At 34.7% G+C, this 62,299-nt stretch overlaps 6 protein-coding genes, 1 long non-coding RNA gene and 1 pseudogene across 8 annotated transcripts; 6 read left to right on the top strand and 2 right to left on the bottom strand.

Moving 5' to 3' along the window:
• The first annotated feature begins 8,470 nt into the window (after positions 1-8,470).
• Positions 8,471-11,992, top strand: LOC142527907 (phytochrome-interacting ankyrin-repeat protein 1-like). The gene is made up of 3 exons (XM_075632902.1): positions 8,471-9,414; positions 11,434-11,605; positions 11,711-11,992. Exons 1-3 carry the CDS (start codon positions 9,292-9,294, stop codon positions 11,923-11,925), a joined length of 510 nt encoding a protein of 169 aa, XP_075489017.1. The 5' UTR covers positions 8,471-9,291; the 3' UTR covers positions 11,926-11,992.
• Positions 11,993-14,541: 2,549 nt separating this feature from the next.
• On the top strand, positions 14,542-18,715 carry LOC142527906 (eukaryotic initiation factor 4A-3-like). The gene is made up of 8 exons (XM_075632901.1): positions 14,542-14,921; positions 15,393-15,633; positions 15,788-15,868; positions 16,223-16,330; positions 16,651-16,770; positions 17,240-17,407; positions 18,019-18,105; positions 18,403-18,715. The coding sequence occupies exons 1-8, from the start codon at positions 14,614-14,616 to the stop codon at positions 18,514-18,516; spliced, it is 1,227 nt and encodes a 408-aa protein (XP_075489016.1). The 5' UTR covers positions 14,542-14,613; the 3' UTR covers positions 18,517-18,715.
• Positions 17,824-18,111, bottom strand: LOC142527908 (uncharacterized). The gene is made up of 2 exons (XR_012815556.1): positions 17,973-18,111; positions 17,824-17,932 (listed from the first exon to the last, which is right to left on the bottom strand). It is a non-coding gene; the product is annotated as an uncharacterized LOC142527908 (long non-coding RNA).
• Positions 18,716-19,765: 1,050 nt separating the features above from the next.
• LOC142526756 (protein WHAT'S THIS FACTOR 9, mitochondrial-like) lies at positions 19,766-21,610 on the top strand (annotated as a pseudogene).
• A 586-nt stretch (positions 21,611-22,196) lies between these two features.
• LOC142527512 (uncharacterized) lies at positions 22,197-26,026 on the top strand. Its single transcript, XM_075632340.1, has 5 exons — positions 22,197-22,612; positions 23,610-23,861; positions 24,393-24,461; positions 25,139-25,331; positions 25,451-26,026. Exons 1-5 carry the CDS (start codon positions 22,247-22,249, stop codon positions 25,867-25,869), a joined length of 1,299 nt encoding a protein of 432 aa, XP_075488455.1. The 5' UTR covers positions 22,197-22,246; the 3' UTR covers positions 25,870-26,026.
• Positions 26,027-31,173: 5,147 nt separating this feature from the next.
• LOC142526572 (NAC domain-containing protein 92-like) lies at positions 31,174-33,824 on the top strand. 2 transcript variants are annotated; one of them, XM_075631049.1, is made up of 3 exons: positions 31,174-31,863; positions 32,263-32,534; positions 33,108-33,824. In XM_075631049.1, exons 1-3 carry the CDS (start codon positions 31,692-31,694, stop codon positions 33,612-33,614), a joined length of 951 nt encoding a protein of 316 aa, XP_075487164.1. In that variant the 5' UTR covers positions 31,174-31,691; the 3' UTR covers positions 33,615-33,824. The 2 variants fall into 2 exon arrangements, with proteins under 2 accessions (XP_075487164.1, XP_075487163.1); XM_075631048.1 differs by having other exon boundaries at positions 31,176-31,863; positions 33,105-33,824.
• Positions 33,825-35,251: 1,427 nt separating this feature from the next.
• LOC142526571 (aspartate--tRNA ligase 2, cytoplasmic-like) lies at positions 35,252-39,540 on the top strand. The gene is made up of 10 exons (XM_075631047.1): positions 35,252-35,774; positions 36,057-36,167; positions 36,274-36,387; positions 36,805-37,095; positions 37,182-37,292; positions 37,491-37,544; positions 38,130-38,209; positions 38,436-38,551; positions 38,914-39,028; positions 39,274-39,540. Exons 1-10 carry the CDS (start codon positions 35,280-35,282, stop codon positions 39,398-39,400), a joined length of 1,614 nt encoding a protein of 537 aa, XP_075487162.1. The 5' UTR covers positions 35,252-35,279; the 3' UTR covers positions 39,401-39,540.
• A 17,914-nt stretch (positions 39,541-57,454) lies between these two features.
• LOC142527122 (uncharacterized) lies at positions 57,455-57,997 on the bottom strand. Its single transcript, XM_075631839.1, has one exon. It carries the CDS (start codon positions 57,995-57,997, stop codon positions 57,455-57,457), a length of 543 nt encoding a protein of 180 aa, XP_075487954.1.
• Between the last annotated feature and the right edge of the window lie 4,302 nt (positions 57,998-62,299).

Raw genomic sequence — 62,299 nt, 5'->3', positions numbered from 1 at the left:
AAATATTCTAACAATCCTTCACATTAATGAAATTAATGCATGAATATACGTCATGTAGAAAGAGAGTACATGCCGGAAAATTATCGCATTAGGATAGATGATTTTTGGCTTTGAACCTGCTTTAGTAGAGTACGATGGGATTTACCTGGCCAAGAAATGAACTTGACATCTTGAACTTATTGGCGATTTGTGTAAAATTAGACAACAGTACATACACAATAACTTTTCTATCATTTCCATTTGGTTCTTTATATGTTGTGTCCGTTTGGCCACGAAACACTTCTTTGATCGCAAGTGTTTTGTTGAGACAGTCTGTCTTCACACTTACACATGTGGTCTCTTTTAAATATCCTACCATACTCCTTCTTTTACAAGTTAAAAACCCACTAAAACTCAAATACTTAACCTCACTACATTAGTAGACAACAACAATCATCGTCATAGGAATGAAAAAGAGACATTTCCGAGTGTTAGCTCAAATTTTCAAAGTTGTCTCATCGAACCGAGATCCTGAGATTTGCAATCAACAAGGTTGAGTTTCCACTATAGAACTTTATTTTATAGGTTTAAGCTCATTCCTCTAGAAAAATTGTACACTTGATTTCTATACAATTCTTTCGTAAGCAGATCCATAAAGTTATCATTTGATTTGACATAATCAATAAAGATATCCCTATTTTAGATCAATTTTAGCATTGTATTATGTTTTCGACAAATATGTCAAGATTTACCATTGTACATGCTGATTTTTGTCCTTAAGATTATCGACTGACTGCCGTAATGTATAATTATTGCAGGCACTGGACTTGTCCCTTAAGGAATATCCTATAAAATTTGTGAAGCCATTTTACTTTTTTGGTATCTTTATCTAGTGCTATAAATTCATATTCTATTGTGGATCTAGCGATGCAGGTTTGTTATGATGACCTCCAAGAGACTGTGTCACCATCAATGCTAAAAACATAGTCACTAGTGGATTTGGATTCTTTGGTGGTGATGCTAATTTGATTTGGAGTCTTTGGTGTCAGAAATCCAATTAGTATCACCACCAAAGAATCCAAATTTCGAGTCTTTGGTGTCAGAAATCCAATTAGTATCACTGTATCTTTCTAGCATCATAAGTTATATTTTATAATGCAGTTCATGCTTTAAGTTATGCCTTAAATATCTAAGCACATTTTTCAAAGCTTCTAATGAGCATCACTAGGATTGCTGCTGAATCAACTTAACTTATTTATCATACAAGTAGTGTCCGGTCGAGTACAACTAATGATGTTATAAGGCTTCCAATAATTCTGGAGTATTCTAATTGAGATACTGGCTCTCGATGATTTTTACCCAAATGGACGCTCATGTCCATAGACGTCTTTATAGGAGATGAGTAATAAAAATTAAACTTCCTCAAGACAGTCTCAACATAATGAGATTGGGGTATGACTATTTCTTATGAAGTTCTAGATATTTTAATCTCTAGTATAACTTCACTAATGCCCATACTTTTCATATCAAAATGTTTTGTCAATATTTTCTCTGCTATATGGTCTTATCTTGATTACTCCTCATTATAAGCTTGTCATCTACATATAGACATACTATTATATTAGATTTCGAGTGCCTTTAATGTAAACACGTTTGTCATATTCATTAATCTTAAAATCATTTGACAACATTACTTTGTCAAATTTTTTATGTCACTGCTTGGGTGCTTGTTCAAGTTTATATAAGGGATTAACTAGTCGACTTATTTTCCTTTCTTGATCCCGAACAATATAAGATTCGGGTTGTTCCATATATATCTCTTCCTCAAGTTCACCATTCAAGATTTTAGTTTTAACATTCATTTGGTGTATCTTAAGGTTTTGCAGTGCGACAATCGCAACGAGTACATGAATTGAAGTTATTCTTGAGACTGGTGAATATGCATCGAAAAAATCAAAAAATAGAGTTGAGGCAAGTGTATCTCAATGTATCTGCAACATTGAACTTCTCTGGGTTTTCTCCTTGAACGATTTGAACAATTGTTGTCATTGATGATGAAGCCATCTTTAATATTTCAAAATAGGTAAAAATTATTTTTAAGATTGTTTGGGTAGGTGGTACCTGAAATCTCAAAAATGGTAAATAAATCTGTGAAGTTGAGAGCTGAGGCAAGTGTTGAACTTTTTCTCCTTAAAAAGAATTTTTCTCCCTTGGAGCTTCTGTTTATGACAATTTTTCACCAATATACAACATCTCCTCATGCAAATACGACATAGTAATTTGCAAGAACAATGATCCAGAAAAAAGAGTGTACTCTCTTTGAAAAGAAAGAAGAAGAGAATGAGCAACATGAGTACAATAATATTCATAAAAATATGTTGCAAAAGTGTTTTTTTTTTTGTTTGTCTATGATCATGTGTTTAAGGATATTAATCAACATGAACATGTTGTTTCATCAAAAGGTGTCTCTTTATCAAAAAGTCATATGAAAACCATTAGGAGACACCATTTGGATTCAAAACATCATGAAAACTCGTAAATTTTTGTCAATCAGCGTCTCTAGGCGCGTATGCACACATTTTCCTTTTCCTCGTCTCTCGAAAAATTCCAGTTGAAATACCAGAGCACATAGGGAGGCACTTAGGCACCATTGGGAGGCGCCAAGGAGCCTCCACTCTCCAACAAGAGGCACTTAAGCGCTTTCCCTGTGGCCTGGATTGTGCCAGGCCACTCATGGGGTGCTAACACCATGGAGCACATTGAACAATATTTTAAGTCTGCATTCGTATTTTTTTGCTTAATTTCTATTCATTAAGCCTCAAAACATTTCAACAGTATTGGTATGTCGTGCAATCGAATATTTCTGGCTTGGTGTCGAATATTACATGGTTCTTGAAATTGCTGACAAGTTTGACATCACGTTAATATTGTGACAAAATAGGACTGGAAGTGAAAAATAGCTTATTAGATTAAGAACATATTATAATTTATCAAAGGAGTACAACATAAAATAGACTAACTTACAAAAAGTTTTTTTGTAAATTTTCCAAACAAAAAATCATATAAACTATAACATCAAATGAGAACTTGAAATATTATTTATTTATCTCCGTTCAAAAAAATGAAAGAACGAAATATTATTTATTTTGTTTTGTTTTGTTTTAATACAAAGCGAAGGGATCCGTTTCAAATGGAAGTCGAACTTATCATAGACAAGAGAATAATATTGTCAAATAAAGTCGATTTTGGGGTCGCAATAACATTTGGCGTTTTGCTTACTCTTTTCTTCCGAATGGATTGAGTATTTAATGTATGCATGTGTGTGCCAAAGCATTCTCAAGAAATTGTGCAAACAATGCGATAACAACGTTAACCAACTCCTTTTGATTTTCCCCCCCAAAAAACTGAGGTAAGAGAACTTGAAGATGATATTCAAATGGTCAGAGATCTTTGGAGAAGATGATCATGTACTTCTTGTTTCTTAGCTAACCTCTAAAAGATCCACTCCAAATTCAATGTATTCAATTATCATCGCATTATTTTTTCATCGAACAAAAATGCAACATCCATTATGTATTAATGAACATGACTTTCATTATTTCTCATGACTCGATAAGTTGGAACCAAGCACGTACTTGCGTTTGCACATATGATTTACATGAATTATTTCGAAATATAACATCATCGTGATATATGTTATATTTTAGCCAACAAGGTATGTCATAGAAACGGCGAGATTTTTTATTTGTACAAATACAAAAAATAATTTGTTAAAGCACAATATATCATCAATTGAAGGGTGCTAACCAACTATTTAGGTGCCATTTGAATGGTGGTTATTGGTGAGCTGAAATTGGATTGGCGAAAGAGTAGGTCTCTCGTGAGACCATATAACATATATATGATATAAGTTGATTCGGTATGAGAAGTGTTAATTTTGACATAAAAAATAATATGTTTTCATGATTTAAGTCGATCAAAGACTTGTCGCATGAAATTGACAGTGTGAAACGATCTCAGCGGATATTTTGTGTCGGTGAAATGTGTCCTGACATGACTTAATGACTCGACGAAGTTCACCAATTTTTTGTTTCAACAATATCTGGGTGGGGTCTGAATTTAATCGCAATATCTATACATCCGGCATTAGTAAAAGGACACGTATTAGGGTGACTTGGGAAAGTGACAACAGAATAATAAATAGTTTGCGCTATTTCTTTAATATAATAATTGCACAAATATGTATAAATATGGGAATTTTCGGGAATAAAATTATATTTCCGACCCAGAAAATCTGACAAAGAACCCAAAATTGACAGACAAGAAGAATCTGTGCTAATTTGGAAGAACTTCGACAAGGAATCTGAGGTGTCGCATTTACTTTCTGGATAAGAATGCCAACCATAAATTGTCGCAATAGAAATTAAAACAAAAAGGAAAATACTCTTTATTTATTTATTAAATTTTCTTTTTAAAAAAGATAATGAATGAATAAAATAAAATATAGTTGACAGGTTTAAGAAAATTTTTGAGCCCAAGTAGGGTTGCCACCAATTACACTTTTGATCAAATTTAAAATTGTTTCCAACATCGAAAACTTGGATCGACCCTTGCGGGCACTGCCAGCAGAAGGTAGGGTCGAGTAAACCCGAAAACTTATAGCTCAGCTAATATAAATATAATAATTTAATAAGAGACATTAACTAATTATAACAATATTTCATAATCATATATAGATATAAAAAATTTCTTATCAGTCTCAAATAAGAGTTAATTAATTAAATCTCTAGTATCATGAAGCAAGCTTCCCGAATCGATTTGGTAAATACAGATTGCTGTAACTTCGGGAAAATGGACGAAGCTGAGCATTTTCAATCATGGCGCACAATGAATGAATCGACATAGAAGGGGATGTAGCTTGGTGCAGATTGTGAGTCCCTTCTATAATAATGGAGCATATGATAAATTGATCATAGACGAATCATAACGTTTTTTTTTTTGTCTGATTGAATGTGTTAGTTTTTTGGCGCACGTGCCATGTTATTATTAGATATTTAATTAATATTTTAATATCTAATTTATGATTTAATAGATAATGCTTATTATTAAATGAATAAGAAGATATTCTAGGACCTTTCTTTCAACTCACTGGAAGTTGAATTGGTCAGAATGGTTTTATACTAATAACACAAGTTGATAAAACGTGTCATTTTATCCGATTTACGTGAAACTGTCATCCGTCTCTTTATAAGAGAGGAGCACATATATCATAACCTATCACTCAAGAGAAAGTTCTGTGACTCGAGAATTAGGAAAGAGTGGGAAATCGTTTTCTTCAATTGCGCAGCAGCGGAAGGAATCTACGGCAAACAAATGTTAGAAATTAATTATTTTTGTAACTAAAGGATTGAGATTATTATGAAGTTCTAAGATCTATATATATGTCAAATTATATGTGTTTGAATTATAATTTGTCACGAATCATGTTAGATTTTACACAATGTCCTATAATTAGAATCTGAGTCATCGAAATCGCTTGGGCATGGGGTCATGATCTAATATTCAAGTATTTGAACCACTTTGTGCATGATGGGACGCGAAGAAACACATTGGATGGCAATTGATAGTAGAGGCTCTCTGCTTGCACGTCTTCACAGTGTGGACCTGCTGTTTCTCGTTGTCTGTTCTTTGAAACAAAATAGTTTAGCTGCAAAAGAAAACACAGTACCCTGATTCAGTATGGTTGATGACGAAGTCATTGACTGATGTAATCTGACACCCAATCTTCTTGTGCGAAGGAATAAAGCATAGCGAGATTGGAAGTTCGATCAAATTTAAAACTATCATTATTAAGACATCTCAAATGGTTGATTTCACAAGGAATATTGTACATGTTCAATGAGCTATCTTTATGAGGTTATATGATCAAATCATTCATAAGATGATTTCATTACATCTCGTTCCACACGCATGCGAACAAAACTAAATATCTCCACTTTTTCTGTTAACAAAGATTTGGCGTAGAAGTAACTAAAAATTCTGACACACAGGAGGGAAAAAAGAAACGCATACCCATCCAACAATGTTGAGACCTTCTCAATGAAAGAAGCATCCGTTGGCCGCTGTCCACTCAAGATTTCGAGCACCAGAACTCCAAAACTGTAAACACCCGTCTTTTCGGCCACTCTGCATTACTCTGCCCAACAACATAGAATTTGGTATTAAGGATTTCAAGGAATTGAAAACCGAAAGAAGTATTCATGTAATTGTAAGCATGCAAAAAAAGACAAACTGGAGATATATATGACTTCTTGACCTTTCATATGTCACTAATTCCTATCGATTAATAGAGTAAGAAAAATCCATCATACGTGAGGTCAGAAACATTATATGACTTTCTAATGCCTTGTTTAGTCATCATATTTGCTTGTTGTAAGCAAAGAAGGATATATCGCCAGTGGCGAAGCCATGAATCTGTCGCTACCCGGATTAAAATTTTAAACTCTAACTTTCTTTAATATTTTAAATTGATTTACCCGGGCTAATATCAAATTTATCCAAAATTATACAAAAATGTACATATAAATTTTTTTTTTAAAAAAATGGACCACTCGGGCTAAAGCCCGGGTACAAGGGGTTGTAGCTCCGCCTCTGTACATCGCAACCATAACCGATCCTTCTTCATCTATTTGAGAGGATCACCCATAAAAGCAAAACAATTTAAACAGTAGTACCACTTCAACTTCAATGAATTGAAGCAACTGGATGAATTCTTAAGCCTAACAAAACTCACCAAGATATATTACTTCTACAAGAGGAAAAAGGCATCACACAAACCAATCTTAACACCAAATATTGAAGATGGTTCCCATATAATTGCCACATGTTTGCACCAAAAGATGGAAAAAGAGGAACAAAAAAATAGACACATAACTCATTGTCCCTACCAGAAGCCATATATCCAAATGTTCCAGAAACAATTGTTGTAATATGAATAGATCAGAACCAGATAAGTTTATTGTAAACTACAAATTGAATTGCATTTTTGTTGCAAAACATCAAAGAAATTTTGTTTACATCTCATAATAACCACAATACATGGACGTGAATCTCACAATAAAGTTATACACAGATGCATGGGCAAAACTGAAGCAGGGTCATTGCATAACATAACAGTAGATGCCAGCTGTTTTGAAAAAAATTACAAAACATCAGCACTTGTTGTAATATGAAAACTTTGTACATCCTTGAATGATAACGGTTTTTAGAAAACCGTTGTCGTTTGCTGCTAAAACCGTTGTTAAAAGGTAAAAGACAACGGTTTTTCAAGAAAACTGTTGTCTTTTGAGTGTGGTTGAATGCATATTTTGTTGTAGTGACTGGTGGAAGATTCCATTTAGTTTTTAAACACAAGCAAGACATGAGTCTTAAAGTAAATATATAGGTATAAGCACATATAATCTTGGCAATTCTATCAGATCAGCACCTCCACAGACATCAATGCCAAGACCTCTTCTATGATTTTTTTATAGTCTTTTATACATGCACGTGCCACCTATCTTGAATTAGTCTTCATTAAAATTATAAAAATAAAAAACTGAGATTGAAATGAAAACCATTTTTAAATAGTTTTTTTTTTTATGAGTGGTTCGTGGGCTGACTAACCTAACTCGCAACCCATCTTGGATTATGTTGGGTCGATGAATTCTCAACCCGCTATGGTGCGACCCAACCCATTTGAGAGTTGTATTTGTTTAATAGGGAATTTTTTTTAACTTATTGATTAATTGATTAAAAGAGATGCTTAGACCATATTTCGTGTACACAAAAACTCTTGTGAGACGGTCTCACGGATTAATTTCGTGAGTCGAATCTCTTATTTGGGTCATCCATGAAAAAATATTACTTTTTATGCTAAGAGTATTACTTTTAATTGTGAATATCGGTAGAGTTGACACATCTCATAGATAAAGATTCGTCACCATTACTTAGGGTTATGTTTGGTTTGTAATATGAAATATTATTTAATAATTCAATTAGAACAAATGTTTGGTTGTAAAATTATAAATCGATAATTTATACAATATCGATCAAACATTAATTATTTATTGAGTGGGTCTTATGTGAGACCGTCTCACGGATCTTAATATGTGAAACGGGTCAACGCTTCCCATATTCACAATAAAAAGTAATACTCTTAGCATAAAAAATAATACTTTTTAATGGATGACCCAAATAAGATATCTGTCTCACGAATATGACCCGTGAGACCGTCTCACACAAGTTTTTGCCTTATTTATTATATATCAATCAAGTAATTGAATACAATATTATCATTCATATATTTTATTTATATTTATTAATTATTAAAAAAGATAAATCTCCAATCTAATTTAATTAATAAAAAATATTATTTCATAATTAAATCGTGAACCGCCTCAAATTCGACGTAGGATGGATAAATCCGATGCCGTTTCCACATTTATCAAAAACTCTGTTTCTTCTGTATAAAATCTCTGTTTCTTCTGTATAAAATCTCCGTCGCCCAATTCGCCAAACGCCATCGCAAAGCTTCTTGTATCCTCTCTGGCTAGGGTTTTATCCGATTCACGGTACCGTCTAAAATGTTCGGATTTTCTTCAGGTTTCATCTGAATTATCCCGTGTTATTTTGTTTTGAGATCACGTCTGAAGATTAGGGCTCTCATTATGATTGTCTCTGTTGTATTTCGTTTCGCGTCGTTGTTCTACATGAAGCCTAGTGATAATCTTCGTGTTTTTGGTCCTGGATTGAATCCTTTCGCTCCTTATAACGTGGCCCAACACCTCTCTCGCTAAATTCGTGAAATCTCTCTTTCTATAGCTATTCCAAGGACCAAGATTTCAGTGATATATGAAAATTATCTGAAATTCCAGATAGTTGTGATCGTTTTGTTGTTTAGCTGGTACTTTCTGGCCTAGGTTTCTAGGAACTCGAAAAAAATACCAATTTTAGTGTCGAGAAGATATAAAATTTAGGTTTAGATTTTTTTGCTGTCTCGGGTTCTCTGTGTTTCTGACTGTTAGGGAATTTGAAAAGAGAAAACATCCGTGGTTGTCCAGGATTCATTTCTGGATTTCATTTTTGGGTTTATTATTTACATTTTATGCCTCTGAGGTTGTGAGTAAGATTTGGGGTGATTTAGTTTATCCTCTTGGATAAACTAATTGGAAAGAAGCCAAGCTTTTGGGGGTCAAAGATTCTGGGATTATAGGGTATTGCGAAAGTGCATGCTGTTGTCATAAAAAAGAATAAAAATAAATATATTTGATAATGTTGGAGTACCAGAATTCAAGTAGGAGGAGTAGGAAGCTGTTGAGTAGGGTGGATAGCGACGCAGATGATCGAGGTTGGACTCTGCTTCATGTCTTTGCCAAGAAAGGCGATCTTAAAGAGGTAAGGTTTTCAATTTCTGACCATTCTTTTGTTCGAGTTTTAGTTCACATGCGATATATGATGCAGTTTCAGAAAGGTAATTTCCATCTTTTTCGCTGTATGGAATCAGGGAATGGAAAAATAAATATCTTTACTTGTGTATGTAAATGAGAAGTAAATTCTATCGTGATGATGTGATCTTCTGAGTTTTTTTAGTTTAACTGTTAGCGGAATTGGTGCAGACCTCAAGAAGAAGGCATACTACCTGTTTTAATTATGATGCTACCCTAGTATCGTGATTCTTTTTTGTCGGCATTTAATCTTGATGTGGGTTTTTTCCGTGTTTAATCCTGTCAATGAGTTCTAATTTGCTGAAACATGTGTTTTTATTGTAATGCCGCATGTAGAGTTTGTTGCGAGATTCAATTAGTTCCTTTTGGTTGTTTTGTCCCTTTTTTTATGCTGCGTGAGAGAAAACTATGATTTTACTTTGTGGGTTAATTCTTAGAATGATTTAAGTATCGTGATAACTTTGCATTGGTTTTGGAAATGCATTTCAATTTCTTTTATTTAGAAATACTTTCAACTGTCCAAACAGTGGACTGTTCTGTCAAAAGTGGGGAGGCTGGTTACATGCGGTGATGGTGATGGTGATGGTAGAGGGTAGGTGTTGGAATTAACTTGACATTCTATGAGTCTTAACCATCGTTTTTTATAGTGTTTTCCTTGTTGAACATGTGAGTGGATATCAATAGTCCTATTTTATATCAAGGGTTCACGGTCCAGGAATTGTAGGTGTTGGGCTGAACGCCGAAGTTAATATCACATTTTTTTTTTGTGACCGAGACCACTTAAAAGCTACGCCTGGTAAAACGAATGGCTTGGAGGGGAATGGATTTGGGGGACTTAGTGAACAAGCATCACTAACTTCTAGTTCATTTGGTGAAAGCTCTAGATCGCGTGGGTATGGGTTTATAGAAGTTGAATAGTGTCAATGTAATTATCAAAGCCGCATGCTTGGCTGCCTAGGACTGGGCGCAGTCCTTGCAAAAGATGCTCTTACGTGCACGCCTTACGCACCATAATGTGTGCATGAAATCCAATTCAAAGACAATAGTCTAATGCTGCGAGCATTCGGTTTCATGTTAAAATTTAACCATGGGTCCAGCCCAACTAAATCCAACCCAATATCGTAATACCCACGTTCTTTAATTCATAACTTGTATGCGCAGTAACTCTTTCTTTTTATTTTTTCCCTACAATAATTCAGTTCTTGGCGTCATCAAGATCTTATGTTCCCAGTCTTTCTTTTTCTTTTTTATAGTTCAGCAAGATCCTCAATCCTAAATCCTAATTTTTTTGCTTAAGTCTCTGATGATTGAATTTGTTTAAAATTATACCACGTATTTTAACAATAAACAGTGGATTTTTAGTGGTGTTTAATTATTTGTACAATATATTTTTGTGGCTATGTAATATTTTTTGTGAAATTCACTTTATATCTGTACATTACAAAAACTCATGTTCGGTGCATCTTACTTCCTGCCCATCTTGCGCCTAAAGCTCCAGGATACCTATGTCTTGTACTTTAAATTAGTGTATAAGGTGAATTACATGAAGCAAGGCAAAGGCCAATAGCTGAGCAAAATGTCAAGATGAGGACTTGGAAACTCACCAATTCTCCTCTACTCAGTTGCACTGACTAAAAGATTGAAATGAGTAGGACAGATTCAGTTCGGTGACTCTTTGACAGGAATTACTCTTTGGCGAAAATGAGAAGTCAATGTGTGCTTTCATCTCAATTTCACAAGCCTGATAACTAGAATTACATTTTAGCAACTGTGAACTGAAAAAAACTTGTGTGAATGGCAATATCCACCCTGCTAATATTAGATATGTTTAATTTTCCAATGCCACAAGCCCCTCTGATATTGTTTATAAACATTCATGATGTCAATCCTTTGAATTGTTTGGATTGTACACAATTTTGTTTTTATTTTTTAATTCGAATATTTACAAGGATCTTTCTTTGTATTACAGGTTAAACGTCTTCTTAATGAAGGAATGGATGCAAATGTGGCTGCTTGGGGCCCGAAGTCACTTGGTGTAACCCCTCTCCATCTAGCTGCTAAAGGTGGCCATCTCAAAGTTATGGATAAATTGCTAGAGCGTGGTGCTGACATCGATGCACGGACCAAGGGTGCATGTGGATGTGAGTATTTTGTTAATATAGCTAGCTGTTATTCCTTCATAGAGACCATACAACATTAGGAACAGTTATTGGTGGGTGTTTGATCATAATTTTTATTGGATGCAGGGACCCCACTGCATCATGCGGCTAAAGAGAAAAGGATGAAAGCAATTAAGTTCCTTGTTGAAAATGGGGCATTTTTACCAGATGACATCAACGACCCCAGGTTCAATCCACCTCTCCATTATTGCCCTGGTCTTGAATGGGCTTATGAAGAAATGAGGCGTCTACAGGTGGGCAACTCTTCGTCTGGTGAGACATATTGCAGCTCAGAAAACTGAAGCACACTGTCACTTGCATTTTACCAATGCTGCTTTTGGAAATAAGCAGAAGAAGCTTCCTACGTCCGAGCCATATCGTTTGGTGGTGATATGGCTTTATCTATATAACATATGCTTGTGTTTTGTCTTTGTGGCATGTCTGTTTCTCTCAGTGTGGACATTTGCTATGGTGTGTTATTATGTAATTTGGTGACTTTTTGTTGCGACTTGTTGTCGGTAATTATGAGTTATGTTTTGTGGGATCAAGTTGAATGTTGTTCGGGACCATCTTTTTTCAACCTTGCACTTTGCGATGTAACTGACTTTTTTTTTTTTTAGATTTTTGCATTCACCTTCGTAACACTTGTCTCCCTTCTCATCATAACATGTAATGAAGGTTAGTGTCAAATTTTATTAAAATACAGGAGATGTGGATTCGAAAAAAACCCGACTTCTTGTTTTTTATATCCGTAGTTAAAATGAAATAAATGCGCACCTTACATCATCTCGAATCAGGATTCATTTTAGCGTCTAGATTTTGACCTGCAACCCGGTTACCGAGCAATGGGAGCTCCGAAAAAGTGTTGCGTAGGGATTTGAGGTGAATTAGAATTCTATGAATCTTGAATTGGGTGTTTCTGCTGTATAATTGTTGGTGTACGGTTGTAACATGTGTTTTTATCATTTTTAATGGATTACTTATTGGAAATTGGTGTTTAAAGAATCAAAATACGTTCTTTGTGGTGTCTATTTTTAGGGACAGAGCTAAGGTGGAAATATTTCTATTTTTGCTAAGGAAAGTGTAGGATGCCTCTGAGAAAACATATGTATTTTGGGTCAACTTTGTTTCTTTCCATGAAACTTGGAACTTGGAAGTACATCAGATAATCCAGATTATATCGTCGGGGTTTTTGCATTGATCTAATTATTTATAAAAATTTAAATAATTATTCAAATTAACTGAAATAAAAAAATTAATATGTAAATTTAAAATAGATTGAAAAAGGACATAATTTTTTTTTAAATAAGAAAGGAAATAAATTTTGAATTCATATAAATTTAAAATAACTGATAAATGCAGGGAGTTTGGTCAATAAATTTGAAATTTTTATTTTGAAGACTAAAAATCACATTCGGTTTTAAAGGTTAATGAAATATGATTAATAGTGTTTAAAGAAAAGTGTAATTTCATACTTCAGCATATTAACAATACTTAAATCAAACAAAAAAACAGATTTACTATACGAAAATATCAAAAGAATAGATAAAAAAATTTAGTTTATTTTAAAGGATTACATTAAATTCTTAAATGTAATTTGATCAAGAATGCGGTGATGCCATCACATGTATAGTGCTCACTTTTTACGAAAAAATGATGTTTACGTTGGAATTACATAAAAAATATTATATTTATTACTAATCTTAAAATTAAAATTTGTTTTATTTTTCTTTGTAGAAAATTCTTAAAATCCGCGACACTTGATAAAATACTAAGTAAATCGTAGCACCCAATATCAAATATAATTAACTTTAATATAAAATATTAGTTTATATATAATATAATAAATTTATAATATAATAATATTTTGTATGAAATATAAATAAATTAAGATAAATTTTTATTTTATAAAGTTAATATTTGAATTTTATTCATGTCTATATATATATATATATAAATAAGAGACTTGTTTTTAAATCCCCAATAACATAATTATATGTGTGTTCAGTCCTTGTCAGATCGAAACATAAACTTTTTCTGTAGTTTTTGATTCATAAAAGATATTTCTGCATTCCCTGAATCCACAGTTATTTTTTCTGATGAAATTCGGTACAAAATATTGAAAATTTGGAACAAATATATAATATTTTATAACAAATTATTTTAGATCGGATAAAAAAATAATTTCTGAGTACAAAATTGGAACAACTATATTAATATCGATACTTTATACATTTGTTTGTGCACTAAAATATTATATATTAATACTCCATCTGAACAATTTCAAACTGAAATATCATATATTACTATTATATTTTTAATATTTTGTATCGATTTTTATTCGGAAAAATATGGGTCATTAATATAAAATATTGTTATAAATGTTTGGATATAAAAAATATATATTTGTGGCATATCTGAAGCATTTATTCAAATATCAATATTTGATTTTCAATGTTTTGTGTCTATTTTTCATACCAAAAAAAAAAAAACGCAAAATTAATATCAAAATTTGTTATACATGTTTAGCTACTCATAAGTCATATATTAATGTTAGATTTGAAACGTTACTTACTCAAATCTCACATATTAATGGTAGTTTTTCAAGGTTTTTTTTTACTTAATCCGAAAAATACATGTCATTAATATCAAAATTTATTATATATGTTTGATACTCAAAAATCATATATTAGTGTCAAATTTAAAATATTTAGTTTTGAAATATCGTATATATTTTTTTAAATTTTTTATATTTTGTACTGAATTTTATATCGAAAAAAACACGTGAGCTTATGCAATACATAAATATTTATCATATTGGTCAAGTTTGTTACTCAAAGACACTAAACAGATATTTAATTATTATAGGACGAGGATTTATTGATCATGTGCTAAATATACATACATGTATACTTAGAAGTCCGCGAACCCTAATAAGAGTTCCCCCGTTAAAATTTCTCGATTGGACGCTGATTAATATTGTAAGAAGAATGGCGGCTCCGGCGGTACAGAGAGGCGGCGGCGGGCGGCGAGCTATGGGGGAGGAGGATGCGAATCTGGTTTTCGAAACTTCCAAGGGCGTGGAGCCAATTTTGAGCTTCGACGAGATGGGGATAAAAGATGATTTACTCAGAGGCATCTACAACTACGGATTCGAGAAGCCCTCAGCTATACAGCAGCGAGCCGTGCTTCCAATAATCACCGGCCGTGACGTCATAGCTCAGGCGCAGTCTGGCACGGGAAAGACTTCCATGATTGCGCTTGCTGTTTGCCAAATTGTCGATACCAAGTCCTCGGAGTATGGTTTCGGTCCTACTCTTTTGTTCCTTTCTTCTTTTGTATTGTGCGTTGTAGTTTGTGTTGTATTGTTGCATGGTTCTGATATTGCTTTTCTCTTGCTATGCCTGTACGTTTTTTTCTTCTTTTTAGTAGAGCTCAGTTTCCGGGTTTCTGTCATAATGTTTCCATAGTCTGCTTATAAATGTTTTTTCTCGCTACTTTGATTTATGTGGCTGATACACGTCGCACTCTTTTGAACCTTTGGTTAAAATTTACAACCTTTAAGCTCCCGATATTCTTTGACTTATATTATTCAGCTTTACTTGGGAAGTTCTTGAAAGTAATTATAATCTATAGTTGGGATTCAAAAGCATGAGTAAAGGCATATCTATTTCCATTGGTTCTATTGTAAAATTCAACTGACTAGCCAGCCTTTATGTTGAGCATCCTATTCATTGATTATTTCCTTTTAATTTATTCCTTATGGTAGGGTCCAGGCTTTGATATTGTCGCCTACAAGAGAGCTGGCAGCTCAGACCGAGAAAGTAATTTTGGCTATTGGAGATTATATAAATGTGCAAGCACATGCTTGTATTGGAGGTAAAAGTGTGGGCGAGGATATTATAAAATTAGAACATGGAGTTCAAGTGGTTTCAGGGACACCCGGAAGAGTGTGTGACATGATTAAGAGGAGAACTCTGCGAACCAGAGCTATAAAATTGTTGATTCTTGTGAGTTTCATTTTTTTTGGCTCGATTGCTGGTATATCATTTGCTTCTGCAGGAGCTTAATTTTATTAAATAACTCTCTATATTATGTTTCAATGATGGACTTAATTAGGCAATCCTGATTCCTTTTATTTTTTGGTTTTTGAAATTTTATCAGGATGAATCTGATGAAATGCTGAGTCGGGGGTTTAAGGATCAGATTTATGATGTTTACAGATATCTTCCTCCAGAACTTCAGGTGCTCTATTTCTTCCTCCACTCGACCCCAAACCAGTATGTCTACGCGAATACATGATTGATGTAGTGCATCTGCAAACATTTTTGAAACTATCACTAGATGAATAATTTGTGCAGTACATCCTGCAAAAAAAATCTTAAAGGCACACATCTCTTGCCTCACGAAACTGTTAAGGATTTTAGCCCACGGACACAGGGAATGCCGATATAACGATAGTGGAGGTTCTTGATTCTGATTTAGTCTTGTAGCACTATGTAACAAGCATATGAACAATGACTTTTTTATCATTTATCACAGAGCTTGTGTGTGCTGATTTCCAGCAGATTTTATGAATTTTACACGCTGCTTTTTCAGGTTGTGTTGATATCTGCAACCCTTCCAAATGAGATACTGGAGATTACAAGCAAATTCATGACTGATCCAGTTCGTATTCTTGTAAAGCGTGATGAATTGACTCTGGAGGTAGTCCCGCTTCCATGATTAATTTTCTTTTAAGGGGTAAAGGGTGTAAATGAAAGGGGTGGTAGGGGTAACAGAATTGCTAGATTTATGAGCATGCATTTTCATTCAAACTTGTCAACTTTTTGGTAAATAAAGAATGTACGAGAATTTTGGCTTTGTTAATCTCAAAATATTGATTAAACAAACTCTCTATTTTCCATGCCAAATCTTCAAGCAGCCCCACCTATCTTAACAGGGACCTTGTCTTTCCAGGTTCTCAAAATGTATCAGAAATTGTGTTTTGGTTCTTGTTTTATAATAGTCATTATATCTTTTGACAGGGCATCAAACAATTCTTTGTTGCGGTTGAGAGAGAGGAGTGGAAATTTGATACTCTCTGTGATTTGTATGATACCCTCACTATTACTCAGGCTGTTATCTTCTGTAACACGAAGAGGAAGGTAACCTTGAGATTATTTTTTTTTTGTTGATAATTTGCTATATGAGCTACTTCGGCGCCAAGGTTTTTCCTGATTAAGTTTGCTTGTATTTTTTATTTTTGAAAGCCTTTGTTATTTAAAAACATCCTAAATCCTGATAAAAAAATTGGCTGGCACATTTTGCATTTTATCATATTACTTTATGATCTGTCATTTTGTCAATATATTATTTAGAAAAATCATACTTGGTAGCTAATATTAATTGCGTGGATTCTAGGAAAGTGTCTCCATGGGTTATAGGAATTATGCATGGATTGAACCTACAGTACTTGTTAATATCTGCATTTTGCTGGAGGAAGGACTGGCATGTCTGATTACCAGTCTAAACCTTGTGGAATTTAATGGAAAACCCATGCGTTGGGGATTAATAGTTACTCGGCTGAGCATTTCATTCCACTGTTTTCATGCTGTTTCTCAATATGTTCGACAGGTGGATTGGCTGACAGCAAAAATGCGTGAGAATAATTTCACTGTCTCATCTATGCATGGAGACATGCCGCAAAAAGAACGTGATGCAATTATGGAGGAATTTCGCTCAGGTCAAACTCGGGTTCTGATCACAACAGATGTTTGGGCCCGGGGAATTGATGTTCAACAGGCAAACTCCTAGCTTCTTATATCCGTATTTTGATTTTTATTTGACTTCAGAAGAAACTTCATGCGCTGGGAGAAATTTTTTGTCGATTAACAGACCACAATTGAAAAAATTGACGTGGTTTGAATTCATTTTTATGATGAAAGATATGCAGACTTTTGAAAGTTTAAATATCATCAGAGCAATACATGTCTTCACGAGTTCTCACAGCGGCGAAGTTTTTGGGGAGATGGATCATCTATAAAAAAATTCCAGTCATAAAATTCACTCAAATATTCTTGATTAAGCAGGGAAATTCCATAAAAATCTTCTTTAGTTACCAAATTCAATACATATATATATTTTTTGAATTGATGTGTTTTTATATAAAAATCTTCTTTAGTTACCAAATCTTCTATTGGCATATATATATATGTATATATATATATATTCTATGGCCAACTATTTGTTATCTAACTAACCGCTTAGTTTTCTGAACATTTGTTAGTTTTGTTGGGAGAAAAATCTGTCCTCTTCATCTCTCTCTTACTTCTCACAAGTTTTATCTCATCTGTAGTTTATTATTGACGGGAAAAGTGTTACTGATTTCTTGTGGACATATTGAATTCTTGTAGGTTTCCCTGGTGATTAATTATGATCTTCCCAACAACCGAGAGCTTTACATTCATCGAATTGGTCGGTCTGGTCGTTTCGGAAGAAAGGTACTCTCAATTTGTCTCAATGTTGATCTCGACTAAAACCCCATGCAAAAATGTCAAGCTTGCAGAAATATGAGGCTGGAGAAGAGTTATGTTCCAAGCTGGCTTTAGCAGAACTTAATTCTTATATTCAATTCTGTTGACTGTGTTAGATACCCTAAACGTACCTTGATAATTCAAGCCAAATTTTTTATTTAAATCTATTTTTAAGTATTTTATTTCTTTTAGGCTGTTAGGATTAATAATCAAGATAGGACTTAAACTTCATTGGGTCTGGAATTTTTTATTTTGTATGTGCAGGGTGTGGCTATAAACTTTGTGAAAAGTGATGACATCAAAATCTTAAGAGACATAGAGCAATATTACAGCACACAGATCGATGAAATGCCAATGAACGTGGCTGATCTAATCTAACAATCTCCGAAACACTTCACCTTGAGTTGCCATTTTCATTATGAGCTGCCGAGGATGAAGAAATGGGACAGGTTTGTCGTTGCTGGTTGCCCTTTTGTAAAAACAAATGGATTGGCATGGTTTTTTTTGTTTGCAGCGCGTGGTTTTTGAGTACAAATGGATCATTCGGTGTTATATTTAAAAACTTTGTTACTCTTTAGTTCGTTGATTTAATTTTAGGATTTGATTATAATATTATTATATTAAATTTTTTTTAATCATAAACACGTTCATTGGCATTTCATCAATCTGCATGCGTACTGTAATATTGCTCTGTCTCTTAAGATTTTGATGTCCAAAGTTTATTTGCTGCACAAACAAAATAAAAAAATTCCAGACCCAATGAAGTTTAGTCTTATCTTGATTATTAATGCCAACAGCCTCAAATAAAGAAGATACATACTTCAAAAAATAGAATTTTCAAAAAAATTGTTTTGAATTCTGTAGGTATTTTTAGGGTATCTATCACAGTTGGAGCAGGAAAACTTAACAGGTTAGAATATAGGAATTGAGCTCTGCTAAAGGCATCTTGGAACATGCAACTCTTCACCAGCCCCATATTTCTGTAAGCTTAACATTTTTGCGTGAAATTTTAAACAAAAAGAGAGTACCTTTCTTCCAAAACGACCAATTCGATGAATGTAAAACGGGAAGGTCATAATTAATCACCAGAGAAACCTACAAGAATTCAGTATGTCCCCAAGACGGACAAATGTTCAGAAAACTAGGGATTAGTTTGAATACAAGTATTTCGCACGAAATCCTCTACTCCGCTTGTTCGAACAAAATATGGTACGGTTTAGAGCATCAAATAGAGCGTAAAGATTTCGTTCAAAAATAGTTGCCATAACATATTAAAAAAAACATTAATTGTTCATGTTTAATGTATTTATTATTAATGATTTTACTTTTCAAACGATAATAAATATAAATCTTAAAATATAAAAATATAGGGTGACGATTCTAGATATTCTAATCATACATTTGAGTGATTCAAAGATAAAACACATTTCAGTATTTAACATCGTACCTGGTTTATACAAACAATGAAATTATTCGGAAATCAAATTAGTTGTGGTACATACGTTTTCTATTTAAAAAATGGTTTGATTATTTATATACAACTAAAATATTATTATTTAATTATTTTTTTTAATTATAAAAGTTATTAATAATTCAATTGAATTTTATTACTCATTTACATTTTCCTGATTCCATACAGTTAAACAGCAGAAATTATCAGAACCCAAAGATACCAACCGCGGATTTAATTCTTATTATATATAAAAAAAATGAAGTAGAGTCCAACGTCGATCACCTGTATCGCTGATCGAATACACAAAGATTATCACGTACAACAACGATGTGAAACGAAATATAACATTCACTGACAGTCAGAACCACATAGAATCCGAGACAGCAACAAAAGAATTGATCTTGACATTTTAGGTGAAAACGTTTGAGTTGAATAATGGAATTTGGGTGAATGGATCGGCGCTACAGAATCATGGTCTTTCAGCATTTGCAGATGCGCGGTAGACTTGTTCGACAAAATGTCTCGTTGAAAAGTATTGCTTCTTTTTGTTGCTAGTTGAAGAAACATGTTCTTTGTGCGAAGATCTGTTTCTTGTTTTAGTTACTTTTACCTGTCAGTTAATTTTCGAATTCAGAAGCGATATCTTGTCAATGTGAAGCTCAAGTGGGTAAAAGACCGGTTTCTTGATAATGTAGTCTCTAGCAGTCTACATCTCAAAGCTACTTGTACCCTTGTTTCCATTCTAGGAACGCATTCTGATAGCTGTCTCCCGATTCACATCCTTGCCAAACATCGTGGCCAGCTTGGTCTGCCGTACGACCTTAAACTCGCCACTTTCATCCGACGCTATCCGAACATATTTCAAGAACTCTATGTCCCTGATTCCCGAGGTACCCTCTGTTCCCTGGTATAAGCTATCGCCCGAGGCTCTGAATGTTTACAACCAAGAAATGCATCTTATTTACGAGGAATGCTATGTAGATATTTTGCAAAGGCTGCAAAAGTTGCTTATGCTCACTAAAGAAAGATTACTTCCCTTGCAAACAATTGAACAGCTTGAGTTGGGATTTGGGTTTGCCTTATGATTATGAGAATACTTTGGTTGCAAAGAATCCAGAGTCATTTTCGTTCATCAAACTTCCCGATGAGCGTGTGGGATTGAAATTATTAGTTTGGAATGACAGCATAGCGGTATCCCATTTGGAGCATAGAAATCTGAAGCTAGAAGAGAAGAATGGGGCATTGGCGTTTCCGGTTAGTTTCACAAGGGGTTTTGGACTAAAAAGAAAGTGCATGGAGTGGTTGCACGAGTGGCAAAAGTTGCCATACACTAGCCCTTATGTCGATGCATCCCATCTTGATTCAAGAACTGATACATCTGAAAAGAGGGTTGTCGGGGTCTTTCATGAGCTTCTGCACCTTACAATCAACAAAAAGACCGAACGAAAGAACGTAAGTAATCTGCGTGCTCCATTGGCGATGCCTCAGAAGTTCACTAAGGTGTTTGAAAGACACCCCGAGATCTTTTACATATCGCAAAAGGGTGGCTTACAAACTGTTGTTCTGAGAGAGGCGTATGATCGGGATCATCTCGTTGAGAAACATCCACTCGCTGATATTCGGGAAACTTATGCAAGCATGATGAAGGAAGGATTCTTGGACCGAAGTAGGGGACTGTATAAGATAGAGAGGAGGCCGATTCTTGTAGATGAATCAGTGAAGTCTCCTTTTGGAAGAAGAAGAGACGGGGATGGATTCGAGTCTGATTCTGAGATTGATGGTAATTTGATTTCTGAATATGAATCTGACGAGGGATGAGCCAATGTTAAATCTTAGTCGGAACCAAAACCGGGGATTTAAAATTTCATCCTCTCCGTTACATAATATATGAATGATAAACTCATGGTAAGTGGCCGTTTGTTAAATATTTGATTTTCGTCCCTCAAATTCTGTCTTATTGTATTTTTATCATTATTTGTATTTCATGATAAAAAGCAAAATATTCATTATTAACCTTAATTAATTTGATTCTTTTATTAACTCGCATCCATGGTCTTATTTCGATTACCTTATACACATTTTTTTATTGAAGAAATATATCTTGGTTATCAATAACATAACCCAACAAATTGTATAATCATAATTTTTTTTTTAAATAATTGAAAACTTGAAATTATAGATTAGTGGGAAATTAGTTATTTTCATTTTCTATGTTTACTTCCCTTTTTTTTTTTCAATTTTGATATTTTGTAAAATTACAACATCGACGTTTTGATAAAATTATTAAAATCATATCAAAACTGAATTTGATAATATAAAAAATCAAAATGACAAATAAAGGTGATTAAAATACGAGTGGGTCTCATGTGATACGGTTCAACCTTATGGATATTCACAATAAAAAGTAATACTCTTGGCATAAAAAGTAATATTTTTTCATGGATGACCCAAATAAGAGATCCGTCTCACAAATACTGATCCGTGTGAGACCGTTCACACAAGTTTTTGCTTTAAAATACGACAATTGAATCCTAAAAAATACCAAAATTACAATTTTCCAATTTATAATTGAGCAACGTTTACATTTTCAACAGCAATAATATTTAGTAGAATTTTTTTTACCACGCTTTCATTATTATTCTCTCATCAAAACCAATGGCCGCCGCAGCAGCGGCAGTAGCTTCTGCAAAATCCCTTATCAAAAAACTTATTCTCCGTTCACCTTCGCAGCTTTCTCCATTCAGATTTTCCATCTCCACAGCAGCAACCAAGACAACATACAGCAAACTCGCCAGCAAAAACAAGGGAAACAGAGCAGATAAGCAGAAAACAGAGTTGCTGCTGAAGAGGCGTACGCGCTCGGGGCGGGAGCTTGATGAGGATGGTTTCTCGAAGCAATTTGGAAAGGAAAATTCAGCCCACGTACCCGTTTTTCTCGGTGAAGTGCTTGATGTATTTGCTTCGGTACACCTTAAGTCATTTGTTGATTGTACGCTTGGTGCCGGTGGACATTCCGCCATGGTGGGTGAATTGCTGGTTCTTATAATTGGGTTTTATGTTTTGGATCGTGTCTTTTTTCAATTTGGTGATATTTTCATCCAAGGTATGAAATGAGAATGATTCAAGGGTGGGAGAATCGAAGGATTCTTGTTTCTGGGCTATTTTCGTCATAGATGTGATTGATTATGTATTTGTTATTCCATATGTTTTGGAAGTGTTCAAGAATTGGCACATTTACTGATAACATTTGGTTTGAGTTAATTTTCGGTGATGATCAGTGTACCGGGAGTCAATTTTTCTATGATTTAATATGGTGGCATTTAGGATACGAAAGGACTGAGATATCTTGTTGTAATGTTAGTTCTGTAGCATTAAACAATTCAAGAATGATGATTTCTGAGAAACTATAATTTTCGAAAAGTTAAACATGAAAATTTAAATCTCCATAATCTGTAATAGTTCTTTCTATGGATTGGGTTGTAATTGACACTGGCATGAGCTTGTAAAAGTTACAAGATACAGGGAATAACTTAGACATGGTCAGAGAAACCAATTATTTAAATGTAATCCGTGTAGATCATGTTGTTTATGCATAAGCAACACCTGGTGGGAAGTTTGTTTCTGACAAATCTTGGTTTCAACAAAATTTATGAGGGATAACTCGTCCCAATTTCACCTATTTCTGCCCTCAAACCTTTACTAATTTTAATCTCAAGAATCATGATGCAGAATCAGGTTATATAGTTAATGTTGTTCAATAGAGGCAAGGTTGAAGTTGAAGTGTTATAGTTGAACTAGGACCTTGCAAATTTTTTTTGGAAGGAAACTAGGACCTTGAATTCAGTATAATTTCTATAATTGTGGTTAGAAATAATGAAGAACTAGGACGAAGAGGCATATCTTCTCAGATTTAGTGGGACCAGGTTCTCTGTTTTAAAGATTGAATTAGCAAGTATTTGTCTGGAGTTGGTTCTTCATCATGTTTTAATTGGATGAATTAAACTTGTAATAAATACAGATCATTCAGGCCCATCCAGAGATGAAACTTTATGTTGGTCTTGATGTTGATCCTGCGGCACATGAAATAGCTCAAGCTCGAATAAACATGGTCTCACATAATGGTTCCGGTGACTCACTTTCAAGTTTACAAGTGCATACCTTTTTAAAGAACTTCAAAAACATCAAGGCCGTGCTTCAGGAAGTTGGTGGGAAACATTCAGATCCTGGAATTCAGGGTGTTTTGATGGATTTGGGAATGTCATCCATGCAGGTATGCTGTGAACCATCAAGTTGATTTTTTTTTCTATATTTTTTCTTCAAACTTATCCTTTCTAATTCAGGGCCCTGATTTTATTCCGTGCTCCATTTGTACCCATTATACAATACGCATGGTCGCATAACATAAAATTTGAAAGGATCGTCTTCCAAATTTACGAGAACATTAAAGAAATAATCGTGATACATGTGGCATTGAAATTATTAACGTGAAAAAGGTATCATATTCAGAAAATGAATTATTTTAAAAATGTTATCTTTTTTACGAGGTTTTAGTAAGGGTGTTTTTATTAATCCACACGACACACCAGAATACCAAAGATGATTGGTCTAATGCCCCTTATAATTTCAACATTACACGCCAGAGTACCAAAGACGATTGGCCTTAATGTGCTTATGCATTATATATAGTAATAGATATATAAATAATTAAAAGACACATATTTTAGTGACTTTAATTGTTTACATACCAAAGTGATCAAATACAGATGTTCACATTGTTCATTGTCCTTATCCGATGATGCAGGTGAACAACGCTGAAAGAGGATTTAGTGTCCTTTCTGATGGGCCCCTTGATATGAGGATGGATCCCCAGGTGACTTACTTGTGCTTATTTATGTTATGAATTTTTATTTCTTTTGCCCCCATATATTTCCAGTACCAGTTTATACATCTCCATTCTGGGAAAAAAAAATAAGGATTTAGACTGTAGGTATGACTAAAGCCATTTGGTATAAGTCACCTCATTGCTGTATGAAAAGTCCTATGGTTTTCTACGGTTCCCCTGAAAATGCGGAGTTAAATAGATTATGTAACTAATTTTATTGCATCCCCACTTTACTAACTGAAAATAGTTTTAATTGCTCTTTATCTTCTGATACGACCGGTCTAGGAAGCATCAATATTTAACCACAAGGTACCTAGCGCACATATGGCGAGGGATCTGTTGAACTCAACCATGTACCTCACTTTCAGCACTGCTTATTCAAATGTTTCTATTGATGAGCAACAAATGCTTTTGCTATTTGTATGGCTGTTCAAGTGGCACAGCTGTTGAATCGTGGAGTTTGAGCTACCATAAGGTTTAGTATATATGGGCTTACATTGTTATCAACTAGCTATAACTTCTAGTGCACAACCACGGTTGAAATTTTTATTCGAGTTGTTTAGACAGTATGATCTGATTTCGTTTACCATTTTGGAAGGACTAAACTAACGTATATGGCACTTCCATAGCTGAGAAAATTGAGCTTATACTCTCGCCTGATACAGGCAAGCCTAAAGGCTGAGGACATAGTAAATACGTGGCCAGATTCTGAATTGGGCCGTATTTTACGCGACTATGGTGAAGAAAGCAATTGGTTTTCACTCCAAAACAAAATCATTAAGGCTCGTTCAACTGGTGGACTGCATTCTACAAATGAACTTGTTAATCTTATTCGAACCTCAACTTCTTGGACAAGAGGTAGCGAGCTTATAACCTTCTTCATCTATTCCATTTGTTTCTTCTCCTGATGTAATAAATAAAGGATTGATGCCAAAAACAACTTAGTTTGACACGAAACCATTTCTAACGTAACACAGGAGGCAGACATGGTTGGATCAAGACTGCAACACGGGTTTTTCAAGCTTTACGAATAGCAGTGAATGATGAGCTCAACACATTGAGGGATTCGATCCATTCTTGTTTCGATTCCCTTGCTCCAGGAGGAAGGCTTGCCGTTATCTCGTTCCATAGTTTGGAAGACAGGATTGTGAAACAGACATTCTTAAACATTACTAACTGCAGCCAAGAGCGTGCTGAAGAGGAAGAAATTGAATGCTCGAATTTTCCTTCGAAAATCGAGCCATATAATGGAAAAAATGAATCATGGATAAAGCAGATAGTGCAAGGAAAGCATGCAGTTATTCTGACCAAGAGACCCATCACACCATCTGAATCAGAGGAGAGATTGAACCCAAGAAGTAGGAGTGCTAAACTTAGAGTGATTCAAAAAATATGAAGAGAATAATATTTGTATTTGTTTTTGTATTTTTTTAAAAGTTGTTTCTGATAAATGTATAGAAAATATGCGCCAAACCAAAAATGATGCTACTCGATTGATTTGTTGTCTACAAAATGAAATTAAACAGTTTTGTTGGGTGTATGGCCACAATTAAGCAAAAAAAAAGCATTTTTTTTATTATTAATCTTCTTTAAGTTCTTGCTTGTTCAAGTGAATATTAAGTTGGATGGCTTGTTGAATTCAAGATAGGCTTGTTTCCAACCTATAACATCTTCGGACATGAGCCATTTAGTGGGATTCTATAGAGTTTCAACAAGTAGTTAAATTAACTGTAATATTAATTAAAATAATAAATCAACAAATAATATATATAATATCTTGTATATATTATATTATATTATATTATAAAGCTTGAGACCATTAACCAATTTGGTTCCAATTTTCCCATTTTACATTTCAGGCGAATATTCGATGCGGGATCGATGAAAAGAGACCGACGAAGATTAAGACGATTTTAAAATGTGGTATGTTATTTTAAGTCAAGAAAGTGACAATTTAAATGATTTATTAAGTTTTTAAGCATTTTAAAGTCTACTTTAATTATTAGGTGATTTTTTAGATTTTAAAATTTATCACTTGAGTATTTTGTTCTAAATTATGGGATTTTTAGTAAAGTTAAAAGTGGGTTAGTATTCTTAATTAGCAAGTTAATATTAATTAAACCCCTTAATTCCCAATAACCCACAAACCCATTAAAACAACACACGTTACTCACTCACTCACACATGCACGTATACACATACACTGATACACACACTTGGCTTATGCGCACACACACATTTCATTGCATTCCATTTATTTCTTTTGGAAGAGGTAGGGTTCTTGGAGAGCAGCAGCCACCACCTTTTTCCTCTTCATCATTTCAGCAACTCTCGATTATTTTTGTAGCAAGAAATCGCGTTACAATTCGTCCCGATCAACCCTCACATCTCTCCGCTTCGTTAGTCGTCGTTTTGTGAGTATAATCATCAAAGGCATGTATATTCTTTTGTTTTTGCATCGATATTTTGTCATACTATATGTTTTGATGTTTATTGTGTACAAAAATTCATGTATCTTATTCAAAGTTTGAGCAAAAATGGTTGGATCGATTTTGAAACGATTTTTAGAGCTTAAAAACCGAGTTTGCTGTCATTTTGAATACTGTGCATTTTCGTGGATGTTCTCGAAGAGTTCTATATAATAAATAGAGATTTAATTTATATACTCATTATTACATCTCAACATTCTATATAAATAGAGATTTCATTTTATATCCATCATTTAATTTAAACATAGAAAAATATATTTAAAATAATTAAGTGAAAATAAAAATATGTTTAAACAACTAGTAATATTTATATTTTATTTTATTCCCACACAACACGTGTGCCACGTTGACGTTTCTAGTATATATAAACAAAAACAATGATATCACTACAAGACTAAATCAGAATCAAGAAAGGGAATTTGCGCGCTGCGAAAAGCAATTTTTGTTGTAGTGTATCTTTTGAAATTTCAAATTTTCAGTTGCTGAGTGCTATGAAACTCAACTTCCGACAATTTTCTAATTTTTATTCCCCCAAGCTTCAAGGATATCCGATTTTTTCCTAATTTTTGCAGGAAAAAAAAAAAACAAATCACAAGAATTTTTTCAAATTTATTTTATCAAATAGATTATCATCTGTTTATAAGATATATCAATAATTACAAAAAATTTTAAAATAAAAATATGTTTCTTTCATGCATGTAGACTTGCATCTTGCGTCAGGCTCAAGAAACTTCAAATGTTACATACATTTTGCATTAATATTGTCTCAAAGTACACCAGTTTTGAGTTATTTATGAATTTTCGATCCGAGATTGAACATGTGTTCTAATAAGAAACATCGATAAAACCGTAGAAAATTTGAAAAAATCGCGTTAGAATTATATATATCTTGAAAGTTAAAATCATTTAAAGTTGTGTTGTTTTATAAAAAAATTATTAATTTTTTTGTTAGTTCCCAGTTCTTTGATCCTATTGCCTGTTTGGAGTTTGCTGCCTTAAGTCAAATTTCTCATTCCGTACTCCAACACAATATTTCTACAACTCTTCTGGAAGCAAACAGAAAACCCTAACCAGTAGTTTTCATCATCTAATTTCCTTCCTAAATTCAATTTAATATATCACTAAATTTTTAAGAAATATGAAACAACCGATAAATCGTTAACCGAGTAGTAAATATATATATATATATATATATATATATATATATAATAATGTATGTATATTATTTTCTTTAATTTAAAGTGTTTGACAAGTGGTCGACCAAGAATAAGAAATTAAAGTATGAAACAATTATCAGTAAACCAGCCTGTTGCTCTTCAATACTTATAGATAATCTTTCTTGAAAAGGGCTTACCAACTAAAACACAATTTGCTCGCAAACTATATCGACTTAGTCGTCGTTAATTAACAATAAACATTATAATAAAGCATATCATGTCACAAAATATCGATGTCACGCCAAAAAATGTGTTCGTGAAGCTGTGGAGATGACAATAATTTCGCATTCAACGTTATAACCAAACTGGCAAGAAATCTTTTTTGTATAATATTTATTCAAGATACATATGTAACCGATGATTTAATCAATTTCCAACTTGATTTGGTGCAGGAAATTGTCTGCATCTTGGGTTGAACATATTACATATAGTCAATGACATCTTATGTGATAAGAACTTAAAACCTTCAATAAAGGCTTAAAAATTTCAGAAAATTCAAACATGAAAATTGAACAATTTTTTTTTTCGTTTTGAGAAACATACTGTTCTTTTCTTTACTCGTTCGTCGTTGGATCCCCGCCGCATGTAGGGGGATTACTAATTTTTTTTGTTATCTTTTTTCTTCTATTAATCCTATACTTTTCAAAATCCATGGCAACCATGTTCACATCATCGAGGGAGAAAATGTATACTATATCCAAGAAAAAGACCAAAACTTTGAAAAATATTTTAAAATAAAATGAAGTGTAGAACAAGTAGTCTATCATATCTGTAGCCATATAATTGATTAGAAAAATAATCTTATTGTTAATTATCACCCTTATTTAGTTTGAAATAACCCTCTTGAAAGTAGCAGGAACTCTATGTATTGTGAGAAGGAATTGAGATGTATATGATGTATAATTGTATGAAAATTTTTAAGTTTTATGTCAAATCTTTTTAAAAAGATGTTAAAAAATTTTATTTCACATAATATATTATAATTTCTCACACACAACAAATTTTTGGTATCGCTCCTGTCTAAATTTGATCGTCGTTTACGACGAAAACCAACAGTCAGAATAATGTCATATGCAACAGTATAGGGGACACTAATGGAAAATTGATCGATACTCACTCCTTCGTGAAATTAATAGATAATTTGAAGTGAATGACAAGTTAAACAGAGATAGAGATGGACAGTGACTCTTGCAGTATTCTGTTCTTATTACAACCTCGGTCTATTATAAACCCTAACTAATTGTTGCAAGAATATAACAACTCCACTTTAAGAACGAAAGTCGCTAAAAGACGTATATATGATCCATTTGAAAAATAATATCTCAAGATCTTGTTGATATTGTAATAACAACACGAAATGTGGATATAGAAAAAGAATTAGTTATTTAACATAAATGAAATGAAAATAACACCCCAGCTATTTTAATGTCGTTCTTGGTTTAATTTAATTTATCGATATTTGTTGTGCAATTAAGTCTACATAGTTTTGTGTCGGGTGAATGGAAGAAACTCTCAAGTGTTGCTTACAATAATGAGTCATGACAAGCTAATTTGAATTTTTAGAAAGTTATGCAATTTTTGTTTGAAAAAAATCATACTCTCATGATCATTAATAAAATCGATTAGGATTCATTTGGATTCGTCATTTGAGTTTACAAAATTTTAAAAAAATTGTAGTTTTTTTGGATAAATTTAATTAATAGGATTTCAAATTCGTTTCTTTTCAATTTAATCGTATTTACAAAGGATTTCAAATCCACTTAAATATATTTGTGTTACTTAGAATCTATTCTTCAAAACATTACTCTAATCAAATCATTCCATCAAAATGTAACCTTAAGGTATACCCAAAAAAATAAAAAGAATGCTTTATTTTTCAAGAACATTAACAAACTACATAATATTGTTTCATTATGTCTATACTGATTTGGAAAAATGACAAAATTCATCTTGTAAGTTGGTCTGTGATATTTTTTTGTCCTAAAAGTTGTCAAAGCTTGGTGGTAGTCTAATAAAATGTTCATTTTTTTCGCCTTTACTTAGTCTTTTTACCTAGTATAATATGATAACGTGATATCGAATTTTGCTGATATGCAATCAAATACCACTAATGCATCATTATACATTGTTTTAGTGTATGACGCTATGTATATCAACATTTCAATGATAAATGATTAAAGTGAAAATAAAGACCAAATTATTAGACTAAAACCAATCTCTCTTGACTTGCACGACCAAAATTGAAAATATGATAATTTATAGAATGTAATTGGTAACTTTTTTATATTTATTCTACAATTTTTCATATTTATTATACATTAGTATTCAAAAAAATTGTAATGTTATCAATTATGCTAGTTTTTTAACAATTTTGGTTAGCTGTCGTCAAAATTAAATCTTAGTACGGTACTTTTCAATTTTTGACAATTTTATTCTTCAATGAACGAGGAGTACTAATGTGACACTGCACAAATGAGCAACACTTTGACAATAGGTTAGCGACACATAAAAAAAGTTCAATTTTTTTTAAAAGACAACGAAATAAAACAAAAATTTGACAAAATATGAGACCAAGGTTTTAAAGAAATAAATGTTTGGAATTTTCACTTTATATTAATTGCAAATTTTAAACAACAATTATTTCGATTATTGAATGTATACTACCAATTTTAACAGAAAAAGTAACGAAATGACACAAGAAATTTGTAAACAAACTTTTAACAACATTTATAGTACTTTTACAACAATAGATCATAATTTTATATACCACTGTGATCTACGTATGATTCAAACCAAGAAGCTCACTCAAGTGTTCATAAATTTTGTGTGGTCTACAATTATATATATACCTATATATATATATATATATACCTATATATATATATATAGGTACAACCAATTAAGGGGCAAAAGTGTCATCTACCTAGTTCAATTATTTGTTCAATTAGTAGCCAAATCAAATGGGGTACTACCGATCGAGCAATGGTCAAGGACATATCGTGTCCAATAAAATCAAAGTTAGGTGAGAGCTTCAAAGTTACACTCTTTATTTCTCACATTTATACTCAAATTTCTCTTCTTCTTCACCTCATACAAGCTAAACAAACAAATCTTGGAGCAATTAGCATATTCCCTCATGTTATCTCTGTGTTTCCATACAATATTATCCATCCCAATGAATTTACATGAAAACCTTCATGCAAGTTAAGATATTTTTATTGTTCTATTTCTTGCACCACAATTAAGTAAACCAACCACCTCAAAACCTTAGTGAAAGCAAACTATAAATCTTTTGTTCTTATTGTCTTTATGATCCTTTCCCCCACTCAATTCTTAATTCTATCATTTAAGAGGGGATAACTGACGAAAAGAAACTTTTCTTCAAAAGAAGTTCGAGATATTCTCATTTTTCTAGCACGATTTTGGACTTCGTAATTAGGGTTTTCTTGGTCCACCTCAACTTACATTTCTTAGGAGTATTAGGTTAGGAAGCCCTACATCAACGCAAGAAAATGGAAGGTGGAGAAGCTAAACTGGACAAGTTACCACCAGGGTTCAGATTTCATCCTACCGATGAAGAGCTAATTACGTATTATCTGATTAACAAAATTTCGGATGCAAACTTCACGGAAAGAGCTATTGGAGATGTCGATCTTAACAAGTGCGAGCCGTGGGACCTTCCTGGTAATAATTTTTCTTTTAGCTAAAAATCCTTTCCTACTTATTTGTATAGAGCTGTTTGAAAACATGCATAAATTTCCTTTTCAAATATGTCTAGGGTTTAGGGTATCACGGATTTTAGGGTTTGTGAGAATATAGTATATATGACTTATAAATTACAAATACTAGCAATCTACGTGCTCGGATCATCCACTTGAGTAGATTTTTTAATCTAACTAATTGTTTTTATGAATCTTTAGTAATTGTCATTAAAAATTAAGCATACCTAAAAATCAACAAGTATAAATAAGCATAGATTAACATAATTCAAATATACGCACGCACGCACGCACGAGCGAACGTAAATAATTTCGTAATCATATAAATTATGTTTTCTTGTCCATTTCAATAAATAAAATGCAGCGAAGGCAAAAATGGGAGAAAAAGAGTGGTATTTCTTCAGCCTCAGGGACAGGAAATACCCCACAGGGGTGAGGACGAATCGAGCCACCAACACCGGATATTGGAAAACCACTGGAAAAGACAAAGAAATATACAACAGCAACACCTCAGAACAAGTTGGGATGAAGAAAACATTGGTATTTTACAAAGGAAGAGCTCCCAGAGGAGAAAAATCCAATTGGGTTATGCACGAATATCGCATTCATTCTAAATCTGCCTATAGAACCAGCAAGGTACGTACTTAATTATGCATGCACTTAGCTTATGCTATTGCAAATTAAATGTTTAATTATATATAACTGTTATTAATGATATTGGTGCTTTCCTTAATTATAATATATGATTTCTTTAACTTTGTAAGATTGAAAATCATTTTTGCCAGCATGTTATATGCGCTTACCTAAAAATAAGTCACGAAGTTTGTAATAAGCTTGGGTTTTATTTTTTATAATTATCATTTTTTTAAATTTTTTTATACTTTGTCATATTCTATTATATTATTTAAGTTAATCACGGGGATACGAAATCTCAGTTTTATATAAAGTTGCAGACATAGAAAAATTTATTTATTTTTTCGATTTCAATGAGTTGACTTTGCCTACGAGTTATTTGTAATCAAATAAGTCACAAGGAATTCTATTTTTATAATAGAGATTATGTTATTTTATATATAACAAATATAAAATGTCTCACATTTTTTACATTATTTTAAAGTTTGTAGGTAAACTAGCACAGATTATGTATAAATTCTACTAGAATCTCATTTTCTAACATAGGGATAGGATTAAATTTTATTTTTCCAGCAGGATGAATGGGTGGTTTGCAGAGTGTTTCAAAAGAGTTTAAGTGGGAAAAAGTACCCTTCAAACCAGCCAAGAGGGGTCAACAACTCTTTCACTTACAATCTTGATCAAATACCAGCTCAAAATCCCAATATTCACTCACAAATAATGCACCCTGAGAACTTCCAGTTCCCCTCAAGAAATTACATGACTCCTGCAGAACTACAAGAAGTTCTCATGCGGGCCGGCGGGGGTGGTGGATCAAGTAACAACATGATCAACAACTTGCACATGATCCCGCCACAGATGAATTATGGCGGCGGCAGCGGTGGTGGTTGTTTCAGTATATCAGGCCTGAACTTGAATCTTGGCGGAGTGGCCTCGGCAGAGCCACCGATGAGGCCAATGCCGCCGGGGATGAATAATCAGGATTTGGGTTCATCTATGATGAATGAGGGGTATGGTGGAGATAATAGGTTTATGGGTATGGAGAATTGTGGTGATTTAGAGAACTACTGGTCTGGCTACTGATGCAAGCAGCAAAAAGAGAGAATTTCAAGTTGGCTTGTGAAATTGGAGCACTCAAATGTATCATAAAAAAATTGCTTAGAAGGCAATTTAATAATTTGGAAGAGTTTTTAGTGTTTGGTTTGACTTGTTTGCATGTTGTTGGAAATTAAACCCTAGCTAGTTTATTCAAAGTGTTTGGCAGGAATGTTGATCAAAAGGATCATTTCACTACATTTTTCTTGCCATTGTTGGAATGAAAACCATCTCGAAAAAAGGCATTTTTGGAAGTGAAACCCAAAATAGGCAATGCTGTAACATGACGAATTTGACTATTTTTCCTAAAAAATAGTAGGAATTAGGAGTATATACGTGCATGCAGGGAGAATATTTGAGCTGATCAGAATTTTTTTTTTACTGAACACTTTCTATTCAATATCATGTAAATTAAAAAGGAACTATAAGTAAATCTTTATCTTTAAAGTTGTAAAAATCTTTACTGCAATTTCGTAAATTTGCAAAGAAAAGTCTAAGAACAAACACTCCTTAAGAGTTCTTATCTCATTCGCACGCACGCACGCACGATTTCTCAACTAGATATACATGATTATATCTTTTCGCCCATATTTGATAAATAAGTGGGAGAAAAGGTTGGTATCTTCAGCCTCCTAGGCAGAAAAAACCCAACGAGTGCGAGGATGAATCGAGCCACCAGCACTGGATATTGGAAAATTACTGGAAAAGGCAAAGAAATATACACCACCACCTCTGAACAAAGTTGGAATGAATAAAGAAAACTGATTGAGATATGCATGAATATCGTATTCATTCCAACTCTGAACAAGAAAGGTGCGTATATGTCATCGAAAACTATTAAATATCAATTACACAAATGTAAATTTTTTAAAATTATATGATGCTCTAGTTATTGCATTTTTCCTTAATGATTTTATTTACTCATTTATCTATTTTTCATGCTAATTCTTGAGCATTGGCCAATTTTATTTTATACATGGTTTCGACCTTCCGCCGGCTTTTCATTTTATGTTTTTATTTATTTTGGAAGATCAATATCATGCCGCGTGCATGTTGTTCCGCAATGCATGAAATCCGGATCATTCTCTTAAAAGCTCATTCTCTTATAAACCGATATCGTGTTGCGTGCGTGCATGTTGTTTCGCAATGCATGAAATCCGAATCATTCTCTTAGAAGCTCATTCTCTTCGTTATAAACCAATAAAGGAATCCTAATTCATAGGACTTTTCGATTGGGTTAAGCAAATCAACAAATTTCTGTTACGGTTTGAACCTATTCAACTTCTTTTTAAAATTTAACGGTAAAAAAAATAAAATAAACATGATTAAATTAATAGTTCAATGAATATACTGTAAAATATTATTACTATTTAGTCCTTGTTAAGAAATAATAAATAAAAATAAGTTGTTAAATATAATGTATAGATCAATGGTTACGATTCATTTCGATTTTTGATAGACGGTTTCGATTTTGTGAATTTATGGACCAAGGGCTAGTGCACCTAAAGTCTAAATGGACCCGTGTATGAATATTGGGCTTTTTGGACAAGGCCCTTCAAAGTTAAAATTGGGCCTGAGTATATTTTAATAGAATCATATTTAACCCTAACTTAATTCCCATTTCACTCCACTCCAACAGAGTTTGCCTTCTGAATGTCTTCCCAAGAACCATCACCAGTGATCAGCGAGGAAAGTTCCGAGAAGAAACTGTCCAAGAAAGAGGCCTCCAAGCTCGAAAGGCAGCGTAAACGTCAAGAAGCCTCCGCCGCCTCCGCCATTTCCGCCGTGACAATCGAAGCGGACGACCCGTTGGCTGCAAACTACGGAGAAATCGCGTTGAAGGACCTGCAATCGAAGGAAATTTCTGGGAAGAAATGGACGGAATTGAAGAACTTGACAGATTTGTTGAAGGACCAGGTGGTTTTGATACGTGGCCGTGCACAGACAATCCGGGCTGTAGGGAAGAAAATGGCATTTATTGTGGTGAGGGAGAGTGGATTTACGGTTCAATGCGTCCTGAATGTTAGCCCTGGTGCGGTGAGCCCGCAGATGGTGAAGTTTGCGACTGGTTTGAGCCGAGAGTCGATAGTGGATATTGAAGGTGTTGTATCTGTTCCCGCCCAGTCAATCACTGGTGCCACTCAGCAGGTGTTCGCTTGCTTTCTTGTCTGCTTTTATTCAGTCTCTGTATCTCTGGTTTTGTGGGGTTTTTACAATGTTTGATGCCGTGGATTTGAATCCTGAAATCTGAATTCTTGAAATTTTCTTGCTATGGATTTCGTATTTCCTAGTGCATATCGGTAACTTGGTCATTCTGGATTTGTTACGAGTCAATCCCCGTGTGTATTCAGTTATAATTTGTAGGAAAAGGTACTATAGTAAGCTATTTCATTTTTATAAAAATTGGGTTGAATTATTTGACTACTATAGGTGGAAATTCAAGTGAAGAAGCTTTATTGCGTGAACAAGGCTGTACCCACACTACCTATTAATATTGAGGATGCAGCAAGAAGTGAGGTTGACATAGAAAAGGCTTTGCAGGTATTCTTGCTATTGTTCTTAATTTTACTTATCTAAGATGGTATTGATGCTTTTAATTTTGCTGCCTCGTTTTATGAATACACTTGAGTATCTCTTCTAAATGCAGGCAGGTGAACAGCTTGTTCGAGTTAATCAAGATACTCGTTTGAATTTCAGAGTTCTTGACATTCGCACACCGGCAAATCAAGGAATTTTCCGTGTCCAATGTCAAGTTGAAAATGTATGTCTCGTTCTATTTGATTTTAGCAGTTTTTTGCTGGACTTTGTTGCTAGGTCTGTAGAAATAAAAGCTACTTGGTCCTTTGAGTCCAGTTTTGGAAAATTGCATGCCTTTTTATTGATGTTCTGTTTGTAAGGTTGCAACTATTATATTTCAGTGAGCCGGTCATTTATTTCCAGTTGTGTATATTGAGATTATCTGTTCTGTTCTTGTTCCTTTTTGTATGATCTATTATATAAGCTTGTTGTGTTATGTCTAGATAGTCTTTTGAATCTCGGAGAAGCGTTTGTTTTACATTTTTCATCATTATTTCTATTTTTTGTTGACATTTGATGCATGATTCCTAAATGAACAACCACAATCCTATTGCTAAAATCGGCATACTGACGAATAATGTTGTTCCATGAGTTTGTGCAGATATTTAGACAGTTCCTGTTGTCTGAAGGTTTTGTTGGGATCCACACACCAAAGTTGATTGCAGGTTCCAGTGAAGGTGGATCGGCTGTTTTTAGATTGGATTACAAAGGGACACCTGCATGTCTGGCACAGTCACCCCAGCTTCATAAACAAATGTCCATTTGTGGTGATTTTGGCCGAGTATTTGAGATCGGTCCAGTATTCAGAGCAGAGGACTCTTTTACACACAGACATTTGTGTGAATTTACAGGTCTTGATGTCGAAATGGAAATTAAGGAGCACTATTCAGAAGTATGGATTGTATTGTACTGTGTTATAGAGTGTTAGAACTTTTTGAATGTGGCTTTGTTGATGATGGCCTGAGTTTATTTCTGCAGGTAATGGATATTGTTGATCGTTTATTTGTGTCGATGTTTGATTGTTTGAATGAGAGTTGTTCAAAGGAGCTTGAAGCCATTAATAAACAATACCCTTTTGAGAAGCTGAAGGTACACTATTTGATTATACGCTGTAATATTGTTTGATCCCAACAATCTTATCATGTTATGACATGGTGAACAATAATTTTGGAGGAATAGAATAGTTGCTACATCGAAACAACGATTAAGATATTTATTTCTCTTCTGACAAGTATATTTCCCAAGTTTTGTGTTAATAGTTATTGTTAAATTTGATTGAACATGCAGTACTTGCGAAATACTTTGCGTCTCACCTTTGAAGAGGGGATCCAAATGCTGAAGGTAAGGAAAAAAATGATCATTTATCTTGTTCCAAAGAAATTGTGGCCGCGTTTGTGATCTTGTTATTAATGAAAGGTAACTGGTAGCAGGTAAACATCAAGTCAAATGATTTTTCGAGAAAATAGTTTTCTAAGTTTTAGTTTCTTGGGTACCTAATACGGATTGCAATTTTATGGTTCAAACGTCTTGAAATTTTACCCTCTCTTGATGACGTGAAGTCTTAAATGTTATGCTGGAATAACTGTTGAATCTTGTTGCGAGCAAATCGCTGCCATTATTTATTCGTAGCAAAGGAACTGTACCAAGCAAGAACTTGAGTTTGGTCACAACTGATCAAACACATGGGTTTTGATATCTTTTTCGCTGATGGTAATGTTGTGCATTGTATTCTTAATTTTGGAATATCATTTATGTTGATAGTACCAACACATGCTGGCACAAATGTACAGTTTTACTATTGTCATGTTCTTCTGGTTTCTGTTCTTTGCTGGCTACAGCTTTTGTAATCTTCGCCTCTCATTTTACAGATTTTGAATTAATTAGGAAGCAGGTTCATATAATTTTCATGTGTTTTCGCTTCTGCAGGAGGCTGGGGTTGAAATTGATCCTCTTGGTGATCTTAACACAGAATCAGAGAGGAAACTTGGCCAGCTTGTTCTGGAGAAGTATGCTGATTTTTGCTTGTTTTTTCTCTTGATTTTACTTCTTCATTCTGATCTGACCATACTGAGCATGCTGCTGATAGATAATGATTCATGAAAGAGGAAAATTCTACAGATACCATAATCATGGCAGGCTGTGAAAACAATTTTGTTTTTATTTCATAGTGCATGCAGATCTTCTTTGACCATTTCTTCCTCTTTTCATTGTTGTTCACTCTTATGACTGTAGGTATGGCACTGAGTTCTACATACTTCACCGTTATCCTCTGGCTGTTCGACCATTCTATACGATGCCATGTTACGATAATCCGAGTTATAGTAACTCATTTGATGTTTTCATTCGAGGTAAATCTAGTTCCAATTGGAGTATTTTAGTGAAAGGAAATATTATCAAAACTGCTAAACGAATGAAATGCTGAAATACTACCGATAAATTTGTTAGTTGCTTCCAAAATTAAATTTTCAGCATTTCTTAACTTTGCTCCATGACATTTGGTTTAAAAGTTGTTGCCATAAATGTTGAAAGTCGCAGATAGAAACACAATATTGTACCAATCCCTCGGAAAAAGCTATTCATTCTCCATCCTATCGTCTAGGTTCATTGTTGTTGAGATGTAGTCTATTCATTTTCCATCCTATTGTCTAGGTTCATCGTTGTTGAGATGTAGTCTCTTTCCAACTGTCTTCATTCTCATTTTATCTCTCAGGAGAAGAAATAATATCAGGAGCTCAGCGTGTCCACGTGCCTGAGTATTTGTTTGAACGTGCACAAGCATGTGGAATTGATGTCAAGACGATATCAACGTATATCGACTCCTTCAGGTGCTGTAAAAAACCCGAAGTTATATGCTATGGGTGGATTATATTGGCAGTGTGCGGGGTAGGGCTTTCTAGGGGGCAAAGTTTACAATTTTAGGAAAAGCACATATAAAATTTGAAATGTTTTTATATGAGGGGATGAATAGCCCCAGCTTGTCTCCCTATTGAATCCACCTCTATAGGCGAGTCTGATTTCTTTTTATATAAATAAAAATGCCATGTTTTTCATTGCGTCACATTCATCATAGGTATGGAGCACCACCTCATGGTGGATTTGGAGTTGGTTTGGAGCGTGTGGTGATGCTGTTCTGTGCTCTTAACAACATCCGAAAGACGTCGCTTTTCCCTCGCGACCCTCAAAGGATCGCTCCGTGATTCTTGTATGTTTCTTGCTTAGTTTCTGATTAATCTTCAATGTTTCCTCGTTTTCCCATTGCTACTAAATTTGTGGAAATCAACATTGTCTTCACATATCAATTTAACTATAGAACTTGAGCGTTATTTTGACATATCAACATTGTCTTCACATTGTCAAGAAAGAGGTTATTTTGACAACTGGCAAAACTTGGATAATTTGTATAGCAATGAGTATCGCATTCGCATGAGTTTATTATTCTGAGTCAGTTGAAAAACAGGATTCAATGTTGAAGATGATACTTGAGGCTGATATTAAGAAAATGGAGGGGCCAATAGTTAAGAGTAAAATTTAAAATAGATAGAATTTTATTCTATACAAAATATCTACAAATTAATTTGGATTGAACGTTACAAAATCAGGTGTATATGCATGCAACCAAAATGAGATATTGCAAGTGATATTTGTTTAACCTACTTGGGGGAAAATAGACCCAAATAGCAGGATAAAATCAGTGTTCTAGCGTTTAGACGGGCTTAAGCGGCCGTGTAGGCGGTTTTATGAAATATATATTCTTATAAAATTTAAATTTATAATAATATATTAATCAATCACACCATATGTTTTGAACTTTAAACTGGAGAATAAGTTTTAATCTTTTTATTTTGATTTTTTTTTAAAAAAAATACAAAACCGTCTAGTCGGCGCCATCCTAGGCGGCCGATTAATTTGGGGGTGCCTAGAAGCGTCGCCTGGCCAAAAGTCAGGGCAGTGGGCCGCCAACTATCTAGCTGGTAACTAGGTGATTTTACGCGGGGATTTTTAGAATCGGAGAAAATAGATCAAAATAATCAAATATGAAAAGATAATTAAAAGAAACTAAACATTGAAAAGTTATTGAAATGAAACACAAAAATGATGAAATTATTGGACCAAACGTAGTTTTAGTCTTGAACTCAAGATCCTTTCCGACTGAAAGAGCTTACGCCACTAGGCTAACGAAGCTTCAAGGCCAAATAATTTGTTGATAAAGAACCGGCGGATAAAGAATTTGAAAATTTTGTTAATAGTCATTTACTTCCTAAGACGGTCAGTTTTATTATTATTATTATTATTATTATTATTATTAAATTTGTGTTTCAAATTCAATGTAGGGGAAGGTTTATCCAGTGTTTTATTGATGGGAAGCCTGGAATTTACGACATTTGGGAAGTGGCATAACGCTCGAGTGGAAGGCTTTTCTGGTAGTTCAGAATTAAATGATTTGCTAATTTTTTTAGGGTACTAATTTCGTGTTGTCTACAACTTTTGTTACTAAATATTATGATTTGGTTTGTAACAAAAGTTCTAGATAACACAGATTAGTACCCCAAAAAAAATTAGCAAATCAATTAATTCTGAATATATAAAAAGAGTGTCTCATGTGAGACTAGGGGTGAGAAAAAATGCCGAAATACCGTACCGAAAAAAATACCGAAATTACCGAAAAATCAATATACCGAAAATTTCGGTATCGGTACAGAATTATTTTTTTCGATATTTCGTTGTATTATTTTTTTCGATATTTCACCGAAATACCGAAAATAATTTTTTTTGTTTTATTGTTAGATTTAAGTTCGATATACCGAAAAAATATCGTTATACCGTATACCGACATTTTTCGGTATACCGACAAAATTTTCGGTGTCGGTACGGTATTCGGTATGAACTTTTTCATATCAAAAATTCGGTATACCGAATGTGCGGTATATCGAATTTTCGGTATGAAAAAATTCCATACCGATATTTACGGTACGGTATACGGTACCGTAGTTCGGATATCGTACCGTACCCACCACTATGTGAGACCGTCTCATGGATCTTAATCTGTGAGACGGGTCAACCCTACTCATATTCACAATAAAAAATAATACTCTTAGCATAAAAGGTAATACTTTTTTATGGATGACCCAAATAAGACATCTGTCTCACAAATAAGACCTTTGAGACCGTCACACACAAGTTTTTGCCATATAAAAATGTGGATCATTGATTTGTTTTTCAATTGTGAAAAGACACAATGCCATATACATATAAAAGTGTCTGTTTGCCGCCGTACAACATCCAAACTTATAAATAAATACATATTCGAAAAAATCTCGTCATAATCTTTCTATTGATACCGATATTGAGGAGTATTTTACAACTTTTTCATTGATCTTTTTTTCCTTCTGATTGTTCTTCCGTCGCCATCCGAGTTTCATAGGCTGCCGTTTAATGAGTTTTTAATCTCTCAATGTAGCTCGTTTTTTGGTTCAATTTTGGTAATAATATTTGATATTTGTTATATCTTTGAATTTACAAAATTTCGGTTTATTATGGGCAGCAAATCTTTTTCCTCAAATTCGAAGACATATTGATAAAAATTTATATTTATTTAATGTCCTTTGCATGTTTGATAAAATATTGAAATAAAAGTTGTGACTAATTATGTTTCTAAACATAGTTCTTTGAAGCAACCGATCCATCAATTGAAAATGGTACTAACCAAGGTATATCAATTGAAGATTTCAAATTTATAGTATTTAATTGAAATAATATATATCCAAATTTGATTCATAACAAGTTGTTCGTTTTTTTTTTTAATTGTAGATGTATTGACATTTAATAGGTGTTGCACTTTCGAAAAAAATATTCGGATTTGGCGTTGGACAAAAAATATCATTACATTAATAATGTCGTGAATTCTAGAAGAAAAAAAAAGATTAAATAAATGTGAATTCAGCACATCTAAAAAATTAAATAAGGAAATTAAAATACACTTTGGTTACTGAAAGTTTCGATTCATGAAGGTACAACCAAGATTAATTTCATACATATTTATGATGTATTGGGAAACTGCATATTTTTATTATTATTATTATTATTATTATTATTATTATCATCATATTTGTATATTTTTTTGTTAGGTCAATCACTTGTTGATCTGCATGAATTGAAACTTATGAATATATGTCGCTACTGTGAAGCAAGAAAGTTTGAATTTGAATCACACTCTTCCACCTATGGCTCCCGGATGAGGCTGGTCCATCTCATTTCCAATTATATTTTTGGAATACCAGTAATGAGTTAAATAATAGAATGAATACGATGAGTAATACTGATATCGATGAAGAAAAATGAGACTATTAATGGATGTTTTGAAAATGTTTACGCTCAAGTATTATGCAGAATAAATGATTGGTCGTCTCTTGAGGAAATTAGGCTACATATTTGAAAAATGTTGTTGTGGATCAACAATGTTACTGTAGGACCGAGCGCTTGCCGCTTTACCAAAAGCTATAGCTAGTAGTAATGGTGCAACTCAAATCTTTTAAACTGCACAACAATACAAGCACCACGGTTCGATCGCTCTACCAAGCAGGGACAATTATTGCACCCAACAATCTTCCTCCCTATAATTGCACTCTTGCAATCAATGAGAATCGAACCCGTGACCTTGGCTCTGATACCAATTGTAGGACCGAGCGCTTGCCGCTTTACCAAAAGCTATAGCTAGTAGTAATAGTGCAACTCAAATCTTTTAAACCGCACAACAACACAAGCACCACGGTTTGATCGCTCTACCAAGCAGGGACAATTATTGCACCCAACAGTTACAATACGCATACAGATGATGAAGTTGTCATTGGATCGAAGGCAATAATGCTAATATATCATATGATAGAGACATTGTAATTCATGGATGTAATGGTCACAATCATAGAATTAAACATTTTTTTTTTGTTATTATCATTTACAATATCCGCTTCTTTTTCCGGATGGAGAGAATGATTGGCATCAAAATATACCCAAATACAAGTCCAGGGAAGCTAATAATGAAATTCAAGATAATAATTCTATCAAATCGAACTTTTCTTCTTTTGAAAATATTCTAAATTCTATCAAATCGAACTTTTCTTTTTTTGAAAATATTCTTTCAAGAGGAACAACATAGTACATGTTTCTGTCTTTTTTCTTTTCAATTTATATATTTAAAGAAATAGATTTCATTACTTTTACAAAATTTTCACTTCCATGATAGATAAAATAATTGAATCCACACGTACACCAAATAGAGAAGAATATACATTTCTCTCAAAATGGACAACTGAAATGAAAGACAGAATGTTAGAATTTGTAATTGAAGGTATTCAAATCCAAGCATAAATTTAAACAACGAAAGCATTGTAAGAAAAAATAGATCAGTATATTTCGAACAATAAGAAATTAAAAAGAAATGAGAATGTCCAACAAATGTATCGATCATTAACTATATCGACATACAAGTAATAAAAGACGACGACAATACAAGAATGGATATTAAGGATGATGAAATTATTGCTACTCTTGCAAAGAAAGATTTTCAGCATAAAAAATATAAAAAAAAGAGTTCATCTAATAAAAGAATCATCAAAGAATAAAGATATAAAAATGTAAATCATTGACGGCGACGACATCACAAGAATTGTTATTTAAGCTGATGATAATATTGCTTTTTTCACCAAGAAGAAAAGACGAATGACACAGGGAAAAATCGTGAAAGAGAGAAAAGTGCAAAATATAAAGGAAGAAAAGATTGATACAGTTATTTGATTTAAGCTTTAGAATGAATTATCTATATTATATTTTTATTTTTCTTAAATCAATAGTGGTAAAATAATGTGGTCAATACTATGGATTAAAATTTTTCTTTATCTCATATTTATTTTAATAATTTTGTTATGACATCAAATCTATGTTATATTTTAAAGATTGATTACTAAAATATTTTTCAACAATTATAGATTCGATTAGATTTGTAATACACAACAATTTTTGAATAAATAACATTTTCACGTTATAATACATGTTGTACAAATTATATTACATTGAATTTTACTGTTTGACAAAATAAAATACCATGAAAATAATTAATTAGTTGTAAACTAATAATCTCTTCTCAATTCATTTCTCTAACAACAGATGTATGTTTCCACGTGCGTTGCACGTGTCTTTTCCTATTTATATATAAAAGTGTGGATCATTGCTTTGTTTTCCAAATGTAGTTAGTTTATATAACTTTAAGAATAAAATGTAACTCCCAATTAGTTTTATCAAATAATCTATCTTTATACTACATTTAAATGTTTTATCTTTTTAATTTCTCTTGACATGTTTTTAATGATTTTATAGTAATTTTATAATTATATTTTTAGTGAAGTTTTTAATTATGTAATATATTATAGTTTCACAAAAAGATACACTACAAATATTTTTTTTTATTTAGCGACGATTTATTCCGTCGCTAAAGGTAAGGATCACAGAGAAAAGGAGTGAGTGGGGCTCCTTCTTTGTGACCAATGGATTCTAAACCTGGGGCATGACAAGGGCTTCTCATTTCAACTGAGACAGTGAGAGGGAGGGGGGCTCTCTCTCCCTTCCTTCTACGAAAAGTCCTAGCATTAGTATGAGTTCGTTGACCGCATAAGGGCGATCCATCTTGATGACGAATTCCACGATAACAAAGATAACGAATCTATGAAGTAGTTCTATATAGAACTAGTTGTAGAGAAAGAAAATCCCCCTACTTCCCGAAAATGGGGGAAGGTTTGTCGTTGGGCTTTCCATTTGTCGGGAAACAGCTTGGGTTTTAGCGACAGAAATTAATAGCGAAGGTTTCTCAAAACTCGTCGCTAATTAGCGACGGTTTAGAGTAGTCAAAACTGTTGCTACATTAGCGACGATTTTGACATAAACCGTCACTAAATTAGCGACAGCGTTTTACAAACCGTCGCCAATTCAGCGACGGAATACGACTAAACCGTCGCTAAACAGCGACTGATTATGACTTACTTAGCGAGGGTTGTTTTCATATTCCGTCGCTACTTGTTTCTTTTTATAATTTTTTTTAATTTTATAATTATTTATAAAATTTTCAAATAATCTCCTCAACTCATCTAAATTAATGATTTTCAAATTTGTAAATAATGTATGAAAAGATTAAATCTTGCGATAATAAGCAAACAACAAAATCTCTTAAAAGATAAAAATATATTACGGATGTGAAGAGATGTGGAGGAAATGGACCGAAATGGCCAAATTTATAGACACTTTGCGACGGTTTCTCTTAAAACCGTCGCTATGGGTGATAGATTAAGTAAACCGTCGCCATTTTATATCGGCGACAGTTGTTTGGCTGTCGCTATTAGTGACGGTTTTATGAAAAAAAGTCTCTAGTTTGTTGAAAAAAGTCGAAGCAAAATCGTCGCTAATTAGCGACAGGTCTCGACGGTACCATTGCAGTGTCGCAAATGAGCGACGGTTTCGCTTAAAACATCGTTAATTAGCGACGTTTTATAAACTGTTGCTAAAATTTGTGATTAAAACCGTCGCAACATTTTAAATAACAAAAACATTGCGACGGTTGTTGAGAAACCATCGTTAACACCTGATTTTTTCGAGTGATATATGAAAAAAATTAAATATATGTACAATAATATATAAAATAACATGATAAATATAATATAATATAATAATATGAAGTTTAATACTAACATATTTTATGGGTTTTTTAAAAAAGAATTGAAAGCAAATAGTTTAATAAATTTATTAGGAAAATTTATATCAACAAATATGAATTTCAATATGTTAATAATCTCATAAAATATGAATATCTTAGAAGAATTCAAATAGTTTAGTTATAATACGAAACAGTAGAACCAATATCAGAACTAAAATCTTTTCTTAGTTTCAATTCCAAATCAGCTCTTTAATATATAAATTTACTGCATAATTGTTAAACAATTAGTTTCGCTGTCTCATATATTGTATATATTTTATTTTATATTAAAAAATGGATCATAATATAATGTGTTAGGATCGGGAAAGAGTTTAGAGGGGGGGGGGGGGGGGGGGGGTGAATGAACTCTTTCAAAATCTTATTTGTTTTCGAATTTTCTCTATCAACCGTTTTTTAGGCGGTTGAAAAATATTTTCTCAAACGGTTGAAAACTTGAACTATTGATTGTGCGGAAAACAGTTCAGAGTATTTCAATGACCAATAAAATCAGTGACACCCTCAACAACGATAAATAACTGAGAATATTAACGCATGCTAGAAATAGATGACAAAGGATTTTATGGATGTTCGGAGATTGAATACTCCTACGTCACCTCTTCTTCCTTTGTTAGGAAGGATTCCACTAAAAGACTTTGACTTTACAAAATGTTTGTAACAGTCCGATCCAACCAGGACTTATCACACCGCCTGCATTGGAACTCTTAGTGATCACTTTACACTTCTGGATATTAAGAACCCTTAGTTCTCCAGACACCACAAATTTTAATCAAATAACCACCAGGTTACTGATATGAAATCGTAGTTTGTTTGAGTAGCACGAAAGGATCCTTGGATGATCAAGTATGTTCTGTTGAACTGCGTGCAGAGAGAGTGAAGATGAATATTGGCTATAGTTGCGCTCTGAGACTAATTTTGAAGGCAAGCACAATGATGTTTTGGATTTCTGTATAAGCTGTATTGCTTCCCCTGCCCTTTAGCTTGCAATCCTCTCTTGTTGATATAGCCAAATGACTTAATGGTCGGAAAGGACAATTAACGTAAACACGAGTTTCTGAATTAGATGAGTCGCTTTCATATTTATGAGCAATAAATGTGCGCATTAAATCTTCCTTTTGCTCATCATAAATTTGAAGCTCTTTCCTTGAGGATTTCCTTTTAAGGCAACTGTTCTCTTAGTATCAGAATACGAAGTCTATCTTTGAGCTTCCTTTCTGGGATAGAGAGATAAATGCATATCATTCTTGGAATTGATGTGTAATCGTTGACTTCAGGTAGTTTTGAATGCATTCAACCGGTCAGAGAATGTCTTTTAGTAATAAGTGATTCACTTAAATGAACCGGTTGTCAGCGGTCGAAAATTACCGGTTGAGAGCAGTTGGGCTAATTGGAATTCCAGTCGCGGTTGATTTTGATGTGTCATACACCAAAATTCTTGAAACCCTAGTTTCATTTCTTAACAGTTTTCCCCTTTTTGGTGATGACAAAACTGAGCCGAAAGTATGTTCATCAGAACTAAGATTTTAGCCTTGTCTCCCTTTTTTCTTTAGGACTGCTAATTCTTCTTGAATTTTCTTTTCCTGCTCTCTTTCCCCCTTTTTGACATCACCATGAATAAGAAATTCCATAATTTCTGTAAGTTGAGTACCCTGGGCGTCCATTCGTTGTTCAAGACGAGTGATTTGTGCCGAAAGACCAAGGAACATATTGATATGAGCCGTATGATGTTGATCCTGTCGGTGGGAAGTTCTTGTGGTGAATGAACTCTTTCAAAATCTTATTTGTTTTCGAATTTTCTCTATCAACCGTTTTTTAGGCGGTTGAAAAATATTTTCTCAAACGGTTGAAAACTTGAACTATTGATTGTGCGGAAAACAGTTCAGAGTATTTCAATGACCAATAAAATCAGTGACACCCTCAACAACGATAAATAACTGAGAATATTAACGCATGCTAGAAATAGATGACAAAGGATTTTATGGATGTTCGGAGATTGAATACTCCTACGTCACCTCTTCTTCCTTTGTTAGGAAGGATTCCACTAAAAGACTTTGACTTTACAAAATGTTTGTAACAGTCCGATCCAACCAGGACTTATCACACCGCCTGCATTGGAACTCTTAGTGATCACTTTACACTTCTGGATATTAAGAACCCTTAGTTCTCCAGACACCACAAATTTTAATCAAATAACCACCAGGTTACTGATATGAAATCGTAGTTTGTTTGAGTAGCACGAAAGGATCCTTGGATGATCAAGTATGTTCTGTTGAACTGCGTGCAGAGAGAGTGAAGATGAATATTGGCTATAGTTGCGCTCTGAGACTAATTTTGAAGGCAAGCACAATGATGTTTTGGATTTCTGTATAAGCTGTATTGCTTCCCCTGCCCTTTAGCTTGCAATCCTCTCTTGTTGATATAGCCAAATGACTTAATGGTCGGAAAGGACAATTAACGTAAACACGAGCTTCTGAATTAGATGAGTCGCTTTCATATTTATGAGCAATAAATGTGCGCATTAAATCTTCCTTTTGCTCATCATAAATTTGAAGCTCTTTCCTTGAAGATTTCCTTTTAAGGCAACTGTTCTCTTAGTATCAGAATACGAAGTCTATCTTTGAGCTTCCTTTCTGGGATAGAGAGATAAATGCATATCATTCTTGGAATTGATGTGTAATCGTTGACTTCAGGTAGTTTTGAATGCATTCAACCGGTCAGAGAATGTCTTTTAGTAATAAGTGATTCACTTAAATGAACCGGTTGTCAGCGGTCGAAAATTACCGGTTGAGAGCAGTTGGGCTAATTGGAATTCCAGTCGCGGTTGATTTTGATGTGTCATACACCAAAATTCTTGAAACCCTAGTTTCATTTCTTAACAATTTTCCCCTTTTTGGTGATGACAAAACTGAGCCGAAAGTATGTTCATCAGAACTAAGATTTTAGCCTTGTCTCCCTTTTTTCTTTAGGACTGCTAATTCTTCTTGAATTTTCTTTTCCTGCTCTCTTTCCCCCTTTTTGACATCACCATGAATAAGAAATTCCATAATTTCTGTAAGTTGAGTACCCTGGGCGTCCATTCGTTGTTCAAGACGAGTGATTTGTGCCGAAAGACCAAGGAACATATTGATATGAGCCGTATGATGTTGATCCTGTCGGTGGGAAATTCTTGTGGTCATGGCATCAAAGTCTTTGGTCATGGTACGTTTAATAGAGTGAAAGTCTTCTTTCAGATCAAATTGTTTGCGATTTAGAGCGAGGATAGACTGATCCATATTTGCAAGGCGGTTCAGAAGTTGTTGGTTGAAATTTTCTTCGACAATTTCCTCCTCAGATGCTGCTAGTTCAGCAAGTTGGTCAGCTTTGAACGCAATTAATTTTGAGGAAGTTGCTTTGTCAGCAGATGGAGTAGATCCAGTCTTATGAGGTTCTGCCGTGATACTCTCAATAAATTGATCAATATCCTCATTTGAGATGAAAGAATGTGAACCGATTACCTTTGATTCCTCTGGTTTTTCTAGTTGATGATTGGGTGAGGGAGGTATTGACGAGATGGGTATCTCATCTTCCTGTACTTCCTTTGAGGGAGATTCGAGCTGTTCTCGTAAAACGGCCGGAGTATCATCCGTAATGTGATCTTGCGAAGAGATAAAGGGCTCGTGAAATGATTTAGCCGTATCAAAATCAGAAAGAAACTGTTCTGCCTCAGCAACTGAAAGAGATGGAGCTTCGTTTGAGTCATCAGGAGGTGGAGAGACAACTAAGAGAGCCGAAACATCCTGACAGCATTGTTGTTCAGCATTTGGAAGGTCTGCCATCATTTGTTTTTCAGAGGATGTGTGAGCAGTCGCTTTATGAGTCGGTTGGTCGATTTCAAGAAGAGTTTCAGGTGAGGATGCTTTATCATGCGCATCGGATGAATGATCTTGACCAGCGGAGGAAGCTTGTAGTTTTTATGACTGTGGAATATTCTGAATAAAATCTGGCTTCTTCTGAGCTGTTTTGGTAGTTTCTGGTGAAGAGGGTTTAAAGCTAGTGCCAGGAATAGGCGAAGAGGCCTTTTGAGTGGTAGTTCCGTCAACTGATGCAGAGCTAAGATCGTCATTAATATTCATCAAAGAGTCAAATTTACTCTGTTCAGCAATATCCGGAAGATTGAGCTCCTGTCGCATTTGACCGACTGACATAGCTAAGGACAAGGCGTCCATTTCAAGTTGAGATACGACTGCAGAATCGTCCGTGGCAGTAGGACATGTAGAGTCAAAATTTTTCCGTTTTAGATGTATAAGGATTCGAAGAGTGCTTTCTTTCATTTGAAGTTCTAGAAAGTCGCGTCTTTGAAGAGCGGTTTGAATGTTTGTCGTTTCGGCCCATTCTAAAATGGACCGTTCAAGCTTGGCCGCTGCATGTATCTTCCCGGTTTGAAGGAGCGAATCAAAAGTGATAGCAGTGCGATATTGAACCCATTTGTCAAACAGCTTTATTTTTGTCTGAACCGCTTCATTGACATGCTGACTAGTAAGGATGATGGCCGTATGAACTGCATTGTTTTGTGGAGAATTATCAGTCATCACCTGTTTGCCCTTACCGGAGGAGAGAATAATAGGAACTCCTGAATAGAAGGATTGGATGTTGGGTTCTGTAATTTGAATTTCTTTTAGCTTGGCGACAGATACTGCAGGGAGAGGAGCAGGGATGAGGGGTGCAGAAATATGCTTGATCAGCTTAATCTTTGTTGGGTGAGCGGTTCTTTGTTTCTTGAAAACCTGAGCAACTGGAACATCGTCTTTGGACTCATCATCAGAGCTTGTTTGAACAACCAGTCTTCTTTTGGCTTCTTTGGGAGTAGAGACACTCTGTTTCTTTTGTTTCACATACTCAACACCAATTTCTGTTTTGACAGGGACAAATTCTTCATCTGTCGGTTTGTTTTTCTGAATGAATTTGTCAACCGATACCCAGGAAAACAGTTTTGTTTTACCAACCTAATCATGTCAACCGGTTGGACTCCTGCTTTGATCAACATGTGACATATTTGAACCGCGAAACCTTGAGATTGATTTTCTTTCTTAATCATGGCTACCAGTATTTTGAAGAGAATATCAGACCAGTTGATTCCGAGATTTGAGGAGAGGGTGGCCATAACAAGGAATTTCTCCAAAGTAATTTTATCATATGCACCAGCTTTTGCAAGAATTCTTTTTGCCACAATATCGGCTAACAGTCGAAATTCGATCTTTAAATCTCGCTTCTGGCAGGTTGGGTAAGAGATAGGAGAATCAGTAAGTGAGAAGTTTCTTCGCCAAATGTCAATGTTGCCATTTGGTAGTGTAGAGAAATCAGTCATGCCATTCGTTGGTAAGCTAAAAAATTCAGAAAACACTTTCTGGGTGAAGATAAGTTGTTTGTTTTGAACCGAGCAAAAAATTTCTCCGTTCTTCATATGAGTAGAATTAAAGAATTCTTTCAGTAAGGTTTCAGAATAGTTGTAGCTGCAGCCCAGAAAAGTGCGAAGTCCAGATTCTTCGAGTGAACGGAACATAGCCTTCATATATTTGTTGGGCATCGCGAAGATGGATGGGAAGTTGATGGCTACTGTATTTTGTGCAATGGAGGCAGCCATTTGTCTTCAATTTGCAAAGAACTTTGTTTGCTTGTGCCTGCAGAGTGAGCTCACTGAGAACGATGAAGTGAATGGAGGTATGTATGTCCGGTTCAAGAGTGCACTAGTTAGTCCATGTGGAGGACTGTTAGTGGAGGATTTTTTGAAAATATTTGAAAATTTGAACGGCGGTAAAATGAGTATTTTTAAATTTGAAGGATAAAACCGTCACTTCATAAACGCAGTCAAAGAGTTGGAGTGTTTTTTACGAAAATGACGTGGATGTATTATGTCCACAGAATTTGAACTGGCTGATTGATGTGATTAGGAAGTGATCGGTTAAAGAAGATAATAATTATTCTTAACCACTGTTCCCCCTAAATACGTGCATGAATGATAATGAACCGTGGGTTGCTTCTTATAGAACGCTTCACATTTCCCACCGCAGTCATGATGACTTGAAACGTTTGGTGCGTGGTTTTTCACCTATAAATACAAGCAACGATGTTATCAATAAAATCAAAAAGGAAAAATGGAGAGAGGTAATAGCCTTGACTTAGCCGGAGAGTTCATGAGTTCTGTGGTGGCTTTGCGTAAAATAGCTATTGAGGATCAAGTGATGAAGAAAGTGCTGGCCATATGGGAAAAAGTTCAGAAACTCCAGTATATCTGTGAAGGCGGACGAGCTGCTTCCTCCAGAGAGACTTCGGCACTGAGAAGATATCGGCGACGTCTTTGCGTGGCTGATAATGTTAGCGTCTTTTCTGACAATGGCGTTTATCTTCTCATGCTGTTGAAGGAAAATAGTGCTTTGAAAAGGATAGCCATCTCAGAGGAGTTTTCACGTATTTCCATTGGAGGCCTGAGCTGCTGGTTTGCAGTCTGGAGGTTGAGCGTAGATAGGGAGATTAAGAGTGTGCGCTCCCGCCTCTGTTGATGTACTGCCCCCGACTCTGATTTTGTATTGCCCCCGTCTCTGATTTTGTACTGCCCCCCTGCCTCTGATTATGTACTGCCCCCTCCGTCTGATTATGAAGTAAATCTATTTTGTATTACAGATTGTTGCTTGCCTTTTTCTTTTATTTCCTGCAAAATTAAACTGAGCATACACAAGAAATAATCATATTACGATAAGCCAATCAAACCAAGCGAATTACGAAAATAAGAGAATTTAGCCTCGGGTAGTGGTTTTGTGAAAATATCGGCTGTTTGTTGATCAGTATGAACATATTCAAGCCGTATTTCTTTCTTCATGACATGTTCTCGAATGAAATGGTGTCTGATATCGATATGCTTTGTCCGAGAGTGCATGACAGGGTTGTATGTTATGGCTATAGCACTTGTGTTGTCGCAAAATATTGGAGATTCAGCAGCTTGGATTCCATAATCTTTTAACTGTTGCTGTATCCATAACATCTGAGCACAACAACTTCCAGCTGCTAAGTATTCTGCTTCAGCGGTTGATGTAGCAATTGATGTTTGTTTCTTACTAGCCCATGAAATAAGTCTTTCACCCAAGAATTGGCATGAACCACTTGTGCTTTTTCGATCGATTTTGCATCCAGCATAAGCTGCATCTGAGTAATCTACAAGATTAAAATTTGAGTCTTCGGGATACCAAGACCCACATTTGCAGTTCCCTTCAAATATTTGAGTATGCGTTTGCATGCAGTAAAATGAGATTGCATGGGTTTAGCTTGAAACCGTGCACATAAACATACGGCAAACATAATATCAGGTCGGCTTGCGGTTAGGTATAGTAAGGACCCAATTAGTCCTCTGTACATTTTTTCATCCACTGAAATTCCCCCTTCATCTTTATCTAATTTGATTGATGAACTCATTGGAGTGCTGGCTTGAGAGCAATTTTCCATACCAAATTTCTTTATCATATCTCGTGTATATTTGGCTTGATTAATGAAGATACCATTTTCAGACTGCTTGACTTGCAGCCCTAAAAAGTAGTTCAATTCGCCCATCATACTCATTTCAAATTGTTCCTGTATCATCTTAGAAAATCTTTCACATAACTTGGGATTAGTTGATCCAAAAATAATATCGTCCACATAAATTTGAACAAAAAGTGAATGATCATTTCTGGAGAATTTAAACAGAGTTTTATCAATTGTACCAATGGTGAATCTATGCTCGAGCAGAAATTTGGTTAGTGTGTCATACCATGCTCTCGGAGCTTGCTTGAGTCCATATAGAGCTTTATCCAGTTTGTAAACGTGATCAGGAAAGGCATGATTAATAAAACCAGGTGGTTGTTCTACATAGACTTCCTCATTTAATAAACCATTCAGAAAGGCAGATTTAACATCCATTTGATATACTTTGAAGTGCAAAAGCTAGAAATATTCTAATGGCTTCTAATCTGGCTACAGGGGCAAAAGACTCATCAAAGTCTATTCCTTCTTCCTGTCTATAACCCTGAGCTACTAGACGAGACTTATTTCTGATGATAAGACCGCTTTCATTCATTTTGTTTCTGTAAACCCATCTAGTTCCAATTATGTGAGCATTATTAGGTCGAGATACTAAGTGCCATACTCTGCTCCTTTCAAACTGATTAAGTTCTTCTTGCATAGCTTCTATCCAGTTTGCGTCTAGCAAAGCATCATCAATTTTCTTGGGTTCTATTTGAGAAACAAAAGCAGCCTGCATAACTTCATTTATCATCTGATTTCTAGTTCTAAGAGGAGCAGTAGGGTCACCAATGACCAGCTCGAGTGGATGATCCTTGTTCCACCGGAGGCAAGGTCCATATGGGTTTGGCTCGGTTGGATGATTGATGTTATTTTCTTGTTCTGGTGCCTCTTCTTCTATTTGAATGTTCTGCGGTTGATAATTGTTCTCCGGTTCATTTGTCTGCTGATTTTGTTCTTGACCGGTTGGGTTTTCTTTGGAGATGATTTCATCTGTTCTTCTTAGATCTATCTCATCATCATTGCTAGCTTCAAGGTTAGCAGCTTCAAAATTATTTATCAGATCATGCATGCTACTGTTACTATTGTCATGACATATAGATGACTCATCGAACACAACATGTATGGATTCTTCGACAGTAAGAGTTTTTTGATTATATACTCTGTATGCTTTACTTACTGCTGAGTATCCCAGAAAGGTGCCTTGTTCAGCCTTTACATCAAATGCAGTGAGATGTATTTTCCCATTTATATGAATAAAACACTTACAGCCAAATATGCGAAAGTACCCCACTTCTGGAAATTTACCGGTCCATACTTCATATGGAGTCTTTTCATGGTTTTTATTAATCATAGACCGATTCTGAGTGTAACAAGCTGTGTTGATGGCTTCAGCCCAAAATCGTTGTGAGATACCAGATTCAGCCAGCATGGTTCTAGCTGCTTCCTTCAGTGTGCGGTTCCTTCTTTCTGCTACTCCATTTTGTTGTGGCGATCTTGCAGCTGATAACTCGTGTTTAATGCCATGATATTCAAGGTAGGATGACAGGTATTTGTTCAGAAATTTGGTTCCTCTGTCACTCCTGATTCTGTCAATTACTTCCCTTTTCTCATTTTGAAGCCTCTTGAGCAGCTTAATTAGTTGATCGGTAGTTTGATCTTTGGAGCTTAGGAATATTACCCATGTGAATCTGGAGAAGTCATCAATAACTACAAGAGTGTATTTCTTTCCCCCTAAGCTCATTACCAGAATAGGTCCAAACATGTCCATATGAAGAAGTTCCAAACATCTTGCTGAAGAGTTTCTTCCCTTGCTTTGAAAGTTGATCGAACTTGTTTTCCTAGCTGACAAGCATTGCATACTTTATCTTTGGCAAAATCAACGTTGGGCAGTCCAGATACCAGTTTAAGCTTACTTATAGTAGCAATGGATTTGAAATTTAGATGATTGAGCCTCTTATGCCATAGCCAATTTTTATTACCATTTAGAGCAATGAAGCAAGTAGATGCATTTAACCGTTCATCATTCCATTCTACTCTATAGGTATTTTGACTTCGATAACCGGTCAGCACAATGGTGCCTACATTAGTTTTAACCATGCATTTGTTTTTATGAAATTCAACCGTATATCCACTGTCACACAGTTGACTTATACTGATTAGATTATAACATAAATTTTCTACCAAGAGAACATTTTTAATGATGATTTCGCCATGAATAATCTTACCCTTACCCATGGCTTTACCTTTAGCGTTGTCACCGAAAGTGATCGTTGGCCCCTTGAAATCCACAACTTCTGACAAGAGATTTTTGTTTCTTGTCATATGTCTTGAGCATCCGCTGTCTAAAAACCATGTTGATTTTTTCATGTTTTTCTTCTTTAGTTCCTGAAATTTTAAAAAATTGGTACCCTTCTCATTTGGGTCCTGAATTAATTAGACCCTTAGGAATCCACACTTGAATTATCCTTGCGGATTTTTTGTGATGTGTTCCAGGGTAACCATGAATGGATAAATAATCTGGTGGTGAATGCAATACATGTTGTTTGGACCTTTGGTTAATGCCATTCATTCTATACCTCTTTTGAACTGGTCGGCAATTGTAGTAATTGTTAGGTCTGGTTCTTGAGTGATATCCAGTTGAGCCATCGTAACCGGTTGAGTTTGGCCTGCGTTTGCGCCAATCTTGTATGGATTTATCACTCTGAACGTAACCCAAACCACGTCTCCTCCCATTATTCTCAAGATTCATATTTTGAATACCTTGAGCCATCGTAACCGGTTGAGTTTGGCCTGAGTTTGCGCCAATCTTGTATGGATTTATCACTCTGAACGTAACCCAAACCACGTCTCCTCCCATTATTCTCAAGATTCATATTTTGAATACCTTGAACTTCAGGTCTATCATGTTCATATACCGAGCTAGATCTGACAAATTTAATTGATCTTAAACTGTCTTTTTCTAGCAACGGTTGAGTTGAAGCTTCTGAGGTGCTGCAATCATTGATGTTGTAACCCAGCCCAGTTCTGTCTCCGGCTGGTTTTTGCATCTCATGCATCCTGTTGAGAGAAGCAGATGACTTGTTCCAAGTATTGACGATATTCATTAACCGTTTGTTTTGTTTTAGTGTAGCATGGAACAATCTTCGTAAATCATCATTCTCAGCCGCTAGCAGACTTAACTTAACTTTCAAACTATCAACCTCTTTGTGCTGCGAACAGTCAAAGAGAGTTAACTTGTTTTTTAAGTCTTGTTTTTCTGCTTTAGCTTCATTGAATCTCATAGATAGTCCTTTGAACTCATTTACCATGTCATGTAGTGCTGTAACAAGATCTTCTCGTGTAAATTCTTCAGAGTTAAAGTCAAATACCATTTCATCTGTGGATTCTTGATCTTCTTTGGCCATGAGACACTCCACAGTCTCGTCTTCGCTTTCACTTGAAGATGCCTCAGAGGAGGATTTCTCTGACTCGGTTTCAGCCCATTTACCTTTGTCTTCTTCTGCAATCAGAACTCGCTGATTCTTTTCTTGATAAAATTCTTGTTGTCTTTGAACCGTCTTCTATTTTCTTGTTTCTTTTCATCCTTCTTTGGCCTGTTGCATTCTGCAATAAAGTGTCCCTTCTTTCCACAGTTAAAACAACCTTGACCATCCTCAGTATGGTCCTTTTTAAAATAAGGTTTATTATTTTGAGATTGATTTTTGCGCATGAACTTGCTGAATTTCTTAACAAAAAGGAACATGGCTTCATTGCTTAGTTGCTCAGCCGATTTCTTACTTGTGGACTCTTCGACCGGAAGAGTCATTGTAGCAGCTGCCAAAGCCTTGGTTTGTTGAGTTGTGGATGGCTCCTCTTCAGTTCGTATTCCAAGCTCAAATTCGTATGCTTTAAGATCAGCAAACAGATCATGGAGTTCCAGTTTGTTCAGATCTTTGGATTCGCGCATTGCTATGGTCTTTACATCCCATTATCTGGGAAGAGCTCGCATGACCTTCAACGCGATTTCTCTGTTGGAGTACTCTTTTCCAAGTGAGATGAGCTCGATGATAATGCTGCTAAACCGTTCATCAAATTCTGCAAGAGTTTCTCCTGGCTTCATCTTTGCATTATCGAATTTTTGAATGGCCACGGTCAGTTTGTTTTCTTTGGTCTGATCATTGCGTTCGCATAGTTGAGTAAGTTTTTCCCATATCTCCTTTGCTGTGGTACAGGTCTTGATTTTGGCGAACATGTTCTTATCCAGAGTCTTATAGAGAATATCTTTTTCAACGTTGTCCAGGTTTGCTTTCTTTTTATCCTCAGCTGTCCATTCAGATCTATGTTTCTCTATCATTTGAGGAGCACCTTCAGTTGTACCCACAACTGTATTTACTTTCATGATCTTCATTGGTCCATCGGTAATTACAAACCACATATCGTCATCCTGTGCTGCTAGATGTGCCTGCATGCGAATTTTCCAATCATCATAGTCTTCCTTGGAGAACATAGGAATTTTGCTGAAAGATGCCATGATTATTTAAATGATGTCAGTGTTTAGAGAAAAACCTGCTCTGATACCACTTGTTAGGATCGGGAAAGAGTTTAGAGGGGGGGGGGGGGGGGGGTGAATGAACTCTTTAAAAATCTTATTTGTTTTCGAATTTTCTCTATCAACCGTTTTTTAGGCGGTTGAAAAATATTTGATAGGATCGATTGACGTGTCAAGAGTGTTTAGAATGGGGGGTTGAATAAACACTCTCAATTAATATTGGTCTTTTCGAATTTTTGAGTTCAGTTTGGTGACAAACTGATTCTCGGAATCTTGTTGGTCAATATCAATCAGTTAAACTGAGGTAGTTGCGGAAGGTAACTGACTGACAGATAGAATACAGAACTGAAATAAAATACACAAGGATTGTTTCTGGATGTTCGGAGAATTCAATTACTCCTACGTCACCCCTTCTATCACAAGAATAGGATTTCCACTAAAAGACTTTGATCCAATACAACACTTGTACAGACCCACTTCAGTTAGGACTTACCCACTGCCTAAACTGAAACTCTTAGTATTACAAAATGATCTCTGTGCGTAACTGATCTTAATATTGAATTAACAAATATTACAGAGTGCTAGTTTGCTCAACTTGTAGCCTTGATTGCTACGAATAAATCAAGTAAGAGTGAGCTGAGATTTTGACAGAGTAATAGCAAGTTTTGAATGATGTATCGTTGCTTCTTCTTTTTCTTCTGCCATATTTATACTCTTCTTTTCCAACGGTAATCTTGAGATAAATTTGAATCTTTGTATCCGTTGGTTTCCACTTGATTATTCCTTCGATATTGTTTTCTTCATTTATTGTAATTCGGCGTCTTAATTGCTTTGTCCAGAATGCGTTGTTTTAAGTAGTCTTGGTTGTTGTGCGGCGCTCTTGTAATCTGTTATGTCTTCTTTGTTCTTTCCCGAGACATCTTCAGTTGAGAGACTTTAAGGCATTCGGCTGAATGTTTTAACTGATCAGTTCCAACTGATCAGTTTACTCTGTGTCATTGTATCATCTGATTTCAGTTGATAAGTTCAGTTGCCGAATTTGCTTGCGCATATCAGTTGATTCATATTTTGTTAATCGATTGATTCATGTTTTGTCAAACTCCAGAATCTAGTTTCCAACAATTTCCCCCTTTATGGTGTTTGACAAAACCAAGTGATTTAAGATCGAATAACTGAGCTATTTGTAGATAATAGATTACGCAACTGAATCATAAAATAACTGGATTCCTTGTAGATAACATAAAATCTGAGAATATTATATCAGTTGATTCTAATAATCTGATTAATTCTTCTTCAGCTGCTGTTCTTCCCCCTTTTTGTCAAACAACTCCATTTTGTCTGATAACTTTCGAACGTCAATGGAAAGAAGTTTTACATCTGATGAGATACTTGTGGCAACAGTTGTGAGGGAGGTCTGTAGCAATTCTATTTGATTTGAAACAGAGGTTTCCAGTCGCTCAACTCTCTGACTGATTACATCCTGAGTTGTAAAGAGTGAGTTAACTAGCCCCTTCTTTATTTCAAGCACAGTTCTGCTAAGAGAGTCCATGTTGGCTTGAAGAGCGTTTAGTTTTGCCGAGTCAAATTCAGTCGAAGAATCTAATTTGACAGTTGTTCTAATTGAATTTTCTTGATTTCAGCAAGCATCTGCTGCATATTGTACTGTATGTTCTGGATTTCTTCAAGAACAACATCCATTTCTGTGGATTGAATTGGAGGTTGCTGACTGGGCGTTTCTGAATGTTTCGATGTTTGTCCAAAAAGAACTAATGCTTGATTAGTTTCCATTGTTCCAGCCATAGGCTGAGCTGGAATATTTTCTTGAATTTGAGATGATGAACGTTGGTTTTGATCAAGAAATGGAGTGTCTGGCTGAATGATGGAGATGGATGGTTCATACATAGGGGCCTCCTGTGGAGAATTAACTGAAATTTGTTCTTTCTCCTTTGATTCAGTGAGCAACTGACCTTCTACATGTTCAGCAGTTTCTTGTTATGAGGGTTTTGCTTGTTCATCAGTTTGAATATCTTGTTCAGCAGAACTTTCTGGCTGAACTGGTGCTTCAGTTTGAGCTTTTTCCGATTCAGTTATTTCTTTTTCTGAAGTTTGGTTTGGCACTTCAGTTTGATCTTCAGTTTGAGCAGATATAAATTTTTCAGCAATAAGTGACTCAGCTGGTGCTTCAGATGATATCTTAATGTCTTGCTCTGGTTGTTCAGCTGAATGTGTAACTGAGTCATACTGTATTTCCTCTAGCTGAGCTTCCAAGGTAACAGCTTGAATGATTTCATCAATGTTTGCCAAGGATAGTTCTGCTTCAGAATATAGCTGATGTTCTGTCTGAGAGGATTGAGGTATTCCCTGAACTGGCTTTTCAGTTGCCTGTTGTGGAGATGGTTCTTTTTGTGGAGAGGAGGATAAATCTTTTTCAATATTTGAGTTGGGGGGTTTGTCATGAAGAACTAGTTCCTGATCTTCTTCCCAAAATCTGATTTCACTCTGCAGACTACTAAGATCTGTGTCCAGTTGAGTGAACACAGCTCTATCATTGTATGCAGTTGGACTTGTGGGATTGTAGTTGGACTTCAGCTTTGCTACCATTTTTGTTAGCTTTTTGACGCGAATCTGATCAAAGAAATATTTCTGCCTTTCTAATGCCTGTGGAATTGTAGCAGCTTTGACTACTTTCATCACAATCGCTTCTAGCTTGATGAACTTTTTCAGTTGAGATCTATGCTTCAGTTCTTTGGCAAAGATTTCTGTTCTGAAGCTTTTCCAACAATCAAAAGATTTTAATTGTGATGTGGAAAATGCATTGACCTGTTCCCAAACTAGGTCAATGTGTGTTTGAGTGACATTGGATGGCCGGGGTTCTTCAACCAGCTTGCCTTTTCCTTTGTCAGTTGAGAGAATGTGAGGAAGATCCATTCCAGAATGTGTGGAGTGCACTGGTTCCCTTAATATTACACCTTTAGATCTGGCTCTAGGCAAGATGGTAGGGCGATTTACAAGAGTCAAGGGAGCTCTTACCTTAGCTGGTGTCTTTGCTTTGGTAACTGAATCATCAGGTGAGACTACTTGCAAAGGGATAGCCTGAATGGGCTGTTGAACAGCTGATTGAATAATTTTCTCAGGTGGAATGACTTCCACTGTTGTTATTGGTTTGGTTCTTTGAGTCCTTGGTCTCTTGACAAGCTTAGGGGAAGGAGTTTTCTCTGAATCTGATTCACTGAGAATCAGTTTCCTTTTTGCTGTTTTGGCCTTCTTGACTGGTGATGGCTCAACCTCTAGTTTGGTTTTTGATGGCAAGGTGTTTTTGGCAGTAAAGACCTTGAATTTTGATGATGTTTCAGCATTTTCAGCTACCAAACCCTTCAGTTTTAACAGATAACTGATTTGGATGGCAAAGCCACATGACTGTTTGGATGACTTGAGCATATTCTTCAAGATGTTAAAAAGAATATATCTCCAATTTGCTTTCTTTTCACCCATGATTATGGTCATTACCTGAAATTTTTCGAGTGTAAGAGCAGCATAAGAACCGGCTTTTGCTAATATTCCCTTTGACACGATATCAGCTAACAACTGAATTTCTGGTTTCAGTTCCTTCTTTGGATCGGAAACCTTGATTTTCCGTCCATCAGCAGATAGTCGAGACTGCATTTCTTCAATGTCCTGAGTTTTTACTTCAGAAAAGCTGACATAACCATCAGTTGGCAAAGAGAAGATTTCTCCGAAAGCTTCTTCAGAAAGGAGTAGCAACTGATCATTGATAGTCACAGAGATAGTGTCATTAGCAGTGATAAATCCCTTCCGATAGAATTCATTGACTTCCTTGAGGTATATCTTCTGAGAAGATTGTCTTAAGAACATCCTGAGACCTGCCGACTCAAGCTTTAGAAATACATTCTTAACGTCTGCTTCTTGAATCAATAGAACCGAGTTAAAATCGATGACCATCGTATTCAAGATATGGGCTGGGATCTGGTTTGCCATTTCGGAAAGTGTAGTGATCTGCAAATTGAAGAGAATAAGTTCTGAAATTTGTATACTCTTAGAAACTGATTGTAATTGTGAAGAATAAAACTGAAGTGAAGCGGGCAAAATGCTTTTGTTCGTGACTATTCAAATTCTGGACACGTGTCAGCTCGAGAAAAATTTTGAATAAAAATGTGTGCACGTGTGCTGTAATCGTGTGTATATAATAATGAGCGGTTTTAAAATATGCCACGTCATAAAAATTTAGTCACGTCATTTGATTTGGAATATAATAAGTTTTTAATT

Source organism: Primulina tabacum, chromosome 15 (assembly GCF_025594145.1).
Source record: "Primulina tabacum isolate GXHZ01 chromosome 15, ASM2559414v2, whole genome shotgun sequence".
Taxonomy (NCBI): domain Eukaryota; kingdom Viridiplantae; phylum Streptophyta; class Magnoliopsida; order Lamiales; family Gesneriaceae; genus Primulina; species Primulina tabacum.
This window is presented reverse-complemented; position numbering and strand designations above follow the sequence as displayed.

Bases quoted from the DNA above. Each gene is read 5' to 3' on its own strand.
- LOC142527906 (XM_075632901.1), top strand. From the start codon at position 14,614: ATGGCGGCTCCGGCGGTACAGAGAGGCGGCGGCGGGCGGCGAGCTATG. The intron at 15,634-15,787 runs GTGAGTTTCATT...AAATTTTATCAG, and splicing joins CTATAAAATTGTTGATTCTT to GATGAATCTGATGAAATGCT. The intron at 18,106-18,402 runs GTACTCTCAATT...TTGTATGTGCAG, and splicing joins CTGGTCGTTTCGGAAGAAAG to GGTGTGGCTATAAACTTTGT.
- LOC142526571 (XM_075631047.1), top strand. From the start codon at position 35,280: ATGTCTTCCCAAGAACCATCACCAGTGATCAGCGAGGAAAGTTCCGAG. The intron at 37,096-37,181 runs GTATGGATTGTA...TTATTTCTGCAG, and splicing joins TTAAGGAGCACTATTCAGAA to GTAATGGATATTGTTGATCG. The intron at 39,029-39,273 runs GTGCTGTAAAAA...CATTCATCATAG, and splicing joins ACGTATATCGACTCCTTCAG to GTATGGAGCACCACCTCATG.
- LOC142527122 (XM_075631839.1), bottom strand. From the start codon at position 57,997: ATGGCATCTTTCAGCAAAATTCCTATGTTCTCCAAGGAAGACTATGAT.
- LOC142526572 (XM_075631048.1), top strand. From the start codon at position 31,692: ATGGAAGGTGGAGAAGCTAAACTGGACAAGTTACCACCAGGGTTCAGA. The intron at 31,864-32,262 runs GTAATAATTTTT...AATAAAATGCAG, and splicing joins CGAGCCGTGGGACCTTCCTG to CGAAGGCAAAAATGGGAGAA. The intron at 32,535-33,104 runs GTACGTACTTAA...TTATTTTTCCAG, and splicing joins CTGCCTATAGAACCAGCAAG to CAGGATGAATGGGTGGTTTG.
- LOC142527512 (XM_075632340.1), top strand. From the start codon at position 22,247: ATGGCCGCCGCAGCAGCGGCAGTAGCTTCTGCAAAATCCCTTATCAAA. The intron at 22,613-23,609 runs GTGGGTGAATTG...TAATAAATACAG, and splicing joins CCGGTGGACATTCCGCCATG to ATCATTCAGGCCCATCCAGA. The intron at 24,462-25,138 runs GTGACTTACTTG...CGCCTGATACAG, and splicing joins ATATGAGGATGGATCCCCAG to GCAAGCCTAAAGGCTGAGGA.
- LOC142527907 (XM_075632902.1), top strand. From the start codon at position 9,292: ATGTTGGAGTACCAGAATTCAAGTAGGAGGAGTAGGAAGCTGTTGAGT. The intron at 9,415-11,433 runs GTAAGGTTTTCA...TTTGTATTACAG, and splicing joins AGAAAGGCGATCTTAAAGAG to GTTAAACGTCTTCTTAATGA. The intron at 11,606-11,710 runs GTGAGTATTTTG...TATTGGATGCAG, and splicing joins GACCAAGGGTGCATGTGGAT to GGACCCCACTGCATCATGCG.